General features: G+C 42.3%; 1 protein-coding gene and 1 pseudogene across 1 annotated transcript; both read left to right on the top strand.

Moving 5' to 3' along the window:
* The first annotated feature begins 14,195 nt into the window (after positions 1–14,195).
* LOC122011333 (protein FAR1-RELATED SEQUENCE 6-like) lies at positions 14,196–17,016 on the top strand. Its single transcript, XM_042567719.1, has 4 exons — positions 14,196–16,325; positions 16,477–16,569; positions 16,613–16,741; positions 16,822–17,016. Exons 1-4 carry the CDS (start codon positions 14,196–14,198, stop codon positions 17,014–17,016), a joined length of 2,547 nt encoding a protein of 848 aa, XP_042423653.1.
* Positions 17,017–17,042: 26 nt separating this feature from the next.
* Positions 17,043–63,359, top strand: LOC122011332 (annotated as a pseudogene).
* Positions 63,360–72,089: the final 8,730 nt, after the last annotated feature.

The following is a 72,089-nucleotide window of genomic DNA, read 5'->3' as shown; positions in this document are numbered from 1 at the left end:
CTGAACATAGGTATCATATTGTTGGATCACTACCAAAAGCATGTATGACTAGATAAATAATAACATGCAGTGCATAACAAATAACAAGCAAACATGTAATAGATCATGTAATGACCAACAGAACAAATAGAAAACACTATCAATTCTATTTGTTAAACACTTTATTATGCATATCACAGACAAAAGTCAAAGTACCCGCCTCCGAAAATATGGTCCAATCCGGTAATCAAGATACTCGTCGAGATACCGTCCCGAATCAAAGTCCTGTGACGAACACATAGATATATTTTATTTAGCTACAATTAAAATGTATTTAAATAGCTTAAATAAAAATCCACAAAACTAAATTAGGGAAAACCCTAATTAACATAACCAATTGCCTACCCAAAATTGAATCTAACCATTGACTAAGGTTAATAGTCTTAACCCTAATCGTTCCACCTTCAAATTAGGACTTACAATAACATAATCCATGACAGATTCAACACAAAAACACATCTAAACCTGTACTTACCCACTGCTAGGGAAGGATGCTGTCGGACCAAGAACACCCCACAGTAAAGCAAACCCTATAACTCCTCGGCGGCAATACAACAGTGTGATCAACACCAAAAACCCTAGCAGCAGTGTTTCTTCCCTGCTCCAACAGTAAGACAACAAAACCAGTGACTTTTACCATAGTTATCAACCAACAAACTCAACATAGGATCCAAATCAAAAATCCAAATTCCCCTTTTTGCCTTACCTAACTCACTACCCCCTGTTCTCCTCACTGCCGGCAACTGGTGGACGGATAAAGTCGCCCCAATACTGAGTCTAGGGCACGGGAGATGAAACTAAGGCACGAGCACAGAGGAACTCGACGATCTGCTGGCACTGTTGTGCTGGCTTCGTGCGGGAAGAAGACTCGTCTAGGGCACAGGCGATGGGTCAAGTAGAAGGAGGAGAGGCCGATGCTAGGGCTGAGGAAAAGGTGATCGGCTTTGGGCAGAGAAGGCGTCGGGAAGAAGTCGGCGCTATGGCTCGGTTGCCGGCATAGAGGATCGGCCGAGGAGAGTGGCTGTGAGGCGACCAAAGCTCGTCGGTGTCGCTGGACTGCTTCGTGCGGGAAGAAAGAAATCGGGGAAGAGGCTAGGGCTTGCGCGCTCGGAAAGAAAGAAGAAAATAGCTCTGTGGCGGGAGAGCAGTGACGCCGGCCAGAAGGACTGAAGAGGAGGAGAACCGCCGAGCGGTTAGGGCACGGGTCGGCGCCGAGCGAAGGGACTCGGGAAAAATCGCGTCGGGCGCGCGGAGGGGAAGAAGTCGGCACCGGGTGAGGGAAAAAGAAAAAAATAAAGAAAAGAGAAAAAGAAAATATAAAATAAATAAACATTTCCTCTTTTAAATGAGTAGCCTAAACAGGCTTTTCCGGGCCCCGTTTTTATTCCCGTTAACTCGCCCGTACGAGCTCCGAAAAATTCCCGAAAAATGTCCAAAAATTCCGGAAAATTCCTTTATTAATAATCGTCATTTTTCCGGTATTTTACATCTGGTGTGAGCGAGGTTCCTTCGCCTGTGCTATAGCTCCATTGTTGTCACAATAGAGTTCAATAGGGTCAGCGATACTGGGAACCACCCCAAGTTCAGTGATGAACTTGTGGATCCAAACTGCCTCCTTTGCTGCCTCTGATGCAGCAATGTACTCGGCCTCTGTCGTAAAATCAGTTTCTGTGTCCTGCTTCGAACTCTTCCAGCTCACAGCACCACCTTTAATGAAAAATACGAACCCTGGCTGCGATCTGTAATCATCTTGATCGGTCTGGAAGCTAGCATCACTGTAACCCTTTACAGCTAGCTCATCATTGCTCCATATATCAAGAAATATTCTTTAGTCCTTCTTAAGTACTTAAGAATATTCTTGACCGCTATCCAGTGACTTTCACCTGGATCTGACTGGTATTTGCTCATCATGCTCAAAGCATATAAAACATCAGGTCGAGTACATAGCATGACGTACATGATAGATCCTATGGCTGAAGCATAAGGGATCTGATCCATGCGGTCTCTCTCCTCTCTAGAAGAGGGACCTTGAGTCTTCAAAAGACTCATGCCATGTGACATTGGCAGAAACCCCTTATTGGAGTTCTGCATGGCAAACCGAAGGAGTACCTTATCAATGTATGTACTCTGACTTAGGCCAAGAAATCTCTTAGATTTATCTCTATAGATCTGTATCCCTAGAATGCGGGATGCCTCACCTAAGTCCTTCATTGAGAAGCAACTCCCTAGCCAGGTCTTGACAGACTGAAGCATAGGGATGTCCTTCCCAATGAGTAGTATGTCATCCACATACAATATGAGGAAGATAACTATGCCCCCTACAACCTTCTTGTAGACACAAGGTTGATCTTCATTCTTGATGAAACCAAACTGTTTGATTGCATCATCGAATCGAAGATTCCAGCTCCGAGAAGCTTATTTTAGTCCATAAATGGACCTATGCAGCTTGCATACTCTGCTAGTATGCTTTGGATCTACAAAACCCTGAGGTTGTGTCATGTACACATCCTCGAGTAGGTTTCCATTCAGAAACACGATTTTAACATCCATCTACCATATCTCATAGTCATGGTAAGCTGCAATAGCAAGCATGATCCGAATGGACTTAAACATCGCTACTGGAGAAAAGGTTTCATCATAGTCAATACCATGAATCTGCCTGAAACCTTTAGCTACCAAGCGGCCCTTATAGATAAGTTCATCCATGTCAGTCTTTCTCTTAAAGACCCACTTACACCCTATGGGTTTTACCCCTTCAGATGGATCAATCAAAGTCCATACTTGGTTGGTGTACATGGATTCCATTTCGGATCTCATGGCCTCTAGCCATTTCTCGGAATCTGGTCTCATCACAGCTTCCTGATAGGTGGTAGACTCATCATTATGAGCACAACGTCATCATGGTCAGACAAGAGAAATGAGTATCTCTCAGGCTGATGACGTATCCTATTAGACCTGCGAAGAGGTATGTCTACTTGAACTGGTTGTTGTTCCTCAACTCTTTGTGGAACAACATCATCCACATCACTTTGTGGTTCCAGTTCAACTTCCATCGAGGCTTCAGTGCTAGGATCCGCATCTTGAACTTCTTCAAGATCGAATGTACTCCCACTAGTCTTTCTAGAAACAAAGTCCCTTGTTAGAAAGACTCCAGTCTTTGCCACAACTATCTTGTGCTGACTGGGAATGTAGAAGTAATATCCCTTAGTTTCCTTGGGATATCCTATAAAGTAGCACTTGTCGGATTTGAGTCCTAATTTATCTTAGACTTGACGTCTAACGTAAGCCTCACAATCCCAAATCCTCATGAAAGACACTTGGGCATCTCTCCCAGTCCATATCCTATATGGTGTCTTTATCACGGCCTTAGATGGAACTAGGTTGAGTATAAAAGCTACCGTGTCTAAAGCATAGCCCCAAAGGAATGTCGGAAGATCTGTATGACTCATCATAGATCGTACCATATCTAATATGGTACGATTTCTCCTTTCGGATACACCATTCCACTGTGGTGTTCCAGGAGGAGTGAGTTGGGATAGAATCCCACACTCAGCTAGGTAGTCACGAAACTCATGGCTAAGGTATTCTCCACCTCGATCTGATCGAAGTACCTTAATACTCTTGCCAAGCTGGTTCTGTACTTCATTCTTGAATTCTTTAAACTTTTCAAAGGATTCTGACTTATGTGTCATGAAGTACACATAACCATATCTACTGAAGTCATCAGTAAATGTGATGAAGTACCTATAACCGCCTCTAGCAGCGACATTGAAAGGGCCACATACATCACTATGTATGAGTCCTAACAAATCAGTCGCTCTTTCGTTGTGCCCACTAAAGGGAGTCTTGGTCATCTTGCCTAGTAGGCATGACTCGCATGTCTCATAAGATTCAAAATCAAATGAGTCCAGCAAACCATCCTTATGGAGCTGGGATAAGCGCTTGTCATTTATATAACCTAAGCGATAGTGCCAGAGATAGGTTTGGTTGAGGTCATTTGACTTGAACGTCTTGGTATTTATGTTATAGATAGGGCTTTCAAGATCTAGAATGTAGATTCCGTTCATTAGAGGTGCACTACAATAGAACATATCGTTTAAATAGACGGAACAACATTTGTTCTTTATTGTAAACGAAAATCCTTTCTTGTCCAAACAAGAAACTGAAATTATGTTCTTAGTCAAGGCAGGTATATAACAACAATCATCTAATTCTAGTACAAGCCCAGAGGGTAGAGATAGATAGTAAGTTTCTACAGCAATAGCAGCAACCCGTGTTCCATTACCTACTTGTAGGTCTACCTCACCCTTCATCAATGCCCTGCTATTTCTCAACGCTTGTACATTAGTACAAATGTGCGAAGCACATCCGGTATCTAATACCCACGATGAAGAAATAGAGAGGTTGACTTCTATAACATGTATACCTGAAGTAGAAATCTTATTTCTCTTCTTCTTAAGATCTTCCAGGTATTCTTTGGAGTTCCTCTTCCAGTGCCTTGCTTGTCCTTGATATAGGTGACAAAGATGTTCAACCATATCGTAAGCGTCCATCAACTCATGTTGCTTCTGAAGCTCAGAGTTCATGGTCGCGAGCATAAGACAGGACACATCTAATGTGTCATCTTGATGCTTCTTGTAAGCATCTCGGTCTGCTCGCGTGGCAGCGGCAGGAGGAGCCTCCAGAATGGGCTGCTCCATAACGTACAGTTTACGTTCTTGGGTGAGAACTATTCTCAGGTTCCTGTACCAGTCCAGGAAATTTGCTCCGTTGAGCTTGTCCTTCTTAAGGACAGAACGCAGAGAGAAGTTGTTCGTGTTTGACGTCATGGAAATTCTACAACAGAAATAAATGCAGAAATAAATATCATATTCTTTTAAATCATTTAATTTAGCCTTCAACTAAATGATGCTCCCACTGAATTCTATAATTCATGTGGGACAAGATCCACATCATACTAACCCTTGAGTTAGCTTTGGCTAATACGCCCAAGATTTAGTATGATCGGTAGGTAACGATTACCAATTACATCTCTATGCAACTCTTGTTTATATGATCATTATCCGCAGTTATATTAAAACTTGAGTTAGCTTTGGCTAATACGCCCAAGAATTAATATAAATACGATTTATGTCCTATCTTTCCAACCGTTGGAAGAATGCCTATAGTTGTACTCGATCCAACCGAGTTAACTAGTTACTCAATCTAATTGAGTTGTACTCACCCATGCGTTGATAGGCGGGACCAAGATTATCCCTCCATACCCTACCAAGATAATATGTGTTGCTCTGCTTTAGCAGATTCAACAACACATGTGATCGAGGTAGTGATAGGTATCACGACACGGTAGGCATTAGAGTTGACGTGATTTAGATCTAATCTAAATGTCGATGTTGTATCATATACTCGATATAGATATAATCTAATCGATAGGGTGCATCTTGTACATGATGTAGATCTAATCTAATCGTAAGGGTGCATCTTGTGCACGATTTAGATCTAATCTTAATCGTTAGGCACTAATTAATTACTTAATTAAACATGCATCACATACACAAGTAATTAACTAAATTTTGTCATTATGTCATGGCCCTACTACGATTTTCTCAAGCCAATGAGAAGATCGGATGGTCAACCTAAGGTCAACAGCTTCTCAAGCTCCTTCCTTTGACCACCTCGTGTTGCTCGCGCCCTCCTCGTAACTCCGTCTCGAGTGGACCTTCCACTACTTCAAAATTTACATTACAATTTTGAAACTCGAGTTACATTCGAGTCTAAATCTAATTTACAACCAGAATATAAATAGGGAGGAACGACGCGCAGGTCGCGTATAAAATACAGCACACACAAGCACATGACGGCACGTAGACCGTATTATAAATTACAACACAAATCCAATCATATTGGGTCTTTTTGGGCCATGACTATCACAAAAATAATATATAATTCAAAATTATATATTTTCATAATTTTCTGTAATTTTTCATAATTTTTACAATTTTATGAGTAAAATTTTCCGGCGGTCCCGTTTAGCGATTTTCGGGTGCAATCGCAGAACGAATCCCCTTGCGGGGCCAGGGGCAGCGCCCCTACCCGCGATCTAACCATCGCGAGGGTTCCTTTGCGATCTAACAGCGCCTTATCCCGCTGTCCCAATAAGTTTTGGGGCGAAACTTGGCCGTTTTGGGGAAAAACTTCTGGTAGTCGAAGCCTACAAGTGTCGAAACATTTGTGCTTCGCTTCTACGAGAAAAATACCCATAAAAGCTATAAAAATCATAAATTTACAGAATATTACAGAATGTTTATTTTTCATAAAAACCAAAATAAACTCGTATTCGTCTTCGCACGTGGCTCTGATACCACTGTTGGGTTTTTCGGGCCGCGAAAACCGCTTTTCCACGTCGCGGAAACCCCGAAACTCCTTAGCCAACCGATCCGTGCAAAGAAAAATTTGAAAAACATATGGATATGAGTTTACCTAGATCTACACTTAGATCTACATGGAGAAAATCTTATACCTTCAATGCGTGCCCTTCGCAAGTCCCGCTTGTCCAAGGAGATGTTGGATCTCTTATTGTCAAAGTAGACAACTCTCTAGAAGTATCCACACGAACAAGATGTGTTCTCTAACACACAAGGATGGAGAAGAGAACACCACTAGTGTGCTAGCACTTCTTGGTGCTCTCGGATGAGATTGGGAAAAGAAGATAGAAAAAAGAAAAAGAATGAATCTCAAGAACACTCTTCTTCTTCTTCTTTGTGACAATCACTCTACCTTTCTTCTTTAAACTCAAAACCACTCACCTTGTTTCTTCCTTGAAACTCACAGCCAAGAGAAGAGGAGAGGGAGAAGAGAATGGCTAGAGGAAAAGAGATCACATGAATGCAAGTGAATGAATAATTAAATTTTCATTCACATCACAATTTGAGTGGCCGGCCACTACAAGAGGTGTAACCCCCTTCACATTAATCACAATTAATGTGGAGGCCACTAAAGAGAATAGTTGTAACCTCCATGAGGTGGCACATGTTGATGATGTGACACATCATCATTAGTCCTCCTAATGCCAAATCACTAATGATGTGGCAAATAGTCAAGTCAAACTTGACTCTTCCTCTTCCTCTCAAGTCAAGGCAAACTTGACTTAATCTCTCTCATGGTTGATCTAATCCAACCATTTAATTCAAGCCAATTTAATATAATGAATATAATTTATTTAATTAAATTGATTCAATGAGTCATAATCTAAATTAGACTCATTGAACACATGAATCAACTTGAGTCCAACTCAATTAGCCCAATTAGGATTACTCTTAATCCAATTTGATCCATCACATGAATCTAATCCTCTTGGTTCATCATACGAACTTAATCTCCATCCACTTGTTCTTTGTGTGTGACCCAATAGGTTCTTGTAACGTTGGCAATGCCCCTAAACCCATTTAGGACCATAAGTAATGAGCGGTATCTAGCAATACATCATTATTACCCAAGTTACAAGAATGTTGAGATCCAACATCACCTTGTGACTACTAATTGTGACTCCTCACAATATATGACAAGTGTCCTTCTATCCTAGATATCTAGATTGATCAATGTGAGGCATAGACCGTGTCATCCTCTGACCAATCTAAATCTTGAACTCCAAGTAGACTCACTAAATCGAATGAGCTCAATATCTCATATTGACTCATTTGAGTATGGTCATGCACTTCGTGGTCTCACTCTATCAAGAATATCGATGTCGCTCCTGTCATATAGGAGGGATAGATCCCATCTACATCACTCACATCCCTCTGCATAATTCGTTACATACCCAGTAATCGCCTTTTAGTCCACCCAGTTACGTGTGACGTTTGACGAAACCAAAGTACATAACTCCTTATGTAGGGATCCATGGTGACTTCAGGTCCAAGGACTAGTAATCATACTAATAGCCACATGAGAAAGTATATGAAACTCATATAACGATCCATGATACTTTCTCATGGCGGGTCATTCAGTATACATTCTCCAATGCATACCCATGTGTCAACTTGATATCTCTATATCCATGACTTGTGAGATCAAGTCATCGAGTTGACCTACATGCTAGTCTTATTACATTAACATTGTCCCTGAATGTTAATACTCGACTAGGAACGATTTAGAGTAGTGTTCCCTATATCATCTCACTATCGGTTCAACTAACCAATTGATATAGGTGAGAACCCTCTACTCAAGGAAGTTATTATACTTAGTTTATTTGGCACCAATATAAGTAAGTATAATAACCAAAACAAAAATACCTTTATTTATATAAGAATATGATACAATGAGTCTATAATACAATCATCAAGTGATTAGCTCTAGGGCTCTAACTAACAGAGATTTGACCTCAGAGGTAAGCTAGCTCTGCGCTACATTGGACCTTTCCAGATCCTGGAGAGGATTGGAGCAATAGCTTATCGCCTAGCGCTACCACCGGCTGTGGCAGGCGTGCACAACGTGTTTCATGTATCCATGCTGAGGAGATACATAGCCGACCCAACTCATGTGATGTATGATATACCAGTTTCCCTTCAGCCTAATGCCACCTATGAGAAGGTTCCGATACGAATTCTAGACCAGAAGGAGTGTCAGTTGTGGAACAAGATTATCCGGCTAGTTAAAGTCGGATGGCAGCATCATTCAGACGAGGAGGCTACCTGGGAGCTCGAGGATATAATCCGAGCTCGATACCCCCACCTTTTTACATGAGGTATGTGAGTTAATTACCGTTCAGCATTTATGCTGTTATCTGTTGTTAGCACTTGCTGATGGCAGATAATGAAATTTGGGAATCAAATTTTATTAGTGGGGGAGAATGTAAAATACCGAAAAAGGGTGAATAATCATAAGGGAATTTTTCAAAATTTTTAGAAATTTTTTGGGAATTTTTCGGAGCCCGTATGGCTAGGGTTACGGGGATAAAAACTGAGTCCCAAGAAAGCCTGTTTAAGCTACCCCATTTAAATGAGAAAAAATTTATTTATTTTATACATTCTTTTTCTTTTTCTCTTTTCCTCTCTTCCTTCCCCGTTTCCTTCCCTCGACCCGCGTCGCGCCTCACTCAACCCGTCGTCATTTCTGCCTCTTCCCAAACCCGTTGTCGTTGTCCGTTTCTTCCTCTCCTCCCCTCGCGTACAAAACTACCGGCCAGAGGAGGTATTGAGTCCTCCTTCCTCTTCCTCTCCTCTTCTTCTCTCCCGAGCCTCAGCTAAAGCCGCTCTCCCAAAGCCCTACTGTCATCTCCTTTTCTCTCCTCCACCGTCGGCCAAGCTTCTTCCTCCCTTGGAGTTATCTTCGGCCAAGGACAGGTTTTGTGCCGAGCCTCCACCTTTCTTCTCTTCTCCCCGACGTCAGCGCCACAAGGGAGTTGATCGCAACCGAACTGCCTATGCCCTAGCCAAATTTCGAGGGTAAGTGCCATACCTAGTTGTAGTTGTCTTTGATTCTCTATTTGGGTGTTGATTTCTTGATCTTCACTCTTGATCTTTCTTGATTTGGTCCGGGATGAGGACTTCAGAGGGAGGTTTTGCTGTGGGCTGTTCTTGGGTTCGACAGCCACTCTTTCCAACAGCCGATAACAACCTCATTTCCACAACAGCATTCCTTTTGTGTGGAAAAAAACAGGAGGAAGGGGGGCTGAACTTGAGGTATGATGTAGGGATCTTGATACATTTTGTAATTGATGTGGTCTATGAATTTAGTATTTGCTTAGTTGTAGATCATGTGTATTGGATTTTGTTAGATGATTAGGTTTTCATGTTGAATTAGGTAGGGTTAATGTCATATGATTAGGGTTTTACCCTAATTTTATTTAGCCATTCATTGGGTTGTAGCTAAATAAAAATGTATCTATTGGTAACATAGGACTTTGATGCGAGACGAGTATCTCGACGTCGGATTTGGACCGGGTTGGACCTTTCTTTGGAGGCGGGTACCTTGACCTATCTATTTTGATATGTCTTGTTGATATGTTTAGTAGATTTTAACAAGTAGTACTAAATATGTTTATATCTGTATCGGCATGTCACTATTTGTTTCCGAGCATGTTTTGTTTTACTTGTTTAGCGTTCATGCCCTCTTTGTTATTTATGTTATGGAGGTAGTGGCATGCCATGCTTTATGATATATCAGACTGGTTAGATACTATACCTAACCCGTGTACCTAGATCATATTATTTGATCCACGTATTTGGTACAGGTTTGTTTTTATAGAGATAGATAGGATCAGGATATTTCTATGTTTAGTGTCATGCACCATCTCGCATGATTGCATGCTGTGCGATAGTCGACTCCATTATTGTTGAGCGCATCGCCAGTTGCATGGGTCTGCACACACAACCACTCATGGGTTAGTGATTTTTATTCAGGCAGGGTGTGTGCAGCAGGTTGCTCTGTTTGGCTCCGTTGGTCCGCTCATGGGTAGTGTGATGCAGCGTGGTAGCCGGCAGGGATCCCTCCTCTAGATTGGCTAAGGGAGATGAGAGCATTGAGCTCCCCCACTTATGATTTGGGGTAAGAGGATAGGTGTACTCCGACAGCATCCCGTCCACTCGGTAACTCACGAGCAGTGATGACAAAGTGTACGGTTATCACAACCCTACCCACTCGGTCTCACCATCATGTGTGAGACGGTTGATTGGCAGTAGGGGTGACCAGGACATGTTATTGGCATCATATGCATTATTTGCTTTTATGGCTTGTGATTGCCGCACTTCATATGCTGCTTATTGGATGGATGCATTTGTTTGTGTTTGCTGCACTTTATATGCTGCATATTGGATGGATGCATTGTTTGACATGCATACAGGTTTATGATACTCTGGGTCTGACGGCCTGGATATCCTTATACCTAGATTCTAGTTAGTACAGTTACTTCTTACTTTGCAGTTTTGTATTTTATATATAGGTGACCGTACGCATATTTATTACTGCTGGTTATTATTTACTATGCATGTCAACTAGGTATCCACTGAGTGTTGGACTCATCCCATGGTTTTATATTTTTCTATTTCAGTATGATGCTGTCGGGAGGTTCCAGTTGCTAGTCCCCTCGTCACAAGAGCATTTGATTTAGTCTTTTGGTTTTCTATTTGATTTCTTTGAAACTAGGAACTGGACTTGTATTGGTTTGTACTTTGGATTTTGGAGTGTTTTGTCTTTAAGCATTGTACTGTTTGGTTTTTGGTTGCTTGATGGATATGTATTTAGTGTGTTGCTGCTACGTGCCTGCCGAACGGCAGAAGAGGTAGGTTTAGTTGTTGGTTGTTATTTCTTTTCGTATTATGTGGGCAGCCGGAGGCTGTTTATTATATCTGCGTGGTTTGTTATGTTTTTTTGATATATATGTATCAGTCATGTTGGCTGATGTGTGTGAGCCCTGAGGCAATGTAGAAATGCTTCAGATTGTCACACGTACAGGGGAGATGCTACCAAAATTTCTTCTGGCAAGGATTACCTGGGGCATGACACCAAATGCATAATATAAAAAATATTGGATTCCCACCCGATACTCAAGAGTGTCATGTGGCACAGCCATCCATTGCTTCTGCATAATTTGATGTTGTTCAATAATTTATGAAAGTTAACACATTGAAGTAAGTTTTATTAAAATTAAAGAAACTTTGTAGATAAAATTTCAAAGAATTCAACAAACATATATATAAAATACAATTCCTAAATATAAAGTTTTAAATATATAAACAAAAGGATTTCGAAAGAAAAAAAAACATATATATATATATGTTAATGCTCTTATGAGAAATCAGTGATATTATTCAACTTAGAGAACAAAAATATGAAAATGAAGCTTAGGATCATAGACACACTGTAAGCAAACTACAATAATAAACTTGAAAAATAATATGGATAACTTGTAAAAAAAGATAAATTAAATTAAGGGATTTATTAGATAAATTTATAAATCTACCGGCCAACACAAATTAAACTCTAATCTATTATAATTTTATCACCATTAACATATAAAAACATTGTCACAATAGGAAAACTAAACTAAGAAATTACCTCCAGAAACAAAATCAAAGGTGATTTATGATGTGGATGTCGAAGGATGATGCTATGGTACAATTAATCTGATGGGTCACTAGAATAGAGAGGATCGCTGGAACATAGATGACCAATAGAAAAGAGAAAGTCACTGGAAGAAAGAGGGTCGTCGAAATAGAAAGGTTTGCTGGAATTGTGAAAATAATATGAGATGCGAGCATGTTTTTTTTTATTAATCTCGTATGTAACTTTTAGAAAGGTTTAGAACCGCTTCTAAAAGAAACTTATAATATCAGTTCTAATCACCGATTTTATATGTGTCCAATAGCAATGGTTTTCCAACCAATTCATAAAAAGATCAATTGAAGCGGTTTTAAGAGTGATTACCCTTGACCGATTCTATTGGATCTGTTTTTACAACCGCTGCTAATTTTTTGGTCCTAATGTCCAATGTTTTTGTAGTGTTAGTCGACTACAATCAAAATTGATCTTGCTTGACCTCAAGCAAATTCATCAACTTTGTCCTAAATAACTTCTATCCAAATTAAAAGTCAAAGAACATTTCACTTTATTATTCATCTCATATGTTCGCGCTGATCATGTTTCTCCTTTCGAGACCTCCTCGACAAGCCTTTTTCCATAGAGGTTTGCCTGTGATTTCTACTCGAGTTGGATTTACCTTAGAACATCCACAATATGATGCATTAATGGGGTGTTATAACACCCCCTTGGTGTTAAAACCATTATAAAAGGGTGTTATAACACCCCTTCTCTTGAACGCATTCAAGGTCTTGAATGCATTCAAGCAAACGTGGAATGAGCCATGTGTGTACTTTTTAAAAATTTTATTTATTTAAAAATTATAAATTTTAAAATTAAAAATTGAATAAAATGGTTAGTTTTTTAACGATTATTTTTTAACATCTAATTTAAAATTTCATCTATAAATACCCACTAATGTGTACACATATTTTTATTTCAACTCACTACACATATTTTTTAAATGTATTTATTTAATATGATATAATTTTAAGATGATTGAGTGGATTGTGAGACTTATAAATAATAAGTGTTAATGTTAAAATGAAGAGAAATGATATGCATCTCGAAATACCTTCTCGAATTCATATCTCGACTGATGTGGATTCTTTCGTGGGCATGACACGTCAGCATTAATTTTGGGGGGTTTTTTCACTCTGCGTCGCTCGATTCGCGCTCATTTCTCGCCGCAATCCTTCCTCCTTGCCCTAAAACACGCAGAGTACATCAGTCGTCTCCTTGCCGCCGCTCTTTCTCTCCGCTCTCTGCCCCGATCGAACTCCCGGTGATGCTCTCTGCGCCCTCTGCTCTCTGCTCTCTGTGCTCCTAACTCTCGCCGCTCTCCGACGCTCTCTGCTCGCCGCTCTCCCTTCCCATCGAAGAACGTCCGACGGCCAAAGACTCTCGACGCTCTCTGCTCGCCGCTCTCCCTTCCCATCGAAGAACGTCCGACGGCCAAAGACTCTCGACGCTCTCTGCTCGTCGCTCTCCCTTCCCATCGAAGAACGTCCGAAGGCCAAAGACTCTTCCCCTAGCCCTCCCCTGCCCTAAATCTGCCCTGGTATTTTCCTTAGCTGATTTAGTTGGATCTTAAGATTTTTTTTTGTCGGATCTAAACGTCGCATGATTTTCTTCTGTTTAGCTGCTCACCTCACACTTCCATTGTGTAGATCAAAATAGGGTCGATCAAATTTCATTGTGATAGAGATTCTTGCTTTGTACATTCATCAGTGTAGCCTGTGTATCGACAGTGATAACATTAGTGATCAAATTTCATGTTTAGCTATCTGCCGTGATAACATTAGTGTATGGAAGCAATAACATTCGTGCTTCCTAAGCTCATAAGCTATTTGCTGTGATATGACCATTACATTTGCTTACCGATTGCTATTTGCTATTTGGGTTTTAGTTTTTATTTTAGAGTTTTGTTTGTTTGGTTTAGTAAATTTGGTACTAACTTTGTTACTATTTGCTTACCGGTTACATTTCTTTTGGATCTGTTTTCTAATTTTTAAACAAATAAATGTAGTTGAATACTTACCTGTCTTCCATTTTTGAATAAATGTAGGTGAAAAATAATCATGGAACAAGGAAAAAGTGATTCAAATGAGGTAAACGATAGCAACGACCATGTGAGCACAGATCTATCTCCATCTAATTTACATGAAGTCATGATTCCTAAGATTGGAATGACTTTTATATCTGAAGATGAAGTTCGTAATTTTTATAAATCCTATGCTCAGAATGTTGGTTTTGGTATTTGCAAATTAGGTGGTAAAAAGGGAGATGATGGAAAGCAAAAATATTTTTGTTTTGGATGTGCCAAAAGTGGTAAAACAATATCTCAAGCCAAAAATGCTTTGTACCCTAGACCTTCTACTAAGACAAATTGCAAAGCTAAGATTAATGTTGTTATTCGGAATGATGATAACTTTGTGATAAATAGTGTATCTCTTGAACATAATCACGTCTTGAGCCCTGGAAAGTCACGACATTTTAGATGTAATAAATTATTGGATTCAACTACAAAGAGGAAACTTGAATTAAATGATCAAGCAGGAATAACTTTAAGTAAAAGTTTTCATTCATTGGTAGTTGAGGCTGGAGGCTATGAGAATTTGACATTTGATGAGAGAAAGTGTAGGAATTATATTTCAGAAGCTAGAAGGTTGAGGTTAGGGGATGGAGATGCTGAAGCCTTGAGTAATTATTTTTGTCGCATGCAAAGTCGGAACTCTAACTTCTTTTATGTGCTTGATTTAGATGAAGAGTCTCGAATAAGAAATGTTTTTTGGGCAGATGCAAGATGTAGGGCTGCATATGATTACTTTTCTGATGTTGTGACTTTTGATACTACTTATTTGACTAATAGTTATGATATGCCATTTGCTCCTTTTGTTGGGGTGAATCATCATGGTCAATCCATTTTGCTTGGATGTGGTTTATTATCCAGTGAAGATTCAGAAACATTCAAATGGTTGTTCAAATCTTGGCTGACATGTATGCTTGGGCGTGCTCCGAAGGCCATAATCACAGACCAGTGTCGCGCCATGGCAATTGCTATTGAAGAGATATTTCCAGATTCTCATCATCGTTTGTGTCTTTGGCATATAATGAAAAAATTACCAGCAAAATTAAGTGGGCATGCTCAATATAAGCTGATAAAGAAACAATTGAAGAATATTGTTTACAACTCACTTACTATTGATGAATGTGATGAGAATTGGATGAAAATGATTGAGGATTTTAATTTAGAGAATAATGACTGGTTGAAATCTTTGTATGAACAGCGGAATAGATGGATACCTGTGTACGTCAAGGATAAGTTTTGGGCAGGTATGTCCACATCTCAAAGGAGTGAAAGTATGAATGCTTTTTTTGATGAATATGTTCATTCGAAAACTTCTTTGAAGCAATTTGTTGAACAGTTTGATAATGCTCTGAAGAAGAAGATTGAAAAAGAAAAAAATTTGGATTTTGGTTCTTTTAATTCTATGATACCAGTAATTTCTGGTTATCCAATTGAAAGACAATTTCAAAGTTTCTACACTAACAACTTATTTAAGTTGTTCCAAGATGAGATAAGAGGGTTGATGTTTTGCAATACCTCACTAGTGAGGCAAGAAGGGGTTGGTTTTATATTTGAAGTGGTAGAAACTTTGTTGGGAAAAAATGGAGACCCTATAAGAGATGCTTCCTTCAAGGTACATTATACTGAGTTAGATTGTCAAGTTAAGTGTCTATGCCATCTTTTTGAGTTTCGGGGAATTTTATGTAGGCATGCTATCTCTGTGTTGATACGAATGAAGGTGATTGAGGTTCCTATGAATTATATTATGGATCAATGGCGCAAAGATATTAAGCGTGGTTATCAAAGTATCACTAACATTTATGATGAATATGTTTGTGAAAGAGAAAGACATCGGTATAATATTCTCACTCCATTGATACAAGAGGTTCAACAACTTGGGGCAAATAATGATGACGGTTGTTCTGTTTTGGTGGAAATCTTGAAAGATGCGAAGGAAAAATTGATTGCTATTCAGCTAGATCATTCAAGAGCGGATCAACTGAAAGAAGCATCTACATCGAGTTCAAAAACAATACACTCTCCATTAAAAGTAAGATCTCGAGGCCGTCCACCCACAAAGAGAAAACAATCTAAGATTGAACAAATTATGAAGAAATCAGTTGCAAAGGCTAGAAGAAAGGTATGATTTATTATGTTTTAAGCGATAGAGGATTATTGTTCGGTACTTATGAGATAACTTTTGCGTTATATATTTTTTTGTAGCCAAATATCTCTATTTACTATTTATAGGGTTCTTTGTTGAATACAATGTCAGGTCCATTCTGCTTCAGCGCCACAGGTTTCTCCTGACGATGCTTTTTGAGTTTATAAAGGACCAGTTTGCTCTGTCATCTGTTATGTTGCCTGCTTTAGGTGGTTTAGGAGTAGGCATGATAGCTCTGTCATCTGTTATGTTGCCTGCTTTAGGTGGTTTATGCGCCAAGCTTGATGATAGGTGCTGCCCTTGGTGCAGTTTTTGGAGGCTTAGCTGTAGAACTTATAAATTCAGCAATTCCAGGAAATGGTGTTGTTGCTCAGCCCCAGGATTATGCATTAGTAGGTGTCGTTACATTCTTTGAAAATCCAAGGAGATTCAAATTCATGTTCATTATTTAAAACTGATATCATTGATACAGGTTGGAATGGCTGCTACACTGGCTTCAGTTTGTTCGGTTCCACTAACCTCAGTACTGTTGCTCTTTGAGCTAACAAAGGACTACAGAATATTGCTTCAGTTTGGAGGCAACATGATGATGGAGGTGATCTCGAACTATCTCAACTGGAAACTGACATTCACCGCTCTGGCACTATCAACAATGAAATGCTGCTAGCCCAACTAGTGCTTCTTACTAGCCCAATGGCGAATGTATTGGTAGTGGCGAATGTAATGAATTGGGCTAATGTATTGGTAGTGGCGAATGTAATGAGAGAGCTTTCTTACTAGCCCAACTAGTGCTTCTTAATTTGTTTGGCTTCACATAAACATTTATTTTCTCCTCCAGTTTTCTCTGGTCTCTCTCAAAGACCTATGCTAAAGTTCATACAACTACTATACTAAAGGATGCCATTGTGCTTATGCATGACAAACAACAAACTTGTGTTCTTATCATTGATCACGAAGACTTTCTTGAGGGTATTCTTACACTTGGCGACATTCGGAGGAAAGGGTTTGAAACAAGTGGAGAGCTTCCTGGCACTCCCAGGCTTGTCAGGGGCTAAGAATGCAGTGTGCCAAGCCAAAGCTTTGGAAGTCAAGAAGTTTAAGCCAGATCAGGATGTCTCAACTTTTTTTCCTTGAAACACAGTATATGGATCTTGATCTGTCTAAATGATACTTGTTTCTTATGTTTCTAAACTTGTTCAATGCTGTGTGATTAGTGCTGACTTGTTTCTTATGTTTCTAAGCTTGTTCAATGATGTGTGATGATTAAGTGTAGCTATGCATGCCATTTTAACAAAGAGAAATGCTTGTTCAAACTGCTGAGACTTAATTTCTCTTTGCATATCCATTGTTTAAGAGGGAAGGACTCTTTGCATATTCATTGTTCGATGAAATGATAATCGGCAACTTGAGACTGCAATAGAATTTCTTCAAGAAATAAAAAACTGGGGATTTACTCCTCTAACTGTTACATACACAGATGTTGTTAATGGGCTTTGCAAATTTGTGAAGTTGAATGAGGCTATGACCTTCTTAGATAGGGAGGGCGTTGTGCAAGTTGAACCTTACAATGCCTTGCTCAAGGGTCTCTGCAATGCTAGTAGATATCAAGAGACAGCTATATATCATTACAAAATGATCAAACCATTACAAAATGGGTACTAGTAAGAACAAGTCTAAAAAGAAGAAGAACGCACAAAAAATCATTATAAAATGATCAAACCGGTATATAACAAGTTCTGCATTATCCATCTTAACTAAAAACAAATTAGCCTATCACATTACAGTACCAACATTAGTCAACACTAATTAATCACCTAAACTAATAAACTAATTAGTCTTAAGCTGGTTATTACAAACATTTAATCTGTCATATTACAACAACAACATTACTCAACACTAATTAGCAAGACCGAACTAACAAAGTAATAAGATATACAGCCAAAAGAGTTAAATTCACTATAATTAATATCCAGACCACTGATGGTACATTCCAATTTCCTTGATTATGCCCGCGAGAAGCAATGTATTCACTGTCTAACCTTGATTCTATTCTTCCTAACCTTCCACGACATATTTCACTTGTGTCTTCATTAGACAAAGTATCAGCTACCACCCACTTTTGCCAGCCATGTTGCGCACATCCATAATACCTCCTTCCGGGATTTTTGCTCGATCTAGAAACACATACCAATGTTCTTCGTCCGCAATCTCTACATGGTACATGTTCAAATTTTGTATTGTCGATGGAGCTGTACCTTGATGATGCCATCAAATAACAACCTATTAAGCAAACAAGAATTACTTAGATTCAAATATTTTTTAATGCTCATAGATTATATGCTAAATCAATTCAAAAATAGGAAATAAGCTATTTTGCGATGACCATACATCCAGATGGTAAAGAACATACATCCAAATACTAAAGTTCTAAGAGATGTTTGTCAGCGCAGTACTGGTCTCTCTCATGTTTTATTTTAAAAATTTACTAAACCAAACACACAAAACTCTAAACATTGGTCTTTATAAACACCGACCTATCCGAAACAACGACTTTCCTCCATGCTACGATTGCTAAAATTGTGGATTTTTAATCAAATCTGCAAATTACAATGAACATATTTCATATTAAATAGATAAGAAACTAGAAAGGTGATCACAACCTGATAACAATAGAGAACTATAGCTGTTAAGACAGGCTCCAACTTAGATAACTTATTCTAAGATAAAATGCAACATGTTGTAACAATTTTCAATATAAACTCTTCCACAGACATTAAGCAAATGTAATGATTATATCACGACAGATATCACAAATTGAATATCTGAATACCAGTAAAGCTTCAACTTCCCTGCAATTTACACAAAAAGAATCAATCATGGAACCAAACAGTTGATTTGTATTCTGGAGTTGTAACTTAATCATCTCATTAAGAAGAATCTCCATCTCTTAAATATTTCCAACCAATCCCAACCTAATTTAAACACTTGATGATGCCACACAAGGAAAAACTGATGGAAGGAGAGCTTCCATACACAGGCTACACTAATGAATGTACAAAGCAAGAATCTCTATCACAAGGAAGTGTGAGGCGAGCAGCTAAACAGAAGAAAATCATGCGACGTTTAGATCCAACAAAAAAAAATCTTAAGATCCAACTAAATCAGCTAAGGAAAATACCAGGGCAGATTTAGGGCAGGGGAGGGCTAGGGGAAGAGTCTTTGGCCGTCGGACGTTCTTCGATGGGAAGGGAGAGCGACGAGCAGAGAGCGTCGAGAGTCTTTGGCCGTCGGACGTTCTTCCGTCGGACGTTCTTCGATGGGAAGGGAGAGCGGCGAGCAGAGAGCGTCGGAGAGCGGCGAGAGTTAGGAGCACAGAGAGCAGAGAGCAGAGGGTGCAAAGAGCATCACCGGGAGTTCGATCGGGGCAGAGAGCGGAGAGAAAGAGCGGCGGCAAGGAGACGACTGATGTACTCTGCGTGTTTTAGGGCAAGGAGGAAGGATTGCGGCGAGAAATGAGCGCGAATCGAGCGACGCAGAGTGAAAAAACCCCAAAATTAATGCTGACGTGTCATGCCCACGAAAGAATCCACATCAGTCGAGATATGAATTCGAGAAGGTATTTCGAGATGCATATCATTTCTCTAAAATGAATGTGGGTGAACAGTGGCGCAACCAGGAATTTAGGTCAGGAGGGGCAATTTTTAAAAATTTCAAATATTATTGTAAATTAATTTTCACCATCCAAAAATCTAAATTTCAAATTTAAGGAGCTAAAATGGATTTAAATTAAAATTTTCAATTTTATCCCTTGATTCTAGTTGAAACAATGATCCGTTAATCTCCAGAACTTATGTATAACTCAAAGTCAAAGAATATTTTATTATTTCGCTTCCTCGTAATATTTAACATATGACACATTCATTTTGATTTAAATAATCATCCTAACTAACAACTTAGTAATATAAAATTTATAACAATCTCCCTTTCATTCACATTATACTCGAAGATATTCTTTCTTAGCCAAGAATTGCTAGGATACTCATTCGAGTTAGCATTAAGAAGTGGTGGAGGAGACAGAGGAGGAGGTGGTTGAGGGGTAGATGCCCTGTTTGAAGTGGGTTTATCTCGCATATTCTTAAAATAACTTAACTTTGCTATTTCACCTAATTTATTATTAGCACAATATTTTAGAAATATAATTATAGTAAACAAATAAAAACATAAATATATGAAAATTAAAATTATTTTTTTTCCAACACTTAAATCCATAATTGAAAGAAATCAAATAAGAAAACTTCAGCACAATCAAAAGGTGTTTGCTGTGGAGAGTAGGCGAAGTGATGACGATGGCGCTGATAGCAAATTACATAGGTGCTTACAACAAGAACATGCGACAATAATAATGTGGGATGTAGTGAAATGTGGCTGAGGATTTTGATGAGGGAATTAAAAGGAGAAAAATTCTAGGGGGGGGGGGGGGCGAATAGAGTAGAAAAAGGTGAGACGAGAGATAATAGAAAACGGGGATTTCTATTGGGACTTTTATGAAAAAGTTTAGGAAGTTTAAAATTTATAATTATATTTTTTTTATTTTTTTGTTTGCATGATTTTTTTTTTTTACCTAAACTTCAGGGTTTCGATCGCACTCTCATGGTAGCTATGCTCCTGTGGGTGAAAGATATATGTTGTTATAATGAATATATGGTAGTGGATCTCATGCATTTTGATGAGGCGGTGAGTGTTATAATGAGAGTCGGTTATGGATACTTTTAGACGACACCTCTTTAGACACGTAGATGATTTTTAACATACTTTGAAGTTGCCAATACTTCCACCTCATAATATTTTTTTTCCTTTGTTGCATTATCTTTTTATAATTATAATTATTAATATTTAAATAGACATGATAAGCAAAAACACTAACTATTACTAGATATTAGTGAGATCTAACTTATAGTAGTGAGATATATTAACCACACTATACTTATATGAGGACTAGAACAAACTATTTTATAAATTTTATAGTTATTATTCTTCAAACACCTTTTAAATTATGAAATAATATGTGAACAAATTCATAATCACATTATCCTAGTCTAGGAAAGCATTAAATTTCTTTTTCTAAAAAAATAATAATTATTGTACACTCAACTTTGCACTTATACAACAGGACGCCTATAATTAACGCACCTAGCATTTTAAACCTATTTAAAATATCATTGAAAAGATTAAAAGTTGTCTAAGTAATCAAAAATTTGTAACTCGTTATATTTCTAGAAATAGTTAGGGACTTTTTAGAATAGTTGCATTGATTTTTAGAAAAATCAATTAGTTTCATCAAGTCATTTATTATTTTATGAGGAATAGTAAAAGTGTTACTGTCATTTTGACAGAAAAGAAACGACATATAATTCCCATCTATCAAATGGTTTTTCGATTAACACCTTTATACTCTTAGTGAGGTTCGCCTGATGACAAATGCTCATTATGAAAATCAATATTTGAAACATTTCATCACAATATATGTTCTTTGGATCGGTGCTGAAATTACAATTTGTGTTGAATGGCATGTGAATCAACTTATTTGAACCGAACAACAATAAGTTCACTTATATCTTATATATTCTTTGTTATTATCAGGTCTTCCAGTCTCGTGTATCATGGATATATATGGACACTCAGGGAGTTGAAAATGAAGCCTTTGGTTTCCTTGTGAAACAGGGGGTAGAAGCTGTAAGCACAAGTGCACTTTGTGCGTTGGATTTTTGTGTTTGTATAATATCTGATGCTTATTAGCCCTTTTCAGAGGGAGTTGAAGTCAAGTTTTGTGGGTCGTTTGTCAATTGCGAAGCGACGTTGAATTTCTCCAAGAAATATAGGCATCCCTTGCTTGATTCAAAGTTGACAGTGAAGCTCTTGAACATGGTTTGTTTACTTGACACACATCCTTTATTATCATGAATGTCTTCAATTAATAGAGGTAGCTATTTAGTGTAGCTTCCAAGATCTAACATATCATAAATTACTGATTTTTATTGAGTATTTTCAGAATTTCTTTTGGTCAATATTGATCACAACTGGTCTGCTGATCTACTCAGATTTATCCAATTTAGCTCTCTGAGAAGTTGCACTATGAGATGTGAGCATGTGACAAAATGAAATGGCCAGTTAACTGTATTTTTTTTATAGGAAGTTAGCAGAATGGCAAATGCCAGACGTCTTGGTGTCCCCATTCCAGTATTATATGCTGTCGATGCAAATCTACATACTCAGACATTTGAATACGTGGATGGGATCTCTGTGAAGGAGATCCAATTATATTTTTGATCAAATGGTATTGTTGAAGAACAACTAAACGATATTGCCATGCAGATGGGGACTGCAATGGGAGAAATGCATGATGGGGGTCTTATCCATCGAGATTTAACTACTTCAAATATGATTATTGTAGAAATTAAGGAAAGAAAATAAACTAATCATATTATTAAATCTAAAAATTGATACTTAGAAATGCAGAGTATAAGTTTTTATATAGTTCAGTTAAGAAATCCTAAACTCTAAATATAAAAAGAAAAAAGATTAAATTATCCTAAAAACTATAAACAAATAAATATATATAATTTAACATCCCCCTCAAACTCACGATGCTACAGTTAGAAGGATTGACAGTTTGTTAGATAAAAAACGAAAGTGTGAAGTGGAATGTGACTTGATAAACATATCAACAATCTGTAGTTTTGAAGGAACAAAAGATAATGTGATGGTGCCAATCTGAAGATGGTGACAAGTAATGTGACAATCAATTTCAATATGTGTTATCCGCTCATGAAAAATTAAATTGCATGTAATTTGAATAACACTCTGATTATCATAATATAACGGAGTGGGTTGATCAAGAAAGATACTTATATCCGCAAGCAACCAACGCAACCAAAGTATGTCACAAGTAGTTAAGGTCATGACACGATACTCAGCTTCTATGGAAGATCTAGAAATAACATCTTACTTTTCACTCTTCCAAGAAATGAGAGAGTCACTAAGAAAAATACAGAAATTAGTGGTAGATTTATGATCCGTAGGATCACTAGCCTAATCCACATCAGAGTATGCACATAGTTCAAGAGATGAAGTAGAAAGAAATAAAAGGCTTTGAAATTGAGTGCCCCGAAGATAACTGAGAATATGAAGAACGGCAACCCAATGAACTGTAGTTGGTGTAGCGATAAAATGGCTAACCATATGAACAGTATACGCAATATCTGGACGAGTCAGGGTTCAATAAACCAAGCTTCCAACAATAATTTTGTACAAACTAGTATCTGTCAAAGGTTAGCCATCAGATGGAGAATATCGAGCATTAGTCTCAATAGGAGTATCAATGACTCTATTATCAGTAAGACGAGTACGCTCAAACCGATCAAATATATACTTTGACTGGGATAAAAGATAATCTTTCAGGAAATAAGCAACCTCAATGCACAGAAAGTAGGGTAGTATACCGAAGTATTTCATAGCAAAATAACGAGCCAACTCAAACTTCAAGAAAGTAATTCCATCAGAATCATCACCAGTAATAATCATGTTATCAACATATAATGATAAAATAATATGATCTACACTTGTACATCTAACAAACAATGTTGAATCATGATTACTAAGATAAAAAAAACCAAGTGAAGTAATCACTATAGAGAACTTCTCAAACCAAGCACGAGGTGCTTATTTAAGCCCATAAAGCGCTTTACGAAGCCTGTAAACTTCACCAAGTTGGTGTGAAATACCAGGAGGAGGTGTCATATAAACTTTTTCATGAAGATCACTATTTAAAAATGCGTTCTTGACATTCATTTGAGATATTCTCCATCGACAAGTAGAAGCAACAACAATTAGAGTATGAACAGTCATCATTTTTACGATAAGAGCAGATATTTTCTCATAATTCATGCTATACTTCTGAGAATAACCTTTAGCAACAAAACGAGTTTGCATCATTCAATGGATCTATCAGATTTAGTTTTGATCTTATATACACTGATACGGTTGGTATCGGAGGGGCCCAAGAGAAGAGTCAAGGCCGTGTGACGGTCAAAAGTCACGAGAAGGTGGCGGTCAATAGTCATGGCTAACTGGCGCTCAAAAAGGCAAGTTAACAGGGCAGTCAGGGCTCAGCATCAGCAGAACCAGGCGGAGACATGTCAGGATCAGCAGGGCCAGCCCGAACTACAGACCTGCAGTAGAGGGCCAGGAAGTACAAAGTGCAAGATGCAAGTTGGTATCGGTAGAGCTAAGCAGAAGCCAAGAACTGGAAGTATAGGCCAATGGGTCAGGATCAGCAGAGCTAAGCAGGGCCAGCCCGAGCTACAGACCTGCAGTAGAGGGCCAGGAAGTACAAAGTGCAGGATGCAAGTTGGTATCGGCAGAGCTAAGCAGAAGCCAAGAACTGGAAGTATAAGCCAATGGGTCAGGATCAGCAAAGCTAAGCAGGGCCAGCCCGAGCTACAGACCTGCAGTAGAGGGCCAGGAAGTACAAAGTGCAGGATGCATTTTGGTATCGGCAGAGCTAAGCAGAAGCCAAGAACTGGAAGTATAGGCCAATGGGTCAGGGTTGGCAGAGCTGAGCGGAAGCAGCCCGAGCTACAGACCTGCGGTTGAGGGCCAGGAAGTATAAAGCGCAGGATGCAGGTTGGAGATCAGCGTAGCTATGTCTAGACAGTTAGGGCTACAGGTCTACAAGTTGGAAGCCTAGAAAGGCGAACCACAGGCGCAGGCTGGTGCGAGGACACCATGAATCGGAGGAGCTAAGTAATACGGGAGCGGAGAATCTCAACGGTCCGTCAGGGGTAATCATTACATACCAACGATGCGGACGAAGGCGAAGGTTCCTGAAACGAAAAGATGCCCTCATAGCCAGTAGTAGCCTGACAACTGTCTCTCACTACAGGACAAAACCCAAGCGCGAAGGCGGAGTTTCCTAAACAGAAAGATGCTCTCACAGCAAATAGCAGCGCGACAGGTATCCAGGACTAGCGGACAAAGCAAGGCGTCTAACGTTTTCTGACAGGAGGGCAGGTTCTAGCAGGAGGACGCATAAAAGGGGAGAAATCCCTCGTACGCAGGTACGCGCACACACTTTCTCGTCACTTTTTTCCACAACTGTTTTTCCTTCTGCTTCTCTCTGTTCTTTCTGGGGAAAAAGGACCTGACTTGAGCGTCGGAGGGCCTGATCCGGGGACTTTTTCCCTGGGTCTCGGTCTCTAACGTGAAGGGGGGAGATCGTCTGAGTGTGCGCAGGGTACTGTAGCGGCGTCAGCCACCCGTGGGGAGCCTGCATCGCCCGCGACTTTCCGTCAACGCCCAGTCCACCGCGACCGACCTCTGTCCGACTCAGCCTCCGGACGAGATCAAATTTGGCGCCGTCTGTGGGAAACACAAGAACCTGTTCCGGAGCGTGAAGATGGAGGACTCCGGTCGAAGCTCTAGTCGGAGGATCAACGTAACTATGACTGCGGGGGAGTACGAGCTCTTCAAGGAGGTTAGGAAGCAGGCCGCCTCCGAAAGACAAGGCACAGTTTCACGACCTCGCCTAGCCCCCGAGGTATCCAAAGAATTAGCTCCCGCTTCCGATAGAAGCTCGAAGAGGAAGCAGCCAGAAGAACTCCCGCGTGCTTCATTCCGAGAGCCCCGTCGCGATTACCATCGGGCCGGGCCTCGCGGGCGTAGTCCAAAGAAGGAGGAGCCGCCAGCCTCAGTGGCGGAAAGCTCTCTACACCCGCCTCGGGATTCAGGAAAGGGGAAGGCCGTGATCCTGGCTGAAGATCTGCCCGAAGATCCTGACGATAAGGTACCTTTCTCTGCCCAGATCTTAAAAGAAAGCCTGCCGAGGGGTTACCGAGCCCCAAACATTGGAGAATACGATGGGAGCAAGGACCAAGAAGAGCATCTGAGAAAGTTCAAGAACGCGGCTATATTGTATCAATATAGCGATGCCGTCAAATGCCGAGTCTTCCTGCACACTCTGTCTGGATCGGCGCAAAAGTGGTTCGATGGATTGCCCCCAGAATCCATCAGTCGCTTCAGGGACTTCAAAACGGCCTTCCTACGCCGTTTCGCCAGCAGTCGTAAGTACCAGAAAACCGACCATTGTCTTTTTGCTCTCAAGCAGGAGTCAACTGAGCCCCTGCGAAGCTACATCAATCGATTCAGTCAGGTAGCCAACGACGTCCCCTCTGCCACCTCTGAGATACTGATGAGCGCCTTCTCCCACGGATTGCGAGAAGGGGAATTCTTCAGAGATCTCATCAAAAACCCCGCCCGGAGTTTTGACGACATGGTGGAGAAAGCTTCGTGCTACATCAAAGTGGAGGAAGCGCAGGCCGCCAGGCGGAAAGCCGAGAAGACGATGGCATCAGGCAACCGACCTGAAAGAAGAGCACCCCAGCCCTTCCAGCGCATTCAGCCAAGGCCTACCCCCCAGCCCGCGCCGGGAGCCAGACCAGCTCCGCGAGTCGCCGCCATACAAGCGCCCAGGCCTGGACCAAGGGGCGCACCATATTGCACGTATCATCGGTCCAGGACGCACGATCTCAGCAACTGCTTCCAATTCGCCCGGGATTCCAGGCGAGCTGCGGAGCAAGGCTTGCCTCCCCCGGCGCTGGCGCCTCAAATACAGAGAATGGAGGAAGAACGAGCTGCAGCTGGACGGGCTCGGCAGGCCCGGCCCGACCTAGCTGGCCCATCTAGCCAAGCTGGCCCCGACGAAGACCGAAGAGAAGCTGGAGAACTTGATAATCGGGGCAACGTGGCTGTGCGAAAGATCGGTATGATCTCAGGAGGGCCCACTGACGGGGACTCAGGCCGGGCTCGTAAAGCACATAGCCGGCGACTATATGTGGGGGCCGTGGGATGCAGCTATGAGCAGGCATCTGGTCCTGTCCTCAGCTTCGGGCCCCAAGACTTGGAGGGGTTAGAGCTGCCCCACGATGACGCCCTCATAATCAGGGCTGTTATTGCTAATAGCCGAGTGGCTCGGGTCTTTGTGGATACCGGGAGCTCGGTTAACATTTTATTCAGGACTGCGTTTGAGGAGATGCAGATCGACGCCGCTGAGCTCCAACCTGTAACCACTTCCTTGTACGGATTCACAAGTAATGAAGTCAAACCCATGGGGCAGATCAAGCTGGTCATTTCCATGGGCACTAAGCCATTTCATTGTGGTAGATTCGCCTTCCTCCTACAACGTTATCCTGGGAAGGCCAGCCCTGCATGAGTTTCGGGCTGCCGTTTCCACGTTTCACCAGAAGATCAAGTTCCCGGTCGGCGAGCAGGTCGGGGAGGTCAAGGGGGAGCAGAAAGCGTCTCGTAGCTGCTACATAGACATGGTCCGAGTAGAGGCGCGCAAAAGCCGGAGGACGCAAGATGGGGGAGTACACGCTATCCATGAGGAACCGCTACCTATCACCGAAGAATCGATTTCTTGGGAGAAGGTTCAGCTACACCCCGACAGATCGGAGAGCATCACTCGCATCGCCAGAGACTTACCTCTGGAGCTTAAAGCGGAGCTGGTACAGTGTCTGCGTCGCAACCGAGACGTCTTTGCTTGGTCGCCAGAGGAGTTGCCCGGGGTCAGACCAGAAGTAGCCGAGCACAAATTGCATATCATGCCCGAGGCTAAGCCAGTCAAGCAGAAGAAGAGAAACTTCCCTGTTGAGCAGAATAAAATTATCCGAGCTGAAGTAGAGCAGCTCCTGAAGGCTGGACACGTCCGAGAGGTGCAGTTCCCGTCTTGGCTCTCTAACGTCGTGTTGGTGAAGAAGCCAAACAACAAATGGAGGGTGTGCATAGACTTTCGCGACCTCAACAAAGCCACTCCAAAAGACTGTTATCCGCTCCCGCGCATCGATCAGGTAGTGGACTCAACAGCTGGTTGTGAAAGGGTATGCATGATGGACGCTTATCAAGGATATCATCAAATACCCCTTAGCCCAGGAAGATCAGGAGAAGGTCAACTTCATAACGGCTGACGGTACTTTCTGCTATACCGTCATGCCATTCGGACTCCGGAACGCTGGGGCTACCTACCAAAGGATGATGGACAAAGTCTTTCGGGCTCAGATCGGGCGGAACGTAGAGGTTTATGTTGATGACATCCTGATCAAGTCTCCTCTGGCGTCCAGTCTGATAAAGGATGTAGAAGAAACCTGTGGGACTCTGAGGCAATATGGGGTGAAGCTGAATCCCTTGAAATGTCTGTTCGGGGCCAAAGGAGGGAAGTTTCTGGGCTATCTGGTGACCGAACGAGGGATAGAGGCCAACCCTGAGAAAGTGCAAGCCCTTCGGAACATGCAGATCCCTCAAAATCTGAAGGAGACGCAGAAGCTGGTCGGCAGGATAACAGCCCTGTCCCGATTTATCTCTAAATCCGCAGATAGAGCGGCGCCCTTTTTCAAAGTGCTCAGGAAAGCGGCCAAGTTTCAGTGGACGGAAGAATGCACACAAGCCTTTGAAGAGCTGAAGCAGTACCTGGAGTCTTTGCCATTGCTGTTTAAGCCTGTTGTGGGAGAGCCTCTTTGGGTCTACTTGTCAGCTACCCCTGAGGCCGTGGGGGCTGTGCTGGTTAAAGAACAGGACAATGTACAGCGGCCAGTGTATTTTTTCAGTCATCTATTGAAGGGGGCTGAGTCTCGATATACGGCCCTGGAAAAGTTGGTCTATGGACTTGTTCTCATGGCTCGGCGTCTCCGACCGTATTTCTTGGCGCACCCTATTACCGTCTTGACGAACAGTACAATGGGCCGAGCCCTCACCAAGGTAGAAGTGGCGGGCCGGCTTATCAAGTGGGCAACTGAGCTAGGGGAGTATGACATACAATATCAGCCTCGAACCGCAATCAAAGCACAGGCTCTGGCAGATTTCCTGACAGAAGTATACCCAGTGGACTCAGAAGAGGTCTGGAAAATTTACATGGACGGGTCGGCTACCCATCGTGGGAGTGGTGTAGGGGCACTACTCATATCCCCACAGGGAGATATCATGCAGTTGGTCGTGCGGTTAAATTTCAGAGCTACCAACAATGAGGCAGAATATGAAGCTCTACTAACGGGCCTGCAAGCAGCTCGGCATGTGGGGGCGAGGCGAGTCATCATACATTCCGATTCCCAGCTGGTAACTCAGCAGACAACCGGGCAATTTGGGGTGAATAGCGAGAGGATGCAAGTTTATAAGGAGGCTTATGAAAAGATGAAGGGAGAATTCAAGGAGATCACAATCACGAAGATTCCTAGAACTGAAAATGAAAGAGCGGATGAGTTGGCTAAAATGGCTAGTTCCCTGGGTACATGGACGCTCGACCGATCTATAGCGCAGACCTTTCTTGTAGCCCAGATAGATTTACAGAATAACGCGGGAGAAGTAATTGATTGGAGAGCGCCCATAATGAGCTTTCTTCAGCAAGGAGCCATACCCACCAGCCCTGAGGAAGCGCGTATGATCAGAAGACAAGCCCACTCTTATGCAATGATTGGGGATCAGCTGTACAAGAGGTCTTTCTCCCGGCCTCTACTCAAGTGCCTGAATATGGAGGAAGCGGACCAGGCCTTGCGAGAGATACATTCGGGGTGCTGTGGTAATCATGCTGGGGGAAGAACGCTGGCTCGGAAGGTACTGCTGGCTGGTTATTTCTGGCCTACCTTGCAGAAGGACGCACAGAGGTTGGTGAATACCTGTCTATCATGCCAGAAGTACCAGAACCTGACGCATAGACCTACAGAGCTGCTGAGAACTTCTATAGTATCCTGCCCTTTTGACCAATGGGGTATGGATATCGTGGGGCCTTTCCCGATGGCTATCGGGCAGAGGCGCTTCTTGTTGGTCGCAGTAGACTACTTCTCTAAGTGGGTAGAAGCGGAGGCTTTAGCCAGAATCACTGAAGATGCGGTGATCCAGTTCCTATGGAAAAATATCTTTTGCAGATTTGGCTTACCCCACAAGTTAGTGTCGGATAATGGCCGACAATTCCAGGGACACAGGATACAGAATTGGTGCAAGGGGTTTGGCATAACTCAGGCCTTCACCTCAGTGGCTCATCCTCAAAGTAATGGTCAGACCGAGGTGGTCAATCGGGAGATAGTACGCGGGCTTAAAGTCAAGCTGGATCACATGGGAGGCAGCTGGGTAGATGAGCTCCCAGGCATTTTGTGGGCCTACCGTACGACGCCCCGAGAAAGTACAGGTCTGACACCCTTCTATCTGGTCTACGGTAATGAAGCGGTGGTTCCTCTGGAGGTCGGGATACCTTCTGTAAGAAGAATGATGTACGACGGAGAAAACACCGAGTGGCGGCTGGCGGAACTGGATTTCATCAGCGAAATTCGTGAGCAAGCAGTTGCCAGGTTGGAAGCCTACAGACAGAGGATGAGACAGAACTATAATAGGAAGGTGATCCCTCGGTTCTTCGGAGAAGGTGATCTGGTCTGGAAGCAGATAAAGCCCTTAGGGGAAGTAACGAAGTTGGCTCCTCAATGGGATGGACCATACAAGGTTATCAAGAAATTGGCATCAGGAGCCTATTATTTGCAAGATGCTCAAGGAAGGAAGCTGGATCGACCTTGGAGTGCTAATTACCTGCGGCCCTATCAAGTTTGAGGGGGCTGGCTTTGTGGACGTAGGCTGGATCAAACGAGGGGCGTGGAAGCGGTAAGATAGTCAAGTGAAAACTCGAAAAGACATATGTACATGTTACGAGTTCCCAGTTTAAGTGGCTAGTACAGATCATTTGAAAGGAGCAAAAATCTCATCCGGAAGGCCTTGAATAATTAGGTTATGATTCAAGAAATCTGCCGCGGGGATGGAGCTCAAGAAGCCCTGCGCGTTCAGTTGCCTGATAACTCCCGCCGCCGTGTGTGGCACGGTCATGGCAAAGCGTGCCCCAGCCTGGGATAGAAATTCGGGGGAGGTCAGATACGATGTTCGACTTCGCAGGCAACGAGCTTCTTCTCCCTCTTGATAGGTTGACAAAGCGGTAGACACTCCCGCCAGAGTCGCCCGAGACTGGGACAGTTCCTCCCTTAGGGCCTACAGCTCTGCTTCCTGGGCTGCCAACTTAGCTGCCTGAGCCTCCAGCTTATTGTCCTTCTCCCGAAGCAGGGTATCTCTGGACTGAATCTCCCCAACCTGGTGGGCAAGCTGTTGCTGATATCCCGCCTCTTGTGCAGCTTTTTCTCCACACGCAGCTCGGAGTTCCCCTCTGACCTGCATCAAAGCCCCTTTTTGCCGCTCAGTCTGGTTGGTTAGAGCTCGAATCTCGGCACGTAGGGCGTAACTGGCTTGATCAGGATCATTCAGTTGTAGCTCCAGTTCAGAGACTTTGTCCCGCAGGTCTTTGCTCTCATGATGGAGGGTGTGGAAGGATTGGTTCAACACCAGGGATTCTGCGTGAGTCTGGACCACGAATAATAACCCTCAGTTAAAGCAAACTCGCGTTCAGGAAAAGGAGCAAGGTACTTACTTTAGCCCAAGACTTCGAGAACCTATCCATTTGAGCTAAGGGCGACAAATTATCCATTTGATGCATGCTCTCTGCCCACAAGCTGCCAAGGCAGCCTTTCATCGCCAAGACGCTAGTAGAGACATCATGTCGTCGAGCCTCAGCTGCTTCAGAGGGGATAGTGGTCCTATAACAATGGCGGGCAGGTTGAGGAGGGCCGGTGGGTTGAGAAGGGCCCGCGCCCGAGCCGGGAGGAGCAGGAGGTGACTCGGGAGTGGGCCCGCCTGGTGCCGGGCTACGTCGCTCACTGGGGCTGTCCTCCTGAGGAATGGGGATGGAACGAGTGGCAGAGGGTCTTCCCCTGTAGGGGTTGGGGGAGGCTGCCATGGAAATAACGCAACAATAACATGAGGAAGTAATGTTAGTACCAGCCATGATGACGGCAGGGAGCGCCGCAGTGATAAGAGAACAGCATCGAGTCTGCGAGAAGTCAGACCTGGTCTTTGGCGCCGTCTTTGAAGTTGGGGCTGATCGTCAGAGCCGGAGTCGTCAGAACGCGGTAAGCCCTGAGGGGGGGTTGTGGCATTGTCACCCGCAACGCCTCGACCGGACAGGTTTCGACCCGCGCAACGAAGAGCTGCGCGACCCCGTCGAGGGGCCCGGGGGGCTCCTCGGAAGACCCGCCTAGCTCGATGGCTAGTCCGAGCGTGATCCCGATCCCCGCTCGGAGCGACAGGTGGAGGAGGAGTTTCTTGCGCGGTGGGGGCGGAAACGGGTCGGACTGCTGCCCCGGGAAAAACGGGGCCAGGGTGGGGGAGTAGCCTCCTCTCCAAGATTACTCGGCCACGCCGCATTATCTCCAGGTCGTTTAGGGGCAGGGGTAGAACCTCGGAAGCACGATACAGGGCCTCCGCTGTAGGTGTCGACACGGAAAGTTATCTTTGCAGATAAAACAGGCGTAAACAGGAGAGAAGAGCCAAGCGCTGATTTACCCAGTGAGTGCGGCGCCCCAGAGAAGGAGGGATTCAGACGGAAAAAATAAAGCATATCTCCAGACAGCAGTCTCGTCAGATCCAAGCGCCAAAGCTCCATTCTTGTCGCCGCTGCAGCATAGGAGAGGTCCATATGATACTCTTCCAACACCGGGGGCGGAGGAAGTCCAGGTTGCCAACACATAGGCCAGCCTGTCTCTTCAGGAAACCGGAGAAAAAAGAATTTTTTCCTCCAATTGGCGCGAGGAGGGGGAAGACGGGAGAAGAAGGTAGTTTGACTACGAGCTTGAAATTCAAAAAGGCCATCGGCGCGCCGAGCGAGGGCGAAGAAGCAGTGAAAGAGGGGAGCAGACCAGGAAACTTCGCAAACCTCACAGAGTATCACGAAGCCACATAAAATCTTTATGGAGTCGGGAGTTAACTGACCTAAGGGGATGTTGAAGTAGCGGCACACTCCAGATAGGAAAGGATGTGGAGGTAGACGAAGGCCAGACACAAATTGCTCAGTGAAGAAAGTACACGAACCCGGCGGAGGATCGAAGTAAAAATTTGTAACAGAGGGGATGATAGGCCGGAAGCTTACAGGGATTTCATAAGTGTACCGTAGGTCATCCCAATCTAACTCGGCAAAGTTTGAAACACCTGGGAAATGCTCAGCCAACAGAGAGGACCAGGAAGGAGAGGCCATGGAGGAAGATAACCCCTTAGGGGGTGGAGAGGACAATCACAAAGGAACGCCGAAGGAGAAGGGACGGATTACAGCAGGGCCTCGGAGGAAATTAGGCGGCGGCGGCGGCGTTTGAGCGCTCTACTGTGATGGAGAAAGAAAGAGTCAGATGATACTTATAGGTATGGTGGGTGCGGGACATTTTCGTAAGTCAGCAACAGACGGTAGATGCAGGGTTTGGAGTAGACGAGGAACGCTCGGCGATGAGCTTCGAGAAGATAGCCAGGGGCATTAAGGGAAAGGCAAGGGCTCGATATACGAAGCGCCTCCCTAGGAAATTGTGTCAAACAGGACAAAAGTGTACGGAAGGGTCCACCAGAAGGCGGATAAGTCAAAACCAGCGAGCTGCATGGACACGCGAGGTAGCCTTTAGCCCGGGCCAGCTCAGTAGAAGGGCAGCGAGGGGGGGAGAAGCTACGTAGCGAAGGAAAATGGACAAGGGAAATCTGATCATCAGAGCTCGGCCGAAATCAACGAACGACTGGCCACAGAAAACAAGCTACGAGCACGCGAAGGGGGCGCGGCGCAGTTGTAGGATCGCAGGGGAAGGCGGAGATAAGCAGACCGAGGTCAGTACGATTACACAAATACCACCAAAGAGAAGCTGGTAGCCACGCGTCAAAAGGCAAGCGGCATAGCATAGTTTTAGTTACACTGCATTCGGAGAAGGAGGAGACAAGTTATCAGAAGCCGACCGAGGAGAAGCCGGGGCGGTTGGTTCAACAGGAGGAAGGATAAGGGCTTCAGAAGCTTCGGAGAGGGCGGCAAGAAGACCCTGGGGAGACACCTCTACGGGGGTTGGAGCGACAGCAGGAGGAGGAGCAGCCTGGAAGAAGAGCCCGTCATCCGCCTCAAAGGAGGGGAAGGTGTCCTGCGGCAATTCCCGGGCCAGGCGAGCAGTATCCAAGAAAGTGGCGGGGGGCGCTGCGCGCAAATAACCTTGCTCGAAGGCTTGTCTCACCCCACCAGCAGCCCCGTAACTCAGCAGCAGGACCATCCAGCGCCCCAACTTCTGAAGGAAAAAGGAAGAATGCACATAGGCCAAGCGGTAGGCCTTCAGCCGCCCGAGCTCTCCTGCCAGGTACTCGGCCAGGGCATCCTTGTCCTGGATAGCCTCCGCGCGAGCTGCAGCCAGGTCATTCTGGCCCTGAGACACTGCCTCCTGAGCCCGCGAAAGCTCCGCCTGCAAAGATTGAAGCTGGGCCTGGCAAGCTTCCCACTGAGTTCGCAGGGTGGTCTCCCGACCCACAGCAGCATTGGCCACGGTTTGGGCTTCAGCCAGCCCCGCTTGTAGGAGATCCCGGCCTTGCTTCAGCAGAGCCAATTCCCTGGACTGGGCAAGCAACTCTGCCTCTCGGTCTTTCAGTTCAGAGGTCGCCGCCTGACGGCGTTCCACTTCAGAAGCCAAAGAAGACTCGCTCGCCTTTAAGGCCGCCTCCAATGCCCGCAGTTTGTTTAAGGCGGCGTCGGAAAGGGCCCGGGCGGAGGCCGCTGATTCCCCGGCGGCAGGCAGACAGGAGTCCAGGCCTTCCAGAGAGGGCTCAGAAGGAGCTGTGGAAGATAAAGGGGGTTCCAGTTCCCGAAGACGGGCCTTGAGTGTCGCATTCTCCCGTTCTAGCTCGGCCGCTCATTGGACTACGCTCAGACTCGCCGAGCAGGTCTGCGAGTGCCCATAGGAAGGGAAAGGAGGTTATGGAAACACACACGCACGGCCAAGAAAAAGGAAAGGAGGGAAAAAGGGGCTCACCGCGACCAGAGAGCAAGCAACTTGATCGAGCTCTTCCAGAGGGTATTCACTTTCCCAGAACTGTCGATGAGCCGATTGCCAGGAATTGGCCAAGGCCCCGTGGAAGTCGACCCTGCCGAACAAAGGGGATGAGGTGGCAGCCGGCACGTTCGCCGGGTCAGTCGCCGAAGGAAGCTTCCAGAGGGCCCTAAAGGCCCAGTCCGGGGAGTGCGATTTAGAAATGGGCACGGCCGAGCTCGTTGGCATCAGAGGAGAGGAGGCTGGAGGAGTCAGCAAATCCAGGGGTTGGCCACCAGAAGGTGAAGGTGGGGTAGGTAGTACGCTCTGGAGTGGCGCCGCAGTAAGTTGGTCTGATGGCGGGCCTACCACCTCTATGTCATAGGCCTGTTCCAGGCCCAAACTTGGCTCCTGAGCCGAGCTCATGCCCGAAGACTTGGAGGGCGAAGAAAGAACCACCACGCGTTGGCGCTGTGAAGGTGGAGGAGAAGTGGCGGGGACCGGGGCCATCCGTTTGCTATTGCGCGTCACACGCAGCCGAAGAGTAGGACGGAGAGGAGGATCCTGTCTAGTGGGCGAGGAAGCAGTTGCCGGTTGATCGAAGGTGTGGGACAATGCTGGGTCGGCAGCGCTGGGGGAAGGTAGCACTGAGAGCGGCGGGACAACCACAACATCAGAAGTCGGGGGTGCTGGAAGTTGGGGATCGAGGGCAACAGCCGGATCAGAAGGTAGCCCGGGTGTCAACTCCTGATGCAGGGCTTCAAGGACAGCAACTGCGGGCGTCTCTTGGCAGGCGAAAGAACGGAGGATAGCGGCAGCTACAAGAATAAAAAAGAAAATGCACCTCAGTTAGCGAAGAGCGGTGTGCAAGAATAGATAACTTACCAAAGGGAGCGCCGATTTCTGCAGGGACGGGACTAAGACCGAAGGTGTATAAGATGCCTTCCAGCATCAACACAGACAAGCGAACCAGAACACCGGTCAACTTGTCCGCAGCTGCAAAGCAGGCAGATACGTGAACATGTGGGGGAAAAGCCGGGAGAGGGCGCCACCGAGAAGGCCCGGCTAAGGGGGAAGGCGGTTTAAGAAAGAAAAAGCGGGACCTCCAGCCCTTATTGGAAGAAGGTAGGCCGTCAAAGAACTTAAAGCCCGGCTTGGCCTGAACGTTGAATATCCCCGCCTCGGCTCGCCGGAAAGAATAGAAGTGCTGGAATAGGTGAGGCGTCAAGGGAATCCGATAGATGCGACATAAGATGACGGTTCCACAGATAGCTCGGAATACATTGGGAGCAAATTGGGAGACGCCGATGCCGCAATACTGGCACAAATCTGAAATAAAGGGATGCAAAGGAAAGCGAAGACCATCCATAATCTGATCTTTGAAGACAGTGATACAGCCTTCAGGAGGGGACGAAGGATGTTCATTAGGTGACGGGAGTCGAAGCTCATAGGAGGAATCCAATCGCAGAAGGGATTGTAATACCGACAGGTCATGGTGGTCTAAATCCGAAAGATAGCATGAATACCAGGGGAGGTCCTTACCATCCATCGTCGCGGGGAAGAAGCAAGCCGGGAGGGTGGAGGCGAGAAGGATCACAAGCCAGGAACAATCAGAAGGGCAGAGGGGTCGCGAGCTCAGGCCGGAAGATGGCAAGTGGCACTAATAGGGACGAGCACGGAGGAGGAGAGGGGGAGACTGAAGCGTTGGAAAGGAAGCGGCAGAGGACCTTTAGGGTTTATAAAGGTCATTCAGGCCTAGGAAGCATCGAGAATCGGGCCGAGTATCTTTGTGGGTAACCCGCCCCGCGTCGCCTAAGGGGAAGTAAGCACGGAGGCGTACGAAAAAGGTATGGAAACTGACGTCAGGAAGCATGGACCATAAATGCAACGGACAGGTGTCAGCATAAGAATAAACCTATTAAAGATAAGCGCGGCGGGGTAATCATGACAAGGTGTGATTCTAAAAAAGAGGCATCTCTCGGTAGGGTCAAGCGGGATATTTTACAGAGCTGCAAAAGCCAGGTAATCCAGTAGAGGTCACGCAGGGAACAGGGCTGATCAGCGAAAGTTAGGAAGGCAGGGGTTGGCAATCAGGGAAGCTGCTCACTCGAAGTAGCTAGGCAAGCATCTCGGTGGAAACGACCCCCGGGCCGGTTCATTAACCACACCAGCATGCAAAGGCACGCGAAGCTCCCACAAGCTAGAAGAGCATTGCGTACCCAGGGCCGAATAAGGTTCATGTTCCCTCTCTCCCGCCCACATCCTATACTATGCGTGATATGCTTGCAGGAAGACGAGGGACACGGCGGAGCGAATGCAAAACTGGCAACTAACGCCCGGCTCGGTAGAAGAAATTAAGGCGGTTCGGGTGGGGCAGATGGAGGATGAAGAGAGCATCACATATGTGTTATTGGCGAGGAGGGTCCAGCGGGTCTCGGACCGGCACAATCGCCACGGTCTCGGACCGGAGTGTCATTACTGGTCTCGGACCAGCGCCATCGCCACCGGTCTCGGACCGGAGTGTCATTACTGGTCTCGGACCAGCGCCATCGCCACCGGTCTCGGACCGGAGTGTCATTACTGGTCTCGGACCAGCGCCATCGCCACCGGTCTCGGACCGGAGTACCCAGACTCTCGCCCCAGTGCGAGTTATAAGTGAGCTCTGCTCTCACGCCCAACGACCTTTTTAGGTCGGCTCCCATGCGAGAATTAAAAGTGAGCCCTGTGCTCACGCCCAACGACCTTTCAGGTCGGTAGTCCCAGACTCTCGCCCCAGTGCGAGTTATAAGTGAGCTCTGCTCTCACGCCCAACGACCTTTTTAGGTCGGCTCCCATGCGAGAATTAAAAGTGAGCCCTGTGCTCACGCCCAACGACCTTTTAGGTCGGTAGTCCCAGACTCTCGCCCCAGTGCGAGTTATAAGTGAGCTCTGCTCTCACGCCCAACGACCTTTTTAGGTCGGCTCCCATGCGAGAATTAAAAGTGAGCCCTGTGCTCACGCCCAACGACCTTTTAGGTCGGTAGTCCCAGACTCTCGCCTCAGTGCGAGTTATAAGTGAGCTCTGCTCTCACGCCCAACGACCTTTTAGGTCGGCTCCCATGCGAGAATTAAAAGTGAGCCCCTGTGCTCACGCCCAACACCTTTAGGTCGGTAGTCCTGCACTCGCCCAAGGCGAGTTATAAGTGAGCTCTGCTCACGCCCAACGACCTTTTAGGTCGGCCCCATGCGAATTAAAAGTGAGCTCGCCACGCCCAATGACCTTTAGGTCGGTAGTCCTGCACTCTCGCCCCGGCGAAGTTATAAGTGAGCTCTGCTCTCACGCCCAACGACCTTTTTAGGTCGGCTCCCATGCGAGAATTAAAAGTGAGCTCTGCTCACGCCCAATGACCTTTTAGGTCGGTAGTCCCAGACTCTCGCCCCAGTGCGAGTTATAAGTGAGCTCTGCTCTCACGCCCAACGACCTTTTTAGGTCGGCTCCCATGCGAGAATTAAAAGTGAGCCCTGTGCTCACGCCCAACGACCTTTTAGGTCGGTAGTCCCAGACTCTCACCCCAGTGCGAGTTATAAGTGAGCTCTGCTCTCACGCCCAACGACCTTTTTAGGTCGGCTCCCATGCGAGAATTAAAAGTGAGCCCTGTGCTCACGCCCAACGACCTTTTAGGTCGGTAGTCCCAGACTCTCGCCCCAGTGCGAGTTATAAGTGAGCTCTGCTCTCACGCTCAACGACCTTTTTTAGGTCGGCTCCCATGCGAGAATTAAAAGCGAGCCCTATGCTCGCGCCCAACGACCTTTCAGGTCGGCCCCATGCGGGAACCAAAAATCAGCTCCTCTGCCAAAATCATAAGCGAACTCAGTGCATACGCCTAACTACCTTTCCGAGAAATGTGCCTCACCTGGAGCAGAGCGTTTTCCATAATCAGGTCAGCTATATCTGGATTTATTTTATGCAAATTACAAATATGCAGCAAATACAAAGGGCAAGGGGCGTGAAAGGCCATCTACCCTACTCCTACATCGCCAATATTGACTACGAAATCAGGTTTTACACGGTCATCACAGTTGCAATTTTCAAGCACTACATTTACTTTATCATCCCAAAATACATGCATGAAAAGAAATCATGAAGCGACTCTAGGTTCCTACAGAAATGCGCGGAGGTCTAGTCAGTCAGACTATCGTCTTCCTTCGACTAGACTTGTGGGGGAGGCTTGTGATACGGTTGGTATCGGAGGGGCCCAAGAGAAGAGTCAAGGCCATGTGACGGTCAAAAGTCACGAGGAGGTGGCGGTCAATAGTCATGGCTAACTGGCGCTCAAAAAGGCAAGTTAACAGGGCAGTCAGGGCTCAGCATCGGCAGAACCAGGCGGAGACATGTCAGGATCAGCAGAGCTAAGCAGGGCCAGCCCGAACTACAGACCTGCAGTAGAGGGCCAGGAAGTACAAAGTGCAGGATGCAAGTTGGTATCGGCAGAGCTAAGCAGAAGCCAAGAACTGGAAGTATAGGCCAATGGGTCAGGATCAGCAGAGCTAAGCAGGGCCAGCCCGAGCTACAGACCTGCAATAGAGGGCCAGGAAGTACAAAGTGCAGGATGCAGGTTGGTATCGGCAGAGCTAAGCAGAAGCCAAGAACTGGAAGTATAGGCCAATGGGTCAGGGTTGGCAGAGCTGAGCGGAAGCAGCCCGAGCTACAGACCTGCGGTTGAGGGCCAGGAAGTACAAAGCGCAGGATGCAAGTTGGTATCGGCAGAGCTAAGCAGAGGGTATGGGATCGGCAGAGCTGAGCGGAAGCAGCCCGAGCTACAGACCTGCGGTTGAGGGCCAGGAAGTACAAAGCGCAGGATACAGTTTGGAGATCAGCGTAGCTATGTCTAGACAGTTAGGGCTACAGGTCTGTGAGTTGGAAGCCTAGAAAGGCGAACCACAGGCGCAGGCTGGTGCAAGGACACCATGAATCGGAGGAGCTAAGTAATACGGGAGCGGAGAATCTCAACGGTCCGTCAGGGGTAATCATTACATACCAACGATGCGGACGAAGGCGAAGGTTCCTGAAACGAAAAGATGCCCTCATAGCCAGTAGTAGCCTGACAACTGTCTCTCACTACAGGACAAAACCCAAGCGCGAAGGCGGAGTTTCCTAAACAGAAAGATGCTCTCACAGCAAATAGCAGCGCGACAGGTGTCCAGGACTAGCGGACAAAGCGAGGCGTCTAACGTTTTCTGACAGGAGGGCAGGTTCTAGCAGGAGGACGCATAAAAGGGGAGAAATCCCTCGTACGCAGGTACGCGCACACACTTTCTCGTCACTTTTTTCCACAACTGTTTTTCCTTCTGCTTCTCTCTGTTCTTTCTTGGGAAAAAGGACCTGACTTGAGCGTCGGAGGGCCTGATCCGGGGACTTTTTCCCTGGGTCTCGGTCTCTAACGTGAAGGGGGGAGATCGTCTGAGTGTGCGCAGGGTACTGTAGCGGCGTCAGCCACCCGTGGGGAGCCTGCATCGCCCGCGACTTTCCGTCAACGCCCAGTCCACCGCGACCGGCCTCTGTCCGACTCAGCCTCCGGACGGGATCATACACAATGAGAACCAATAGTGTGTTTTCCTGGTAACAACGGAACCAAATCTCATATATGAGTCTGATGCAAAACAGTTAGTGTTAGTGCGGTTAGCACTAACGGTCTAACTCAAGTTTTGATGAATGACAAAGTAGGTTAAGTTAGTTTCATCGTGATCTAACACTTTGACCAAGTGTGTAGGGGAAGCCCAACTAGATCGACTGGCCGACCGGATAGTTGGTACGAAGCCCAGACAGGTCGACGAACTGACCGGATGTCTGGCACAAACTCCAGCTAGGTCGACGAGCTGACCAGATAGCTGGCACGAAGTCCAGACGGGTCGACGGGCTAACCGAACGTCTGGCAGGTAAGTTATGGTAAGCCACTGGAGAGGAGTGACTGTGAGGATGCATTCCCGAGAAGGGAACTTAGGCGCCGATCCAATTTAGAATCATTTTGGAACTCTAAATTGAGATCTTGACTAGATTCCGGTCTCAGTGAGACGGAATCTAATTACTGCTTTTGTTATTATAATTGTACTATGCTAACACTTTGTTTTGCAGGGTAGTTTTTGCATATTGCCTCGGACTAACGTTTTCGTACAGGTTGCTGGAAAACGGAGGTCTGGGCCCCCGGAAGGGATCTGGACGCCCGAAATGCAAGTTCTATCCTCTTATCGCTTCGCCACATGGAGCACTATGGTTGGACAGGCTACATCACATTCCAGGTGCCCGGAGCCTCCTATATACGGAGGGTGAGACCTGGAGCAAAGTACAATTCACAACAAGATCTTCCAACGCTTGCTCTGCTGTATTGCGCTCCCATGATGCTGTGAAGCTCCTCCGACAAGATGGTTCTTTTTCATTCCTTATTGTTGTCGGTATTGTTTCTTTAAAAGCAATTGTAATTTCACTTGTAATATTTTGAATTGCTAGTGGATTGCCCAACGAAATCACTCGACGAGTGCGGTCCTTGGAGTAGGAGTCAACAAAGGCTCCGAACCAAGTAAAAATTACTTGTGTTAGCATTATTCTGATTTCAATTTTATCTTTCCGCTGCATGCTCGATTTTCTATTATAATTTCTAAATCGCTATTCACCCCCTCCCCCCTCTAGCGAATTACTCGATCCAACAAGTGGTATCAGAGTAGGTACCGCTCTAATTTGGTGCAACCACTAATCAGACAAAGCTCTCAACACACTACAATGTGGGTTGATGAAGAAAGAGTTGAACCGAGTAGGACCACATCAAAATGCGAAAGAATTATGGGACAAGCTGGTCGAACTACACGAAGGAACGAGCGACACCAAGGTAACCAAGCGTGACCTTCTATTAAATAAACTATTTAATATTAAAATGCAGGAAGGAGAAATAGCGAGTCAATGTCATGCGAGGATCAAAGACGTCCTCAACGGACTCCACGCGATAGGCCACCAAATGGAGAATCACTATCTAATCAGGTACGCATTGAATGCTTTTTTGCGAAATACATTGTGGGCATCTATCGTGGATGCCTACAAAATTTCAAAAAATATATCTAAATTGAAACTAGATGAATTATTCTACGAACTTGAATTACACGAGCAGACTAAGGCCGGAACCGATAAAGGTATTGCTTTGTTTGCAGGTTAGGAGCATAAAAACCAAGCCTGAACCTGAAGATGAGTCTGACCAGGATTCTGAAGATGAAGAGTACTTGGTGAACCTGGTAAGGAAGATGTTCACTAGGAGGAAGAAGAGCTTCAGCAAAAAAGATCTACAGAAGATCAACTCCCCAACTGAACCAAGGAACGTGACCTGCTTTGGGTGCAACAAGAAGGGTTACTACAAGAACGAGTGCCCGAGATTGAGGAGCGACAAGACGAAGACAACTAAGAAGAAGGCTCTTAAAGCTACAACATCCTAAGAAGAATTGGAGGCCGAAGATCAGAAGCACCAGAGTCACCTTGCATTGATGGCCCGTGAAGCAGAATCGGAGGATGAATCGGAAGACAAGTCTGAACCCGAATCGAGCCACGAGTCCGTACTCGTTTCTGAAGGTCCCGAAAAGGTATATCTCAATTTAAATAAGAAATTTTTTAAAATCATTGCAAGTTTAAAAAAGAAACTAACTGCCACTAAAAAGGAAAATAAATTTCTCCTTGAGGAAAATCAAAACCTCAAGGAACAAATCACAAATTCTAGTCCAACTCAAGACTTAACACTTGGGGAGGAAAATTTAACACTAAAAATAGAAATTAATAAATTAAAAGATCTTTTAGAAAAATTTATAACAAGATCTAAAAATTTAGATCTTATTTTAAATAATCAAAAACAATCTACAACAAAATTGGACTTAGCTACAAGTCAAGTTCAAATAAAATGTTTAAATCACTAATAACCCAACATAAACAAAATAAAGCATGAGTTCCGAAAGCGTGTTTAACCATGTAAGTAGGAATTAACCAATATTATATACCCAAAGATAAAATATATTATGTAAATATGATAAACCAAATCAAAAACCAAAACACAAACGAAGACTAACAAATTCAAAATCGAAATATTTTAAAACCCACCAAAACTTAGACTATCATCAAGTCAAATATAACTATAAAAGTAATTGACATAAACCTAGAACTAAAACTTAAAAAATTCAAGCCAATAATCCACGGGGAGAGCTCCAGAATAGCTGACACCTCCAAAAATAATCTACTCGGCAGGGTAACCAAAAGTAACCTACTCGACAGGCTAATTAGAATTAGAGTAAAAAAGGGACGAGGTTTAACTTGACCTACGGTACTGGTGAACTTTTGGATGATAGTACATTAGGGAAGCTTAGTCTATACATATCTAGGAAGATATGGCTTCGAACTGGTGCATTTGGCTAAGTGAAATTAACCGAAGCTACCCTTTACAGATTCTAACTAGTTAGACCAAAGTTTTGTACTAAGTTCAGTGGATAGGACTATTTAGAAAACCTTGAAGGCATGGTTACTCTAATGATGTCCAGGAGACTCACCATAACCCAGAAGTTTATTCAAAGAATATATGTTTGTTGAGCTCAAAGCTAAACCTGAATCTAACACAAAGTTAAACTAAACCGTAAAAATTAAATCTGACTCATCTCACAAAATTATAGGATTCCCTGATTGAAAATTTAGACTGGGTGAGATGACTAAGGATTAAATTAAATTAAATTTAAATTAAATTAAATTAAATTAAAAATAAATTAAAATTAAATTAAATTAAAATTAAAAATAAAATAAATTAAATTAAATTAAATTAAAATTAAATCAAATTAAAATTAAATTAAATTTAAATTAAATTTAAATTATGTTAAATTTAAATTATTTTAACTTAAAATATTATTTTTAAAATTTATTTTAACTTAAAAATTATTTTTAAAATTTAGTTTAAATTAAAAAATTATTTTAAAATTTTATTTTAAATTCAAAATTATTTTAAAAATTTATTTTAACTTAACAAAATTATTTTAAAAATTTATTTTAACTTAAAAATTTATTTTTTAAAAAAATTATTTTAACTTAAAAAAAATTTTTAACTTTAATATATATATATATATATATATATATATATATATATATAAACTTTAAAAAAAAAAGATGAAACCACGGTAAAAAATGAGAGGCGGGCGTCCCTATTATTCCCGTTCGAGGCGCTCGGAAGGCACTCTGGGAGCCCCGCCTCGGCGGACCTCGGGCGCTCGGAACCCCCTATATAGGGGGGGGGGGGGGTATAGGGGTGCCCGCTTCCTTTGCACCACAACCTTTTTACTCTTGCAAAGGCTTTAACCGAGCTTTACCGTGAGAGTGATCAAAATTAAAATTTTACTTTTCCTACAGTTATTACGCTGTTGCGAGTCAATTGAGGTCATCAGTTCTAGTATGTCTTTCATGATGCCTCAGTAAAAATTTCTTTCTTTTTTAAATTTCTAAGTTGCTTTTAAAATTTTCTACTTAGTATGTTTTTTTAATAATTTAGGAAGCGTTCTAGATTTGATGCTAGACCCTCTACTGCTAGCACAGACCCTAGGTTTCCTACTGAGGAACTTAGGATTAGGTTTGATAGTACCATCTACATGCCAATTTGGACTAGATGTTTAGATAGATCTTTCTTTGCACGTTCATGCATTCCAACTGTAGAAGTCATTGACTGCTACAGATTGCATCGTCTAGTTTATTGTACGAGTCCAATTAACATAAGTCTATGTGCTGAACTCTACAATAATCTAGTTAGAGTAGATGACCTTGTATATACCACTAGGGTAGCTGGTAGGGATATCACATTATATCCTATCGTCCTCCGTACCTTCCTAGAGTTACGTCCTTCTGCATGCATTTTTCAGTGCTATCCACCTAGGGATCCACCATTTGGTGATCCCTACTCACACATTACCCTAGATACGATTTACTCGTATTTTTTTTTTTGGTACCCACTATTACCATGTTTAGGTATGTCTCCCTTGGAGTTCAAGATTATGTTCTCTATAGGGTCTTGGTCTCCTACATTTTGCCACTGACCACTCACGACATCGCGATGATGCATCCTTTCCACTCATTTTTACTTTATACCCTATGCCATAGATTATACATAGACATTAGTCTTCATGTTTTTCATACTATTATCTATTCTGCTGGATTTGTCATGAGCAAACAGGTACATATGCCCTTTTGCCACATCCTGACTGCATTCCTTGCATCCCTACAGATTGACATCACTAGAGGTGATGTCAAAGTCTTGACCGAGTTTGACATGGTAAGGTCTAGGAACTTTTCCTTAGGAGGGATTCATATAGATGATGAGGGTATTATGTCTTGGTGGAGGAGGGGGCTAGCTACAGCCTGCTCTGGACGACGAGCCAGATGCCGAGGGAGGCAGCAGAGGTAGATGAGTTTATGGAGGTACTTTTCGGTGACGATGACCCTGCTCCAGCATCGCCTCTAGTATGAGCACCACGTCCCGCTCCTCGCACCCTAGCTGATCGGGTCACCGGACTCGAGACTGCCATGACTGGTCTTCGGGAGGAGGTATCTAGCATACGACGGGAGATTGTTGATCTTGGACGAGACATACGTCAGGACATCTCCGATCTACAACAGGACGTCTCTGATCTTCGACGGGACTTTGCTAGCTCTCAGCACGATGCCCGGACATGACATGCTGAGTTGATATAGTTGTTTCGCTTATTGAGTTTCGGACCACCCTCCTCATCATCCCGATAGATTAGCTTGTTATCATCTACATGTAGTTTATCTTGACTTTTGTATTTATGTGTAACGCCCGAAAATTCTCAAAACTATTTTAGAAATATCCTAGTATTTTTCTGGAATTTTAGGATATTTTTCTGGAATTTTTAGAGTAGCGGAAGTAGCAAAAATAAATAGAAAACGAAAAACGGCCTAGGCGGGAATTGAACCCGAGACCTATGGTTTAAGGGATATCACTAGTAACCAGTTGAACCCAGCAGGGCCGTGCTGAAAGGAAAGGGAAACAATTTTATTTAAGTTGGAGTTGGGCCGGAATTATCACTTAATATAGATAGGAAATAATTAAGTGAAGAGTTATTCTTTTTCTTTGATCGTAGCTTTTCTCCACCCCAACCTAATTCCGCCGCCCACTTCCCTCTCCTCCTCTCTCGGCGCCCAAGCCCCCAAGGGCTCTCGGATCACTTTCCGGCGACGACTCCAACACGAGGACGTTCCCCTCCGCGAGAAGAGCACGTGGACGCGAGCGGTTCTTCGAGAAGAGCGTTCTTTTGGAAAACCTAGCGCTTAGATTTGTAAGAATCTTCGCACAAGAGGTAAGAAACCCCTTACCTGCAGTATAAGTAGCTCCCGTTTGGTTTTCTATGCATTAGTTTAGTTATATGCAGATTTTTTCGACACAAAGGGGTGTATTTAACCCTCCTCGCAGGTTTAGGGATTTAGTGAGTACCTTTAGATGGGCCGGACACGTCTTTCCCCCTTCAGTTGGAGGTTTTAGAATGTTGTCGGGTGCCTAGAGGTAGTCTCCCTAATAGAGGGGAGAGTTAAAGCACACTAGGTGTTCGATTAAATGATTAGCTTGGAAAAAATGCAACTTAGGCATTTTTAATAGCTCAGAAAATGCAATAGGAGCATTTAAAATAGCTTAATCAGTTTTATTACAGCTTATATGGGACTAGATGTCCAATGGGTGGGCTCCCACAGTCGCCTCTAGGTTCAGACAACCTAGCTCTAGGTTTAGATAACCTAGAAATAGCAAGAACAGTCAAAAATACAGCTATATCAGTATTTTACTTTTCAGTGGCACTGTACGGGATTAGATATCCATTGGGCTGGACTCCCACAGTCGGTCCCTAGGTTCAGATAACCTAGTAACCTTTCTGAATTCGGGACTTGCAAACCCGGGTCTAGTTAGGGATGCACGCACAGCAAGTACAGTTGTCGGGCCCAAGCAGCAGCATGATTATTATTTTGAACTATTATGTATATAGTTTTCAAAACCTCACAATCAGTTATGTGAATATGGTTTAAAATCAAAAATTAGCTCAGTTCAGCTTAGTTCATGTTTTTAGCTCAGTTTCTTCCTATGATGTTATATGGTAGCCCTATGTTTCAGTTTTTGGTTATACATGCTGTAGATGTTAGTATGCCATGACTAGCTTTGCTTCTATGTATGTATGTCATGCCATGTTTGACATGTTCAGCATATGTTTTAAATAGCATGTTTTAAAAACATTATTAGCACCGTATGCATGTTTTTGTGAGGTAGATGGTTTCTTACTAAGCTTTAAGCTTACAGATTCTACTTTCCTTATACTGCAGATAAAGGTAAAGGAAAGATGGACTAGCAGAGGAAGCTGGAGGGCAATGCAGAGATGATGTGTGTGGCAGGAACTTGGAATAAAAGATTCTTAGGGGATTTAGAAAATTCCAACAATTGAACTCTCAGTATTTCTATTTCCATGCACTTTTAATTTGTTAAATGCCACGAACTAGTAAACCCTGTTTTATTTCAAGTTTAGAATGCTAGCTTTATGTTATTAGGGTATGTTCTGTGTATAGCATGAGTGAAATGTGAGATTTTGGCACGCACAAGTGCTGAAATCAGGGGTTCTGATTCGAAATCAGAAACCCAGATCGGTCTACAGACCGATCAGAGATGGGCTGTGCCACTGGATCGGTCAGCTGACCGATCCAGTCGCGAACAGAGAGTTGGCCTCTGTTATGGATCGGTCATCCGACCGATCCATATGCGAACAGCGAGCACAGAAGCTCACTGATCGGTCAGCCGACCGATCAGTGAGCCACTGGATCGGTCAAGCCGACCGATCAGTGAGCCACTGGATCGGTCAAGCCGACCGATTAGTGAGCCACTGGATCGGTCAAGCCGACCGATCAGTGTGCTCCTGGATCGGTCGGTAGACCGATCCAGCCGCATACAAAAGCGATGTAGCTTATGGATCGGTCAGCCGACCGATCCAGAGTTTTTCTCCGTACCAGTATCAAGCTGGGTCGATCAATAGATCGATCCGACAGCCCAATCGATCCACGGATCGATTGAAACGCCTGATTACAGCTAGCAGAACATCTGGGAGGCATAGATTATCTTCCCGAGCATGTGTACAACTCCTAGGTACACCTAGAATATTAAGTTCAGATTTTACAGTAATCAGTTTAGCGAAATTTTAATCAATCCAGATTTCCGCAATAGTAAAATTTAGCACAGCATAACGTAACGATCAACCTTACAGCTTAGTTAGTAGAAGGCGGGTCGTTACATTATGAATTGACTTAGTCATATTTCCTTTTATCTCAGAATTTGACTTGTCTTGTGCTAGGATTCTCAAAATTCAAAATTGTTTTAAAAAATTAGGTTGTATTTAAATTCTAGAATAAAATTTTTATATTTTCAAAATTTCCCATTCTTAGAATTTCAAAAATTAGTTTTAGCCTTACACTAGTTCAATCCTAAGAAAGCATGTTCCTATAGGGCTAGAAGTTGAGCATCTCACCAACACACTAGGACTACCTTCTTTGTGATTGTTGAACATAGAAAGGGGTGAGATACATAGGCAGATTACTTGAACTTAAGATGCTTATTTCAGTGCATCGACATAAGTCTGGGCATTAAATAAAAAACTAACATTAATCAGGTTAAGTTATTAAGCTTAGTCAAATACTAACCGATCACAATTGACTTAACCTGCCACCAAGTGAAAGCTGCTCTCCTCTAATGTCAGGTTCAAGAGGAGAATTAATTATTTTCATACTTATTTTCCTTTTATTTTGAAATTAGCTTTTGAAAAATATTCCCTTAAAAATATTTTAAATATGTTTAAAAATCTAACTTACTTTTACAAATCTAATTTGATAAACCTATTTTTGAAAACTATTTTTTTTTTTTAAATTTGGATCTTATTTTTTTTATTTGGGTCTTAACAAATTGATTTTTTTAATAAAAACTTAGTTTTGAAAATTGAATCTTACAAACTTAGTTTTGAAAATTAGATTTTACTTAGTTTTGAAAATTAGATTTTTCAAACTGAGTTTTGAAAATTAAATCTTACTTAGTTTTGAAAATTTGATTTTTCAAACTCAATTTTGAAAATCGTGTTTATCCGCACAGTGTTTAAATTTAAATTTACTTTTGTAAATTGGTATACTTACAAATTAGCCTTTATAAAACTTATGTTTGCAAAGTGTTTTAAGTTTGAAAATTAGGTTAATTTTAAAAAGTTTATCTTTACAAATTACTATAAAAATTTACAAAGTTATCTTTCTAAGTTATCTTTCAAACTTCCCCAAGTCAATCTGACTTTCATTTGAATACTCTATTATATTGTTTTTTGCTTCCTTAATTACTTAATTTTTATCTATTTTTTGTTTTTTTGATGAATATCAAAGTGGGAGGGTTAGGTGGTTTAAGTTAGTTAGAAACAAAATATCAAACAAAGCTAACTTAAAAATCTTATAAATGCTTGTTTTTACTTGCATATTTTTTAACTAACTTAACCTAAGTTGTAATTGCATCAAAAAGGGGGAGATTGTTGGTGCGGTTAGCACTAATGGTCTAACTCAAGTTTTGATGAATGATAAAATAGGTTAAGTTAGTTTCATCGTGATCTAACACTTTGACCAAGTGTGCAAGGGAAGGCTAGCTTGGTCGATGGTGTAACGCCCAAAAATTCTCAAATTAATTTTAGAAATATTCTATTATTTTTCTGAAATTTTAGAATATTTTTCTGGAATTTTTAGAATAGCCGAAGTAGCAAAATTAAATAAAAAACGTAAAAATAGCCTAAGCGGGAATTGAACCCGAGACCTATTAGACTCTATGCTTTATAGATGACTCTAGTAACCAAGGGGCCCCAGCAGGGGTGTGCTGAAAGAAGAGGAGAGGAATTTTATTTATGATTGAGTTTGGACGAATTAATCACTTAATATAAATAGGGAATTTAAGTGAGAGATTTTATTTTCTGAACGACAATTTCCCTCACCCTAAACCCTCATCGTCGAACCTCTTTCTCCTCCTCAACTCTCTCGGCGCCCAAGCCCAAGAAGCCTAGGGTTTCGTCCCTAGGGTCGTAGGAGCACCTTCCGGTGATAATTCCGGCACGAGGACGCTCCCCTCCGCGAGAAGGAAGCGTAGACGCAAGAGAATCGCCGAAACAATCATCTTCTCCGGAAACCTAGCGATCAGATTCGTAAGGAAACTAGCGCAGGATGTAAGTAACCCCTCACCTGCAGCATAAGTAGCTATTCGCATGCTTTTATGATTCTAGATCGCTTTTATGACCTTAGTGTAGTTGTATGCAGAATTAGAGCACACCAGGTGCTCGATAAAATGACTAGTATAGTCATATACCACAGTAGGCATTTTTAATAGTACAGTTAAATGTCATAGATGTATTTTATTAACATACATGGTCTTGCTTCAGTTATATGGGACTACGGTCCAATGGGTGGGCTCCCATAGTCGCCTCTAGGTTCAGATAACCTAGCTCTAGGTTCAGATAACCTAGTAAAAGCAAGATAAGATATATTAGCTATGAATCAGTATTTTACTTTATCAGTGGCACTGTACTGGACTTCAGTTGTCCATGGGTTGGGCTCCCATAGTCGTCCCTAGGTTTAGATAACCTAGTACCCTACTAGATTCGGGACTTGCTACCTCGGACTTAGTTAGGGATGCACACACAGCAAGTACAGTTGTCGGGCCCATCAGCAGCATATTTATTATTTTTATCTATTATGGAAATAGTTTTCAAACCTTTACAAATCAGATATATGAATACAGTTCAGTGACAGCAGTAATCTGATACAAGTCTTTGCTTAGCTCATGTATCGGTTCAGCTTCCTTGATGGTACAGTAATTAGTTTATGTTCAGTATGTGATTGCTATGATTTACATGTCCATATACCATGCTCCTAACACTTTTAGTATGGTTCTCTTTATGTATATTAGCATAGCATCTTTTAAAGAGCTTGATTTCTTCGTATGCATGTTTTTGTGAGGTAGATGGTTTCTTACTAAGCTCCCAAGCTTATAGTTTCCCCTTTTCCTTATGCTGCAGATAAAGGTAAAGGGAAGATGGATTAGCGGAGGCTGGAGGGCGATGCGATAAAGATGTGTGTGCAAGGAACTTGGAATAAAGACTCTTGGGGAGTAGCCCACCTAAAGACTTAGAATTTCAGCTTTTAGTTACTTTTCTGCACTTTTAGGATGCTAAGTCTCATGATTTGTGAACCTAAGGGTTTTGCCATGCTTAGACTGCTAATTGTCTTGTTAATAGATAGTAAAAGGTGAGTGATGTTATGTTTTAGTGATTTCTGGAAGTTCTGTATGAAGTCGGGTCTGATTTCTGCAGAAATCAGAAACCCAATCGATCAGTCGATCGATTAAGCAGTCCTCAATCGATTAGTCATCGATTGGATGAAGTCCCCGCGTACATAACACTATGGAATCAATCAGCTGATCGATTGAGGAGCCCTCGATCGATCAGCCGATCGATTGGGAAGCGATCTGCCGCATACAGAGAGCTGATGAGTCGATCAGCTGATCGATCGGTCATGGATCGATCAGCCGATCGATCGGAAATTTAAATCCCGTGAACAGAGAGCTTCTGAATCGATCTCTAGATCGATTGGCCAGACTGGATCGATTAGCTGATCGATCCAGACGGGACTTTAGTGCACAGTAGCACGTTGAATCAATCAGTGGATCGATCAAATAACTCCAATCGATCAGCCAATCGATTGGAATGTCTGATTTCAGCCAGAAGCGTCTGTTTTCAGGTTTATTCTCAGATAGCAAGTTTGGCTTCCCCTCTTAGTATGTGTACAACCTTAGAAAGGTACTCTGAACATAGAATTTCATATTTTATAGCAAATAGCAAAGGGTTTTAAATTAGTTCAATTTCTGCACCTTATAGTAAAGTTTAGCACAACGATTGTAACCCCCGACCTTACAGTCTAGTCAGTAGGAGGCAGGGCGTTACAGAGTGGTATCAGAACAAGTTTCATACTTCCTCACACACACATTAGCATTGAACCTGCAGCTTCCAAGTAAGAATACCTCTCACTTTATTTATAATTGTTTGCTTCCATGCTTATAGAAACTAAAGCTTATTTATGTATGACAACATCTAACACGGTAATAGTAGTTATGTACCTATGATTATATTAGTGATGTATGTCCTCTACTTCTCTAGAAAATGGTACAAGGATGCCCAGCTAGGAAGACACCAGCTACTGAGCCCCAGCATGAGGCAGGCAGCTCAGTGCCTCCCCCAGACCATGCAGCAGTAGTGGCTCAGTTACAGAAACAACTAGCTGAACAACAACAGGAGATAGCCACCCTAAGGGCTAATCAGCAAAACACTCCCACTGTCACTCCAGAACCAAACTTAACAACCCCAGTAGTTATAGAGGTTCCACCAGTCCAACTTGCAGCACCAGTAGCCCCAGCAGCAGGGGCAAGGAGAGAAGTTTATCTCATCCAGTGGCAGAAAATCAAACCAGAGAATTTCTCAGGCACCAGCGAACCTTGTGATGCCCAAGCATGGTTCAAAACACTGGAGAGTACGATGGAGCTTCTGGACTAACATGAAAAGGTGAAATGCGCCTCTTTCTGCCTGACAGGAGACACACGTATATGGTGGGAGAGAATTAAAGAGAAGCACCCAGTGAACCAGATGACATGGGATGACTTCGAGAGAGAGTTTTTTGAGGAATTCTTTCACACGCGGGTCACAAACCGCCACTATGACGAGTTCACTGAATTTCGTCAGGGCAACCTTTTAGTTGAGGAGGACGTGAAGAAATTCAACAGACTAGCTCGTCTATGCCCCGAATTAGTCAACACTGAAAGAGAACAAGTCCGGTTGATGCTTAAAATGCTAAGACCGGAAATAGCAATGAATGTGGCCAGCGGTGTACATAGGCCGCAAACTATTGAAGAACTGATAAGTAGTGCTCTGACCACCGAGCATTACCAGAACAACATCAAACTGCAGAAGCAAGCCGTTTCAGAGTCTAAGGGCCAAGGAGGCTCAGGTACTCAGAAACACCAGGGACAAAGCTCTAACTGGAAAGGGAACTCCGGTAACAAACGTAAACTAGGGAGTTACCCAAAAGGAGGACCAACTAGTAAACAACCTAGCTACCCCAAGTGCTCTACTTGTGGGAAATTCCACCTCGGAGTTTGTCGCAAGGGCACACGAGGATGCTTCGAATGTGGCCAGGAGGGGCATATGGCTAAACAATGCCCGAACAAGACCAGTTCTCCTACACCACAACCGATTCAGTACGGAAGTAACCCAGCACAGTTACATCAGATGCAGGCTGCTATAGATGGACCACACATCAACCAGGGCAGACTAGAAGCCCCCTCAGCCATGACGAACGAGAGGATCTACTCACTCACTAGAGAGGACGTAGCGAATGCCTCGATGGTTGTTACAGGTCAGATTAGTGTTTTACAGCAAAGTGCAACTGTCTTATTCGATACTGGGGCAATCCATTCTTATATATCCAGGGCATTTGCTGAAAAGTTAGCAATACCTCCAGATGTACTCAGTGGTTAATTTTTGACAACACTACCGTCAGGAGAGATCATGGCATCCACGCATTGGCTCCAAGCAGTGCCAATCATTATAGCAGACAGAGAGCTTTTTAGTGATCTGATAGTGCTAGATATGGCTGACTACGATGTCATCTTGGGAATGGACTTTCTGATCAAGTACAGTGCCTCCATAGAGTGTAGTAAACAGAAAGTTGTATTCCAACCTGAAGCAGTGGTACAGTTTGGGTATATCGGAGAACCAAAGAGGAAGGCCAAGAAGTTTCTCTCAGCTCTAAAAGCACAGAAACTACTTAATTCAGGATGTACGGGATTCCTAGCGCATGTAGTCAGTACCAGTCAGGACAAGAACTGAAAGCTAGAGGAGGTCCGAGTTGTATGTGACTACCCAGCAGTCTTCCCTGAGGAGTTACCAGGCCTAGCACCAGACAGGGAGATTGAATTTGAGATAGAACTTATTCCCGGTACAAACCCCATCTCCAAAGCACCTTACCGCATGGCTCCAGTAGAACTGAAGGAACTTCAGGAGCAACTACAGGAGCTGCTCGACAAGGGCTTCATACACCCTAGTCACTCACCATGGGGAGCGCCTGTATTGTTCGTGAAGAAGAAGGACGGGAGCATGCGCCTGTGTATAGACTACCGAGCACTAAACCAAGTCACGATTAAGAACAGGTATCCTCTTCCCAGGATAGATGACCTGTTTGATCAGCTAAAGGGAGCAACAGTGTTCTCTAAAATAGACCTCAGATCTGGATATCACCAAGTGAGAGTTAAAGAGGGTGATATACCCAAGACAGCTTTCAGAACCAGATACGGACATTACGAGTTCGTAGTCATGCCCTTTGGTGTGACGAATGCTCCAGCTACTTTCATGGACCTCATGAACAGAGTATTCAGAGAATACTTAGATAAGTATGTCATCGTGTTCATCGACGACATCCTTATTTATTCCAAAACTCAGGAAGAACACGCAGAGCACCTGAAGATAGTACTGCAGACCCTTCAGCAGAACCAGCTATACGCCAAGTTCACGAAATGTGAATTCTAGCTCGATCAAGTATCCTTTCTGGGTCACATCATCTCCAAAAATGGTATCATGGTAGACCCCGGTAAGATAGAGGCTGTGAGTAACTGGAAAAGACCTAAGAACACCAGTGAAATCAGAAGCTTTTTGGGACTAGCAGGCTATTACAGAAAATTTGTAGAGGATTTCTCCAGGATAGCCTCCCCACTGACAGCTCTCACCAGAAAGAACAAAAAATTTCAGTGGACAGAGGACTGTGAGAATAGTTTCATGGAGCTCAAAAGAAGATTGACTAGTGCACTCATTCTGACTTTGCCAGAAAACACAGACAACTTTGATATTTATAGCGATGCCTCTAAATTGGGACTAGGAGCAGTACTGATGTAAAATGGCAAGGTGATCGCCTATGCCTCCAGACAACTCAAGGACTATGAGAGGAACTACCCTACTCATGACTTTGAGCTTGCAGCAGTTGTGTTCGCCCTTAAAATTTGGAGACATTACCTGTATGGAGCTCATTGCAGAATGTATACAGATCATCAGAATCTGAAGTACTTCTTCACTCAGAAGGATCTGAATATGCGACAGCGCAGATGGCTCGAGCTGGTCAAGGATTATGACATAGACATCCTCTACCATCCAGGAAAGGCCAATAAGGTGGCAGACGCACTTAGCAGGAAGTCCAGTGCTACCTTACTATCCCTCTCAGCTATGTCACCGCCCCTACAAAAGAAGATTACAGATTTCGGTCTTGAACTTATAGTTGGGCAACTCTCTACTATGACATTAGCATCTACCCTGCTTGGTGACATTCAGACAGCCCAGGATCAGGACCCTGAAAATCAGAAAATCAAGCAAGGGTTAGCAGAATCAGAAAGTGGAGAGTTTAAAGTATCTGATAGTGGGGTATTGTATTTTGGTGACAGACTATGTGTTCTGGATCAGGAGGAACTACGAAGGAAGATCCTAGATGAGGCTCACAGGACTCCTTATGCGATGCATCCTGGCTCCACCAAGATGTACCAAGACCTAAAGAAACATTTTTGGTGGCCTGGGATGAAAAGAGACATCGCTAGATATGTCAGTACCTGTTTGACCTGTCAGAGGGTCAAGGCAGAACTACCAGAGACCAGGAGGAGTTCTGCAGCCTATTCAGATCCCAGAATGGAAGTGGGAGGATATTTCTATGGATTTCATAGTGGGACTACCCAGAACCACGAATGGTTTTGATGCCATCTGGGTGATCGTCGACAAATTGACTAAGTCAGCCCACTTCTTAGCTATCAGGATATCGTACTCTATAGAGCAGCTGGCTCAGCTGTATCTCAAGGAGATCGTCAGACTGCATGGAGTCCCATGGACCATCATTTTAGACAGAGACAGTAGATTCATGTCACACTTCTGGGAGTGTGTACAGTCGGCATTGGGCACCAGGTTAAAGTTTAGCACAGCTTTCCATCCTCAGACAGATGGTCAGACGGAGCGGGTAAATCAGGTACTCGAAGATATGCTCCGAGCGTGTGCCCTAGACTTCAAGGGAAGTTGGTGCAAATATCTGTGTTTAGCAGTATTGCATACAACAACAGCTATCAGGCCACTATTGGCATGACACCCTACGAGGCTCTCTATGGGCGGAGGTGTAGATCTCCAATCTACTGGTATGAGAGTGGTGAACAAAAAGAACTAGAACTTCAGACAGATCTAGTGGCAGATACCACAGCAGCTATACAGCAAATCCGCCAGAGGATAGAGACAGCTCAGAGCCGCCAAAAAAGTTGTGCCGATACACGACGTCGACCTTTAGAGTTTTTAGTTGGAGATACGGTATTTCTCCGAGTGGCTCCCATGAAGGGAGTAATGCGTTTTGGGAAGAAGGGCAAATTAAGTCCCAGATATGTGGGACCATACCTTATCATTAGAAGAGTTGGCAAGGTAGCATATGAGCTAGAGCTACCCCAGGAGATGTCAGCTATTCATAATGTATTTCATGTCTCTATGCTGAAGAAGCATATCCCAGATGCCACCCAGGTGATTGAGCCCCAGTCGGTACAAGTCTGCGAAGACCTCAGCTATGATAGTCGGCCTATTCAGATAATAGACCGAGCAGTTAAGAAATTACGGAACAAGGAAGTACCATTAGCAAAAGCTATTTGGCAAAATCATACGATAGAAGAGGCAACTTGGGAGACAGAAGCTAGTATGAGGCAGAAGTACCCAGAATTATTCTAAGTTCGAGGACGAACTTTTTATAAGGTATGGGGGATTGTAAGGCCCAAAAATTCTCAAATTAATTTTAGAAATATTCTATTATTTTTCTGGAATTTTAGAATATTTTTCTGGAATTTTTAGAATAGCCAAAGTAGCAAAATTAAATAAAAACATAAAATAACCTAAGCGGGAATCAAACCCGAGACCTATTAGATTCTACGCTTTATAGATGACTCTAGTAACCAAGGGGCCCCAGTAGGGATGTACTGAAAGAAGAGGAGAGGAATTTTATTTATGATTGAGTTGGGCCGAATTAATCACTTAATATAAATAGGGAATTTAAGTGAGAGATTTTATTTTCTGAACGACAATTTCCCTCACCCTCAACCCTCACCGCCGAACCTCTTTCTCCTCCTCAACTCTCTCGGTGCCCAAGCCCAAGAAGCCTAGGGTTCCGTCCCTAGGGTCGTAGGAGCACCTTCCGATGACAATTCCGGCACGAGGACGCTCCCCTCCGCGAGAAGGAAGCGTAGACGCAAGAGGATCACCGAAACGATCATCTTCTCCGGAAACCTAGCGATCAGATTCGTAAGGAAACTAGCGCAGGATGTAAGTAACCCCTCACCTGCAGCATAAGTAGCTATTCGCATGCTTTTATGATTTTAGATCGCTTTTATGACCTTAGTGTAGTCGTATGCAGAATTAGAGCACACCAGGTGCTCGATAAAATGACTAGTATAGTCGTATACCACAGTAGGCATTTTTAATAGTACAGTTAAATGCCATAGATGTATTTCATTAACATACATGGTCTTGCTTCAGTTATATGGGACTACGGTCCAATGGGTGGGCTCCCATAGTCTCCTCTAGGTTCAGATAACCTAACTCTAGGTTCAGATAACCTAGTAAAAGAAAGATAAGATATATTAGCTATGAATTAGTATTTTACTTTATCAGTGGCACTGTACTGGACTTCAGTTATCCATGGGTTGGGCTCCCATAATCGCCGCTAGGTTTAGATAACCTAGTACCCTACTAGATTCGGGACTTGCTACCTCGGGCCTAGTTAGGGATGCACGCACAGCAAGTACAGTTGCCGGGCCCATCAGCAGCATGTTTAATATTTTTATCTATTATGGAAATAGGTTTCAAACCTTTACAAATCAGATATATGAATACAATTCAGTGACAGCAGTAATCTGATACAAGTCTTTGCTTAGCTCATGTATCGGTTTAGCTTCCTTGATGGTACAGTAATTAGTTTATGTTCAGTATGTGATTGCTATGATTTACATGTCCATATACCATGCTCCTAACACTTTTAGTATGATTCTCTTTATGTATATCAGCATAGCATCTTTTAAAGAGCATGATTTCTCCGTATGCATGTTTTTGTGAGGTAGATAGTTTCTTACTAAGCTCCCAAGCTTATAGTTTCCCTTTTTCCTTATTCTGCAGATAAAGGTAAAGGGAAGATGGATTAGGGGAGGCTGGAGGGCGATGCGATAAAGATGTGTGTGCAAGGAACTTGGAATAAAGACTCTTGGGGAGTAGCCCACCTAAAGACTTAGAATTTCAGCTTTTAGTTACTTTTCTGCACTTTTAGGATGCTAAGTCTCATGATTTGTGAACCTAAGGGTTTTGCCATGCTTAGACTGCTAATTGTCTTGTTAATAGATAGTAAAATGTGAGTGATGTTATGTTTTAGTGATTTCTGGAAGTTCTGTATGAAGTCGGGTCTGATTTCTACAGAAATCAGAAACCCAATCGATCAGCCGATCGATTGAGTAGTCCTCAATCGATCAGCCGATCGATTGGATGAAGTCCCCGCGTACAGAACACTATGGAATCGATCAGCTAATCGATTGAGGAGCCCTCGATCGATCAGCTGATCGATTGGGAAGCAATCTGCCGCATACAGAGAGCTGATGAATCGATCAGCTGATCGATCAGCCATGGATCGATCAGCCGATCAATCGGGAATTTAAATCCTGCGAACAGAGAGCTTCTGAATCGATCTCCGAATCGATTAGCTAGACTGGATCGATCAGCCGATCTATCTAGATGGGACTTTCGTGCACAGTAGCACGTTGAATCGATCAGTGGATCGATCAAATAACTCCAATCGATCAGCCGATCGATTGGAATGTCTGATTTCAGCCAGAAGTGTCTATTTTCAGGTTTGCGCTCAGATAGCAAGTTTGGCTTCCCCTCTTAGTATGTGTACAACCTTAGAAAGGTACTCTGAACATAGAATTCCAGATTTGATAGCAAATAGCAAAGGGTTTTAAATTAGTTCAGTTTCCGCACCTTATAGTAAAGTTTAGCACAGCGATTGTAACCCCCGGCCTTACAGTCTAGTCAGTAGGAGGCAGGGCGTTACAGATGGGCCGACCGGATAGCTGGCACGAAGCCCAGATAGGTTGAGGGGTTGGCCAGATGTCTAGCACGAAGTCCATCTAGATCAATGGGTTGACCGGATAGCTGGTATGAAGTTCAGATGGGTCGACTAGCTGACCGGACGTCTGACAGGTAAGTTAAGGTAAGTCTCTAGAGGGGAGTGACTGTAAGGACGCATTCCCAGAAAGGGAACTTAGGCGCCAATCCAACTTAGAACCATTTCAGAACTCTAAGTTGAAATCTTAACTAGATTCCGGTCTCAATGAGATAGAAGCTAATTACTGCTTTTATTATTATAACTGTACTATGCTAACACTTTATTTTATAGGGTAGTTTTTGCATATTGCCTCAGACTAACATTTTCATACAAGTTGCAGGAAAACAGAGGTACAGGCACTCAGAAGGGATCCGGGGGCCTAGAATGCAAGTTCTATCCTCTTATCGTTTCGCCACTTGAAGCACTCTGGTTGGATGGGCTACGTCACATTCCAGGAGCCAGAAAGGGATCCGGGCGCCCGGAGCCTCCCATATAAGGAGGGTGAGACTGGAGCAAAGTACAATTCACAACAAGATCGTCCAACACTTGCTCTGCTGTGCTGCGCTCCTGCGACACTGCGAAGCTCCTCCGACAACGCACTTCTTTTCATTCCTTATTGTTATCGGTATTATTTCTTTAAAAGCAATTGTAATTTCACTTGTAATATTTCGAATTGCTAGTGGATTGTCCAACGAAAGCACTCGATGAATGTGGGCCTTGGAGTATTAGTCAACGAAGACTCTGAACTAAGTAAAAATTACTTGTGTTAGCATTGTTCTGATTTCAATTTTATCTTTCCGCTGCATGCTCGATTTTCTACTAGAATTTCTAAATCGCTATTCACCCCCCTCTAGCGAATTACTTTATCCAATAGTTAGTTCCTCATCCATAGCACTCTGCCAAAGTGGGTTACAAATAGCTTCTCTATAGGATACAAGCTCAGAAAAATAATAAATAGATGCAACAAATGAAGCAAAATAATGAGAATAACAAGAGTAAACAAAATTTGATAGTTTAGTAGACTTACGAACACGAGTGGATTGAAAATGATGGAGAGAAGGATCATCTGCAACCTCAAGAGGTGATTGGGTAGTGGCAGAAGGAGGAGCATGTGGAGCAGATATCTCAAGAATCAAAGTACCAAATTAAGTTGAGCTACCAGTAGGAACTGTGGGTGAAGCTTCCTCAGTGTTGGTATTGAAAGGATCAATGCAAAGAAGATCCGACTTTGTGAACTAGCTGGAATAGAAAAGAATGAAATATGCTCAAGAAACACAACATGACGAGAGACATACAATTTTTGACTAACGAGATCAAAGTAACGATATCCTTTTTTAGTAACACTATAATCCAAAAAGACACAAAGAGCAGACCGAGAGGCTAATTTATTACGCTCAACATGTGGACGAAGGATGAAGGACAAAGTAAGTACAACCAAAAACACACAAAGAGGAAAGATAGGAGCATGCTCATACAATTTTTCAAAAGGTGACAAGCCTAAATTGTGTGAGGTTGAAATTCTATAAATCACGTGAGCAGTGGTAAGGATTGCTTCCCTCCAAAAGGTACTAGGAACAATGACAGACAATAAAAATGAATGGACTATTTCAACAAGATGCCTATGTTTTCGTTCAGCCACACCATTCTGTTCAGGAGTATCTATACAAATGGTTTGATGAATAGTACCATCAGAAGCAAGTAATTGTGAAAAATGATTCAAAGTGTATTCACCCCCCAAATCACAATGAAAACACTTTATGATACTAGAATATTGATTTTTTACAAGAGTTCTAAAGTTGTTGAAAATCATAAGATAAACAGACCTGTGTTTCATAAGATAGACCTAAGTGTAACTAGTGGAATCATCAATAAATGAAACATAATACCATGACCCCCCCCCCCCCTTTTTGTAGGAATAGGAGAGGGTCTCCACACATCAGAATGGATAAGATCAAATAGAGCATAAGAAAAAGAAATATTTTTAGAAAATGGTAAGATAAAAAATTTGGTCAGTTTATAACCACTACAATCAGAAATATCAGAACTTTTTAAAAGTCCTAATACTCCTATAGAAGCTAAAAACTGCAAACGAAATGCTGAAACATGACCTAAATGAGAGTGTCATAAATAAAAATCAGAAGATGAAGGACCCAGATGAAAAGATGATAAATCAACACTTGAAGCTACAACTTCTAATACTTTGAGTTGATCTAAAACATAGAGTCCTCCTTGCCTACGACCTGTCCCAATCAGCCTCTGAAATTGCGGGTCCTGAACATAACAGTTGAATGAAGAAAAAGAGACTAGGTATCTAGACTCAGATAATTGATTAACATAAACAAGATTTAAAGTAATACTCAGAATATAATAAACATCAATAAAAGATAAACAAGAATTGAACTGACACCTACTAATGACATAGGAGTACCATCAGCAGTCACAATAGATATAGATGAACGAGAAGAAAAAGAAATAAAAGATGATAAATTAGATGACATATGATGGGACGCACCAGAGTCCAAAATTCATAAGGATGAAGAGATACCTGAAATACTAGACAATGACAAACCTATATGAGAGGAAGCTGACATGGCAAAGGGTTGTGAAGTAAGAAACTGTTGAAACTTCTCCAACATATACAGATCAGATTTCCATGAAGCATTTACACGACTAGGCATGATGAAAGAATGAATAATGCTCAGAATAACCAAACTATAATGATACACATCTGTACGATCCGTAAAACTTGGTGTCAAGACAACCCGTGGTCACACAAAGAATTCAAGGCAGAAAAGAATATCAAATGTACAAATCAACAGCACAGGGCGTCGATGTCGAAATCAGTAGAAAAGGACGTCAATACCAAAATCGGTAACACAGGGTGTCGACATCGAAATCAATAGAAAAGAGCATCAGCGTCGAAATCAGCAACATAGGACATCGGTGTTGAAATCGACAGAAAAGAGTGTCAATGCCGAAATCAGCAGAAAAGAGCGCCGGCACCGAAATCGACAGGACAGGGCATCAGCGCCGAAATCGACAGAAAAGAGCATCAACGTCGAAATTGGCAGCACAAGGTGTCGGCGTTGAAATCAGTAAAAAAAAGATGTCTTACCGAAATCAATAGCAACAGTAGGAGACAACAGCGACAACAAAAAGCAATAACAAGAGACAGTAGAAAAAAATAGGTTAGAGAAGGAGAACCATTTTAATACAATGTAGAAATTAAGAATAGGAAAAAACTAGCTATATTATTGAATCCAAAAATTGATACTTAGAAATACAGAGTAAAAGGTCTTATATAGTTCAGTTAAGAAACCCTAAACCCTAAACATAAAAGGGAAAAAGATTAAATTATCTTAAAAACTATAAACAAATAAATATATAAATCTAACAATTATTAGGCGAGAGACTAATCAGTTGATAAGCCTTGAACAATTCATGGTGCATTTACTTTTCCTAAAGTTGCTGATGATGTTGGAAGTATTTTACATTCATGAATATGGTAATTATTGATGTATATGTAATTTTGTAAATTTTGCACTTCAATATGATGGATGATCATTCTTGTTGATACTTTTTCTCTATCGGCATAGGTTCTTATAGACTTTGATCCGAGTTTCACATCAGCTCTTCCTGAAGATAAAGCAGTTGATTGATCTATATGTGTTAGAGAGAGCCTTGTTATCCATGCATTCTTCATGTGGAAATGTGGTAAGTTGATTGTTTTATGTTCATAGAAGTTAATCTGTTTGTTTAAATATATAGGGATGTTGACTCACATGTGATAGTTTTTTGATACTATATTATCCCTGATGACTTTTTTGTTGCTTCTGTGTTTCTAACTTTTCTTGATCTGTATATCAAAACAAATTCGTCTCCAACTAGTCTTTCGTAACAAACTTCTTTTGACACCTCTATTTGGAGGCATAGAGAAATATTCAATCCTCCTATTAATGGATGACAACTCTTCTTGCAAATGATCATGTGACTAGAGTGAGTGCCTTTTAAGTGAGTCGTAATAGCTTAACTTCGCCCCAAGGTTAAAACTAAAATTGTATCATTCTTCTCCAAGTAGTATCCGGCCTCCACAAAAGCACCAAGCAATAGGGATGTTTCGGCCACCACAAGAGGAAGAGAGGGAAAGGATGTTGGCCGGCCACAATCACCAAGGAAAAGAGAAGAGAAAATAATAAGAGGTTCACCTCATGAAGGCACCCTTACCCCTTCTTTTATATTCCTTGGCCTTGGCAAATTAGGAAATTTAATTACAATAAAATTTCCCTAATTTCCTTGACATGATTTAATTGAGAAAAATAAAATAAAATTTCCCCAATTAAACTATAATGGTCGGCCACATCAAAAGAGAGCAATTAAGGAAAAATTTTTCCACAAGAAAAATTAAAGTTTCTTTATTTGCTTCCGGAAAAATTTTAAAATAAAATTTTTCCAAAATAATCCCTTCATGGTTGATCAAAAGAAATTTTCATAATTTTAACTTCTTATCATGTGAATAATTTTAAAGAGAAAAATAAAATCTCTCTCCAATCTACAAATAAGGAAAGTGATCTAATCTCTTTCTTTTGTAGATCCTTTTAAAGAGAGATATTTTAATTTTATTTCTCTTTAATAAATTATATCTTTCACATAATAAAAATTAAAATTAAAACTTCTTTTTAATTAATTAGGGTCGGCCCCCACTAGCTTGGGTTCAAGCTAGGGCCGGCCACCCTAATTCATGCTTAGGCCGGCCCTAGCTTGGTTCCCAAGCTAGCTTGGTCGGCCCCATTAGGTAGGTATAGAAGGTGGGTATAGGTGGGTATAGTACTCTGTAAATAAGAGGCTACGATAGGGACAGAGAGGAGGAATTGGTTTTGGTCTCCCGATAAAATTAAGCATCTCGTGTTCGCCCCGAACACACAACTTAATTTTATCAATGATAATTCATTCCACTAGAGAACTATCATTGAACTACCGCACCAATCCCAAATTACATTTTTGGGCTCCTACTTATTATGAGTGTGTTAGTCTCCCTGTGTTTAAGATATCGAATGTCCACTAATTAAGTGAGTTACTGACAACTCATTTAATTAATATCTTAGTCCAAGAATAGTACACTACAACAAAAACTGCAAACGACAACACCCCTACAACAACGGTTTTAAGAGAAAGTGTTGCGTATTTGCTCAAAGACAACGGTTTTTGCCAAAACCGTTGTCTTTGAACTCCCCATTAAATATAAAAGACAACGGTTTTGGCAAAACTATTATCATTGAGCAATATTTTTTTTAAACGACAACACTTTTTACAACGATTTTATAAACCGTTGTCTTTATCCGCGTTTTTAGCGTCTACGACAACAGTTTTGAAAAAAAAAGTTGTAATTGAATTTGGTCATTTTCCCCCCTCGCTGTTTTCCTTTCCCTCGTTGTTTTCATTTCGGCGCCGTGTTTTTCCTTTGCGCTCCCAAACCTAGGGCAATTTTCTTTCCCTCTCCTCATACAATCTCTTCACGCCATCCCGTTGGCCACTGGATCTTCCTCCACAACGGTGTGCTCTCCTCTCTCTCTCATTCTCACCCTCACTCTTGATTTGTCTACCTTTGCCTCCTAAAGGTTCGAGATGAGCCATGTCCTTGGTGCGCTCCTTGCATCTTCCCATCTTCTGGCGCAAGCCTGGACCCGCTGCCTGCGTGCCAATGCAAGTAGCGCCAACTTCGTCATCGACAGGAGCGACGACGCGATCTTCGTCGCCTTCTCCGGGGCACAAGCCACTGCTTCGCCGTCTGGCCTCGGCAGAGGGTTCTTCAAACCTGTTTCCCTATACAGCGACACGCACGAGCTCTTTGTGCCGCTGGGAAGAGCTCTTTGCGTCAGATGTATCAAGTGATTTCTAGCTTGGATCAGGTTTGACTTCCATCACAATATCTGAAACCACGAGAAATCATCAGATCTGGGAAAAATAGCCAAGTGTATATTGAACTCCGATTTTTAACAAACGTATTTTCTTAATTCCTTAGTTTTCGTTTGGTTAGATCAACTACTGAATGTCACAAACCGGTGTAGGTTTTCCCCTGGTTTGATCTTTTGTCATTTCTCTTTCACCAAGTGCAGATCTTGATTGTTCCTTTTTCTCCTGAATAAATCGGGACGCTGGTTGTGTAAAACGGCAGTTGGGTCTACCCAGTGAAGCCTCTTCATCTCAGTAAAAATGACGACAACACTCACTTGGCAGTATACCAGCAGCAATGGTGGAAGCTACAAAGTTCAGATTTGGTAGTTCTTATTTCATTGTTTCTTCCTTCTCCTGTAAATTTAGTATTAATAAAAAGGAGATATCCTCTGAATCTGTAACATTTAAGATTAAAAATCAATCTACAAAGCTATCATACTTGTGATAAGTAATAGCAATTTAGCCATATGATCATGCTTCAATACAAAAAAATTAAAAAAAGTTTATACTGAATTGGAGGTTAACCTAGAAAAAATGTTTTCGATAAAAAATGATAGATTTACTAATCTAATAGGTGATTGTAAAGCCAGGTTGGTAGCTTTGAAGTACCAAATACCAAGTCAAATGTGGCTCTTGTCAAAATCAAATTTTTAATTGCCCGACAAAAGTTGCAGTGCTAACTTTTTTTGGTTGAATTTTCTCACAAGTACTGGAGATTGGTACTTTAACTGTACTGATTCGTTGTTGAACATGAAATCTATTTCTCTTATATTTGGTATTTAGATTCAATTTGTTGCCTTAGCTCCCCTTATTTAGTAATGTCATGAATCATTCTATTTTCTCTGAACATTTTGATTTCAAAGTATTGTTAGCATCACTAAAATTTGAAATTTCTTTATAGAAAACACCTGAATATTACGAATTCTATGCGACATTAGCCATGTAGCATCAAATCCACTAAATCATCCTAGTATATTCTTGTAGATTAGGTAGAAGTACAACATATGCTTATTTTAATGGTAGCAAGGAAAAATGTAAAACTTAAAAAGGAAGACTGTTTTGTGAGGGGTCATCTGTACTTGTTTGTGCATTTGTAACCTCTAACATTTATATGACAATTTTAAATATACAGATAATTTCTATTAGGTAGGTTGATTGTCAGTCAGAGAATTTGGCTGATGAACTTGAATGCTGTGGTACTAATTATATCTTAATATCTTTCTTATTATTTTTCAGTATATGGATGCTTGTATGAGTGTTGGCTATTTATTTGCTTCGTTCGTTTGTTTTTCAGCAGCAAATTTCTGCATGAGCCAGCATTTGTGGTGGTACCTACTAGATTAAGCTGACCTTTCTTGTTTGTGTGCCTACAGATTACCACATTTAATATCTCATTGGTTGTTCATGGAACTATAGCTGAAAATATGGATTTCCTAAAGGTACTGTATGATTTTGAATGATATAACTACTCACTTTTTTTTATCTGTTTAGGAGGATTCAAATCCATACGCTGTTCCCATGGCTATGGGAATCTACAAGCAACCACAAAGTCCTTTGGGCATCACAACTAGTACAATCATAAAGAGGATTGTTGCTAACCACGAAGCATATCAGGTATGTTCAAATAGGTCTTGACCCTATCGTATTCTCAAACTTTTTCTTAATTATTATTTTCATTTTTTAACATCATCCTATTATCATCCTAGTTTTTTTAAAAAAAAATCATATTCTAAGTGATTCTCAAATATTATCTTTAATTGGAGTAATTAACTTACTGTCACATATTCTATAGCAGTGTAACAAATCACACTTGGCTAATTTATCCTACAAGCAAAGTTGCTTATGCTTGTCCATCCTTCTTGCTCTACTTACATTGTAATTTGAAAAGGTAAGTTGTTTTTGCCATCCGATCCCTATGATGTTTGGAGGTGTCTTGATTTCTATGATCTTACCTTAGGTTTGTCTTCTTTGACTATGTTTTCCTATCATACACTAATGTACATTTCATTGATGCTTGACAGTTTCATCTTGATTTCTTGATGCAAGTGAAGTTCTATTGGATGGGGAGATATAAAACATTTGAAGTTGGAATGGTTGAGAAGCCAAATTGGACTAGTTACCCAGGAACCAACTTTGTTAAGTTTGAGCATCAAGGATAATATAGCTTATGGAAGATCTGCTACATCTGATCAGATTGAAGAAGCTGCTAAAACAATTCATGCACATGATTTCATAACTTCTCTTGAAATGGGATACGAAACTCAGGTTGATCTTGCACATGTTTAATTTTGAGCTTGTCTTTTGATCATGTTTAATTTTGGGTGAGTCTCATTTGATATTCTATTTTGCATTACACTTATTGAACATGATGCAATATAGGTTGGTAGGACTGGTTTAACATTGACTAAAGAACAGAAAATAAAAATCTCAATAGCTCGTGTTGTGCTTTCAATCCTTCTATTCTTCTACTGGATGAGGTCACAAGTGGACTTGATTTTGAGGCCGAAAAGGTTGTTCAAGAGGCTCTGGATATTCTCATGTTGGGGAGATCCACTATTATAATAGCTAGACGCCTTAGTCTTATTCTTCTCTATATTTGACTCTGGAAGTTCTTTCAAATTTTCATTTGCAGATACATGACAGTTCTTTCCTTTAAATACACTTGCAAATTTGCTGGATTTTGTTACATTTACATGCCTTTTCTTCAGCCATTTAGTTTGCACTTGATAGTGTTAAAACTCTACAGGTTCTAAGCATGTTTTGCATTTGTGTGACAGAGATTTCTATTGATCTGTTCCAAGAAGTAAATTGGTTGTTTGTTCAAGTGTGTCTTCTCACTTCTGCATAAGGTAAAAATTTGATCCTATATTTCTTCCTTAGTGTGTAATTTTGTTTCTAATGAATCTTTTAGTATTCAATACCTCTCAAACACATACATATCTGTCTGATTCTTTGCTATTTTTCCAAAAGTTAGTTTATAGATGAAAAATTTATAGAATTTACTATTTTCAATGCTGGGCATTTACTTCAGGGATCTATTATTTTGCCAACTATAATGTTAGGGCAGTTGTCAAAAAGTTATTATCGTGGTTATAGATAAAAATTGATGTAGTATCTGTCTGAAATTTCAATATTAGCAATATGATTGTCTAGAAATGTTTTCTCACTTATACATGACGTATAACATAGATGGTAGGAAAATTGAGCACTATATGGTAGTTACATTTTAGAAATACTAAGATTATGCTTTATGATGCACTGAATCCCTGGTGTTTTGACTCATGATATCCTAGAAGAGTTAACATTAATTTTTTCTCTTTGTGAGATGCACTTTCTTACATCATTTCATGGATATGCAGGTTTCAAGTTGTTCTCCTATAGTATCAAATGGACTACAAGAAGTTCCTACAATTCATTAAAGCGAAGAAGAAGAGAATTCTATATCATAAAGAGGCCTCCTTGAAATGGAAGCAGAAGCTTAAAGCTTGGTTGTTTGTTAATTTCCTTGTGTAGTTAATTTTTAAAATTTGAAGATAGCATTTTCATGGATTGAATGTAGTAAATATTTAGTTTTGTATTGGTGGTTTGTTTATATTAAATAAAGATTGGTTGTTTGTTATTATCATGTTACAACATGAACATTAAAGACAACGGTTAGAAATATTGTAAAAAGTACGTAACCACAATGGACTTTTTTATATATAAAAAGTGATAAAAGATAACAGTTTTATCTGTTGTAAAACATATTAAAATTATCTACCACAACGGTTTATATCTGTTGTAAAAAGAGTCTACCACAACGATTTATTTCTATTGTTGAAATTATCTACCACAACGGTTTTAAAACGTTGTCGTATCCTTCGTAAACAAATTTTGAGCATATAAACAACAACGGATAAAAACCTTTGTCAAATGTCTACAAAGACAACGGATTCAAAACCGTTGTCGTAGGGCAATACATTCTACAACACCCTCAGTTACAACGGTTTTTTGACCCTACGACAACGGATAATATCCATTGTCGTTTGCAGTTTTTGTTGTAGTGGTACCACTCAACCTTATCATCATGTCGGACTAAGTCCACCTGCAGGGTTTAACGTGATAATCTTTATGAGCTCATCTTGGGGACATTATCAACCTAGTATCTCTAGGACACAGTTTCCTTCTATAATCAACAACACACACTATAAGTGATATCATTTCCCAACTTATCGAGCTTATTGATTCATCGAACTAAATCTCACCCATTGATAAATTAAATAAATAAATATCAAATATATGTGCTTGTTATTATATTAGAATTAAGAGCATACACTTTCATAATAACTGAGGTCATTGTTTCTTTATAAAGTCAGTATAAAAGAAACGACCTCTAATGGTCCTACTCAATACACTCTGAGTGTACTAGTGTAATTATACAGTCAAGATAAACTGATACCTAATCACACTACGACCTTCTAATGGTTTGTTCCTTTCCATTTTGGTCGTGAGCAACTGTTTATAATTTATAAGGTACTGATAACATCATCTTCTGTATGTGACACCACATACTATGTTATCTACAATATAAATTAATTGAACAACTACAAATAAATGTAGATAATTTGACCAAATGTGATTCTTTATTCAAAACAAATGTTTACAAAAGCTTAGGCTTTCAGTATACACTCCAACAATCTCCCACTTATACTAATGACTAAGCTGCCATATCTTCTGCCATAGATCTGATTCCCGTTCCTTCCACATGCCGATCGAAAGCTTTCGCCGGAAGGGCCTTAGTGAAAGGATCTGCCAGGTTATCAGCTAATGCAATCTTAGCGATGACAACTTCTCCTCACTTTACGATATCTCTGTTGGGGTTGCAAGGTTGCAAACATAGTCCCATATTGAAAATACATGGAAAAGATCATGGGTTTATAAGAGAAAAGATATCTCCATTGCTATGAGACCTTTTGGGGAGAAAGCAAGAGCAAAGCCATGAGGGCCTAGGCCCAAAGTGGACAATATCATGCTATTGTGGAGATATCTAAATTCTTTTCGATCCTACAATTCGTATCAGAGCGAGGCCGCTCTTCATCGGAATCATCGCCGGAAGAGTCAAGCATAACAAGAAGAGCTAGAGGGAGAAGAAGTTGAAGCAAAATTGTCAAAGTCAAAGAAATTCAAAAGATCAACTTCTACAATGGAATTCCGAGATGGGCTCGGATTTGACACGAGGGTGGCTCCACCATACACTTCCACGAGCTTCGATTCTTGGAAATCAAGAATCAAAAATTTTCTTATGATGGAGATAGAGCAATGGTTTGCTCTAATGGAAGGCTTCAAGGCTCCAAGAAATTCAAAGGGCAAAGTTCTAAAGAAAAGCAAATGGAGCCCGGAGCAAGTCCAAAGATGTGAGGCCAATGATAAAGTGACAAAGCTTTTGGTCAACATATTGCCTAGCAACATTTTGGAGAAAATTGGAGAGTTTGAAGATGCCAAGGAGCTATGGAGCAAGTTGGCATCAATCCATGAGATCCCCTCCACTGTACAAGACCATGAAGAATCCAAAGAGGGCAACTCATTGGAGCAAGATCAAGAGGAGGACTCCGAGGTTGAGAGATGCTCAACCTCCGAAGAAGAAGTCCAAGAAGAAGCTTCATCTTTGAGGGAATGCAATGAAGGGAGCAAGGAGGGAGCATACTCCTTGTTCCATGTACAAGATGATGAAGCCTCCACCTCTAGGATTGAGGGGGAGCAATCCTTGGTGACGCCGGATCAAGAAGAAGGAGAAGCTTCTACATCCGGGTCAAGAGAAGAGGAAGAGGAAGAAGCTTCCACCTCCACTAGTAAAGCAAAGTCAAATGGAGGAGAATCAAGTTCTGATCAAGAGGAAGCTTCAACCTCCGGATCAAAAGGAGAAAGTGTCATCCCTACACAAAAAGGTATAAAAATTTCAATTAATAATAAAAATCATATCATATGCTTTGAATGTAGGGAACATGGGCACTACAAAAGCAAGTGCCCTAAACTGGCCAAGAAGAAGGGCCAAGTGGCACCTAAGGGCAAGGAGAAGCCCAAGGAGACCATCCCTGGAACAAAGAAGAGCAAGGAGCACATTGTGTGTTTCTCTTGCAATCAAAGTGGGCATTACCGGAGTCAATGCCCTAAGGGGAAGAAGGTGGTCAAGGCTCTTGGAGAAAGCTCAATTCAAGGGGGAGCCTCCAAGGTAAAGAAGAAGGTAACATTTATTGAGCCTATTCCCTTGCATAATGGTAAAAAGCATGCTAGGTCAAATTTATATCATTTCAATGCTATTTACCATGAAAATAGGAGGCATGATAGGATTAAGGAAAAACATATAGCCTTTCATGCCAAGACTACCCAACCTAAGGTTAGGAAGGTAGATAGAAACTTGGGCAAGAACACTAAGGATAATAGATACAAGCCCGAAAATAAAAATGCTCATGGATCAAATGAAAATTCAAAAATGAAGGATTTAGTGATGGAAAATCAAGTCTTGAGGTCAAGACTTGATAAAATTGAAAAGACCCTAAAAAGGATGGAAACCATCCT

Source organism: Zingiber officinale, chromosome 8A (genome assembly GCF_018446385.1).
Source record: "Zingiber officinale cultivar Zhangliang chromosome 8A, Zo_v1.1, whole genome shotgun sequence".
Taxonomy (NCBI): Eukaryota; Viridiplantae; Streptophyta; class Magnoliopsida; order Zingiberales; family Zingiberaceae; genus Zingiber; species Zingiber officinale.
This window is presented reverse-complemented; position numbering and strand designations above follow the sequence as displayed.

Excerpts from the sequence above, each read along its gene's own strand:
- LOC122011333 (XM_042567719.1), top strand. The coding sequence starts at position 14,196 with ATGGAACAAGGAAAAAGTGATTCAAATGAGGTAAACGATAGCAACGAC. Across the intron at positions 16,570-16,612 it reads CTGCTTTAGGTGGTTTAGGA|GTGGTTTATGCGCCAAGCTT; the intron begins GTAGGCATGATA and ends TGCCTGCTTTAG. Across the intron at positions 16,742-16,821 it reads AGCCCCAGGATTATGCATTA|GTTGGAATGGCTGCTACACT; the intron begins GTAGGTGTCGTT and ends TCATTGATACAG.